This window comes from Vicia villosa, unplaced genomic scaffold (genome assembly GCF_029867415.1).
Source record: "Vicia villosa cultivar HV-30 ecotype Madison, WI unplaced genomic scaffold, Vvil1.0 ctg.000579F_1_1, whole genome shotgun sequence".
Lineage (NCBI taxonomy): Eukaryota > Viridiplantae > Streptophyta > Magnoliopsida > Fabales > Fabaceae > Vicia > Vicia villosa.
Genome location: NW_026705264.1, coordinates 676,498 through 748,586, shown reverse-complemented (window position 1 = coordinate 748,586; position 72,089 = coordinate 676,498). Strand labels below are relative to the sequence as shown.

Sequence of the window (72,089 nt, the reverse complement as noted above, 5' to 3'; positions counted from 1 at the left end):
GTTTTTATATACTTTGCAAAATCTTTAATTCATTCTTATTATATAAAATTAAAAAAATATATCAAAAAATATTTGACAGATAACCCTAAATATAACCTGCAGTCAAGAAAGACGTACCGACGCCGCTCCCAATTCTCCATGCCTACTGATTTTTTTTCATTTATTGCCATTATTTATTATTTCTTTTATTAAAATTCATTAAAATAAAAGCAAAACCCCTCTCTCATACACCGATTCATCTCTCAATCTCTATTTGTTCTCAAAGAAAACCTCTACGCTAACGCTCCCTAGACACGCCTCTTCCTCTCTCAAAATCAACATCAAGCATAAACCAATATCAATAAACGCTCATCCCATGAACGCTAAACACATAGTATTTCATAAACACATATTTCATTATTGTCAGGGAGATTGACAATAAGATTACATGTTATAGGGAACTCAAATCAAATAGAAACACAAATCAAAAGTAGCAAAAAGTTACAACAAAAAAATAAATATGGTACTTTCTCTTCTTCTGCGTTTTGCTTTTGTTCTTTGGCTCTGAATCTCATTCTCTTATTATTTGTTATTGATCTTGTGAGTGTGGAGTTGTTGCGGCTGTGGTTTTGAATGTGAATAATGTTGAGGGTGAGAATAGGCTACGGTTTTCGAGAGGTTGTGAGTGAGTTATGTAGTAAGGTTTAAGGGTTTTGAGGAAGAAATTTGGCAGAGTTTTAATCTTATTTTGATGGTGATTTTCGGTGTTTGTAATGAGGAGGAAATGAAGGTTGTTATATAGTGTGTTTGAAGGAGGAAGATAAAGGGAATTTAAATATTTTAGGCAAGAACTATTGAATTCCGAATTGATACCAATAATTTTACTTCACTCAATGTGACTTTTACGCCTAATATTTTACGCTTCTCCCAAAAGAAATATTGAATTCCCAAATGATACCAATAATATTTTACGTTTCTCCCAAAGAAATTATTTAGAGTCATCATAATACCTATTTTTCCGATGATTTCAGTTTCCCATAACAAAAAAATTTTATATTTATTTCATTTAAAAAAATAGAATTATAATAATTAAAACTTTCCTCTTATAGAAACATGTAAATATTATAGAAGGGTTGAGAATTTGCCAAGTGTCAAACTTGCCAAAATACTCATCTTGCTTTATTATATTGTATGATATAAAATAAAGATGAAAATTTCTCATCCCACCCCATGAGTTTCTTATGCACCATCGAATTGATTAAAATGTCATCATGCTTCCGTAGATGCACTTTCGGAAGCACCTTTTTTTTTTGTTTAACGTTGTTTTATTTCGTAGTTGCACTTACGGAGCTCTTCCGTAGATTCATCTACGGAGAGCTTTGTCGTTATAACTCGCGTCAGACCTTTCCCCTCCCTTATTATTTTCATTTCAAATTATCAATCCTCAAACACTCTCAAACTCTCTCAACCCCAAATTTCAAACTCCCAAACTTTCTCCCGAGTTCGGCTACGTTGTCAACATCATATTCAAATCTCTATCAAGTTCAAAACTATATTACGGACGATCAAGCCAAAAAATGGAGGTTTTGGGTGATTGAATAGTGGAGTTACGCCATTGTTGTGTTTCTGAGCTTCAGTGCCTTCCGTAGATGCACCTACGGAAGAGATGAGTGTTAGGGCATTCCGTAGATGCATTTACGAAAGAGTATGTTTTTTCTTTTCTTGTTTATTTATAAATCATTGTTCATTTATAGATACATAGTAGCTAACTAGATGTTATCACAATGTAGACATTATGGCCCACGGTCCGGATAGGGATATACATGGGAGGACTACACAGCACGCATCCGTGCGCCGTAAACGGGCGTGTGTACTATCTCAGATCACTGATGGAGTTATCGTTCCACCTGATACACCTGCTCCAATCGGGCCTTCTCCATATGTCCCAGTTGAGGGGCTCTCAATGTCTGTTCCAGTTGATACACCCACTCCAACCGGGTCTTCTCCATTTGTCCCAATTGAGGGGCTCTCTACGTCTATTCCAGTTGATACACCCGCTTCAGCCGGGCCTTCTCCATCTGTCCCAGTTGAGGGGCCTTCCTGGTCTACACTACACAACAGAGGCCCCAGGATGATGTTGAGGGTTCCTCATAGATGCCACCCCTCGCAGACATCGTCGTGGCACTTCTTTACTTCTACTCCTGAATTTGTGCCAGTGACGGCCGATGCAGGGTCTGCTGAGCCACCTCCAGAGAGACGCGAGGATGAGCCGGTGCCAGAGCCTATCTAGTACCCGGGGATCCTATAGACGCATCCCTTTTGACAGGGTATGACGATTATGCAGTCAGACGTATATGGAATAGAGAGGTAAATTTTCTTTGTTAATTACTTTTTTTTCTTCTGTTTCTAAATTTGCTTATTAATAATCGTGTTTTTTTAAAATATCAGGATAGGGATCCGCAGAGGTTCTACAACCACGGGCGGAAGATTGCAACTCTTGCGCAGCCTGACAAGCCCTGGTTCCAGGATGTACTAGCAGTTTCTGGCTTGTGGGAACTCTGTCAGGTGGGCTACACGGCGATACATAATGGGATGTTGATGGCATTTGCGGAGAGATGGCATCCAGATACTTCCTCATTTCATCTTCCTCACGATGAGATTAACATCACTCTTGTTGATGTGGCATGCCTCCTGCATCTACCTATCAGGGGTATCCTTCTTGGTCACGGTAGGCTGACGAAGGAGGAAGCGATGGAGATGTTTATTGCTGAGCTGGAGTGTGATCCGGATGACACACTTGAGGAGGTGGAGAGGTGTTGAAACGGTAGAGCGGCAAGCAACAAAAGATTTGGAAGTATTTATCCGGGAAATTATCGTATCCACCGAGATTAGTGCTACTGAACTGTCGTTCGACGGATTCTTAGTTCTTAAGTTTGGGTTCAATGGGTTTTAAGTAAAAACAGAAAAGTAAACATATGAACATAAAATGAATACATTCTTGATAGAGAAAAACTTATCTGGTTCGAACCTAAATTACTCCTCACAAACTTAGATTTATCACTTTGTCGTACTCAATCTACAATACTCATCAGAATCACCACATATCCCCTCGCATCAATGTCCATTTCTGCAACACCGACGAGAGCTCAACTATATTGCTTTTTCGACGATGTCTCAATCGATCGAACAACACAGAGACATTAAATTTAGATATTATGTGGATGTTAACCCCAATCCTATCTCTAGAATCTAAAGCTAACAGATATCCCCCTAATCAAGATTTGTGATGTATATTTCTACAACACCACAAATCCAAAGCATTTAAGCAAAAAGATCAAGGAAACACCGATTAAGATTTATAAAGCAAACTTTATACAACTAATAGAAAGAGTAACAAACATCCATGTGTTTAGCATAAACTTACAAACAAAACCCAACAAAAGAGAAATACAAAGAGAAGAGAAGAAGATAAACCAAACATCTCACGGGTTGTCAACTCCGATTGATGAGCAATCCACCTCCGATCATCCAAATGCAAGCTCCAATGGTGTTTTCTAAGCTATCTAAACCAAAAAATAAAGGTTTGATGGATTGGGAAAAAATACCCCAAAACCATAACCTAAAAAATGTGTTTTTACCCCTATTTAACAATTCTGAAAAATCGCACAGCGCGCGTCACGCGCAAGAGGGCGCTCCGCGCCGACTGTGCTGTCATGAAAAAAAACATCTTTAGTGTTTTAGCCATAACTTGAGAACCGTAACTCCGATTTGCGCCCGGTTCGAAGCGTTGGAAAGCTTATTAAATTTCCAATATGACAATGACAAAATATCAACCAAATTGATGGTTTTTTATTCTTTTATTTTGAGCCTTATTCGTTGATGAGTTGGTTCCGTTGCTCAAAATCGCGCGTTTGAAATCGTGTCTTCAACACTTTATTGCTCATGCTCCAAATACGCATCAATAGCTACAAAAAGACACAAAAACTATCAAAAGTTATAAAAGTATTTGAAAATACAACTATTCACAAAGTATACGAATTTACAAACTAAACGAGGAATTATTCAAACGATATTAACAAAAAGTCTTGATAAGTGCCACAAAACATATATACAAAATAACGATATTTTGGCACTTATCAAGAGGACACACGGGGCACATGTGATGTTTCACACCTTGTAGAGGTTATATGATGCAGAGCTTCTTGCGGAACATCAGGCTGCTGGCGAAGAGGTGGAGGCGGATATACACAGAGAGCGGGCGCTGAGGTGTTACTTCCTATATTCATTAGGCACTCAGCTCTTTGTGGACACGAGCTCGTAGTACACAGACGTTGTCTACCTAACGTACTTATCGGATACAACACGTATTCATGAGTATAACTGGGGTGCGGTTGTATTGGCGTAAAGTTACTACAGACTCGGAGAGAGATACCTGTGGAAGGCAAGGACAGTGGCAGACAGTTGTACCCTTTTAGTGGTAACAATCTTATCCCCTTCTACTTATTATATATTTGTGATAGTAAATTAAAATAACCGTGTTTTTTTTCAGGATTGGATACTACAACACTTCCCAAACATTATTGGCTAGGGAGAGGTGTCGACCTACACTGAGCTCATGCCGCGTGCCAGTAGATTCAGCCCCCGCAGAGGGAACCAGGTGGCGGATCCTTACAGGCGCGGACTTGATCGCGTGGTTGTCGAGGACATACGTAATGACTGTTATGTTGAGCACCAGGAGACGGTTCCCTTTGATGAGATAGCACTATATTCTGGATGGTTGGCCGCCAGCTCGACCATCATTATACGTTATCTCCCGCAGCGAGTCATGCGTCAGTTTGGCTACGCACAAATGATACCTCGCGACTCTATAGTCTCCGCTCATATCACTATGACCCGTCGGCAGTTAGATGAAGTCTTTGCAAACTAGGAGCATTACATGGTTCCTGAGGAGGCTCGGGCGACGAGAGCACAGAGGGACTAGAGCTGCGTCGAGGGATACATCACTTGGTACTATAGGTTGTCACACCCGTACATGCTGCTTGCTGCGCCTGGAGATCCGCCCAAACCAGCCTATAAGGAGATTCTGCAGGCTCCTCGGGCTGAGTTGGACTTCACTCGCGATTTTCTTCCCCGATGTCGTTAGATAGCTGATACGGGCCTGGGAGCCATTGTATATGGTTTATTCTTTGAGGGGTTTGCGGAGAGGCGTGTGGTAGATGTTATGATTAGGCTGGAACAAAAGGCATTTTTATACCGTAGAAATCGTGCCAGGACTGGTGGGGCACTTGACACTAGAGGCGGAGATAGGAGAGGTTGTGGTGGACGTAGAGGCGGAGGCGGGGCCAGAGGCAGATGAGAGCAGCAATATGATGTCCGACACACACAGTAGTGATGCCTGTTGTTATTTTATGTTTGTATTTCTTTGATGATGTATGTATGTTACTTATGTTATTATAATGATGTATTCGACATTACGACCGACATTATTTATACGATGTATATTTTTTGGTCTACCTATTATTGTCTTTAAAATGCATTACTTTAGTTTTACATTTTTGCAATAAAAATTGAGTGTTGGAGTAAAATGAACATGATTTGAAAATATAGCAGACTGTCCCGTAGGTGCATCCACGAAACACTCTATTTTCACCATGTTCCGTAGATGCAGCTACGGAAGGCTTCCTCAACTGAAATAATTTGCTTCCGTAGATGTACATATGGAAGGAAACACATTTTTTTTCCAAAATAAGGATGCTTTCGGAAGTGCATCTACGGAAGCTGGGGGCAAAAATGGAATTCCGCGCGGTGTTTAAGAGATCTATGGGTGTCACTAGTTTTTTTTAGTGGCAAAACTATTTTTTTTAAGTTATTAAATGTGTTGTTTTAAAAGATATAACAATTTATATACATGTATCTTTATATTCTCAATACAAGATCAACAACTTCTAATGCTATAAAATCAAAAGTGTTAAAAATAAATGGTATGAAAACATGTTGGATAATGCATCCCTAACAAATTTATGTCGGTATTTGAATCTTAGAAACCCCCTACAATGAATGGCATGTTCCCCAAATGTATTGAAGCACACCTTACGACAAATAGGACAAACTTCATCAATAAAAAAAGGGTTAATGAACTTTTTCGTCCCTTTAAATATTTCAAATTTCGTTTTTAGTCCCTCCAAAATTTTCCTTCAAGAAATCGTCCCTTCAAAAATTTTCTTCTGAACTATTGGTCCTTAACGTCAAATTTCGTAGCTAATCGGTGGCTAAGTTCGTAGCTAATCTCTAGCAAATTTGACGTTAGGGACCAATAGTTTAGACGAAAAATTTTGAAGGGACGATTTCTTAAAGGAAAATTTTGGAGGGACTAAAAACGAAATCTGCAATATTTAGAGGGACTAAAAAGTTCATTAACCCATAAAAAAATAAGGGAATCATAAAATGATATTTAAAGATAATACGAGTCTCTAAAAGACCATCAATAAAAATAGTAAGGAGAAATCTTAAACATGTACTTACAAATAACTAAAAGCTAATTAGTGTCTTGTGATCACGTCAAACTTTAAATATATTTTTTGAACTCTTTTAATACTTGTGTTACTTTGTTTAACACAAAGTAAAAAAAATTAATAAAAAAATGTATTTAAAAAAGAAATGTTATTTTATACACACAAATTTGTCGAATAAATCATCATTTTAATTCAAATAAATTGATTTTTATTTTTTAATTTTCACTAAACAAAAAAATAAATCTATTTCATTATTATTATTATTATTATTATTATTATTATTATTATTATTATTGTGATTAACTATGTGTTTAAAAAGACGCTTTAATGTATAAAATATTTAACCATTTTGTATGTGTAGTTTGCTATTGTAATGTGAAGTAGGAGCATTTGAAGTGTGGTTTATATTAGTTTTGAGGTAAAAACTTATTTGGTTCAAAGATAAATTTGTTGGAAGTAATTCATGTTCAGAAGGTATGTTGTTCTAAAAGTTGTTGTTAGCTTATGAACTTTAGTAAAAATTTGTCATGTCTACGTGGCAGTTAAGTGTAGTTTTGTCTAGGGCCGGCCCAAGGGTAAGGCGGGCTAGGCCCTCGCCTTGGGCCTCAAAAAAATAATTTTTGAAAGGTATTTTAGGCCTCAAAAAATTAAAATTCAGTATATTTGTTCAAAAACGAAAATTGTGTATAGATGCTTGCTTAGTTCACTTGGTAAAGAAAGATCATGTGTTCAAATCTAGTAAGGATACAAAAGAGATAGTTTTAACATCATTTTTATTAGAACTAATGGCTTTTTGAATTTTTTTTTTGAAACATTAGTTTTAATGAGGAATAAATTATTTCTCTAGAGTAATTTGAATACATAAATTATTAATGAATAACTTATTTTTTTATTTATACAATCATAATACCAATTTTGTATTTAACTAGTGTGTATTCCTATGCGAGGCAAATTATTTTGCAATAACACTTAAAAACATGTAGTCAAAACATGTATATACTAAAAAAAAATTATATAGTATTTAAAAAAATTGCAATAGTACTTAAAAACACGTATATACTAAAATTTCAAATAACTGTAAAAATATTTTGTATTTGAAATTAAGTTTATTTCAGTTTGATCTTACCGAGCGGATCAGATGGCCAGCAACAATGAAGGCTTGAAGTTCGGGATGGTTGATGGGAAAAAAGGGGTGTACCTGCAAGGCACTCCGATGCCAAAGTAAGTAGGTATTCCACAAGGTACAACAAAGTGAGAAATATTGCAGAAAATATATATTGAACAAGATGTTCTATTTAATGCATCTGATAAAACATGTCGAATATTTGATTGGTTTCTAAATTTGGAGAATATTTGGGAAACTAATTATTGAAGATCTATTTTCTTGGAGAATATACTACAGATCTCTAGCAGTCTCCCAACTACGTTTTTGAAGCCCAAGTCCAGTCAAGATGTGTGCTATAAATAGCAAGCTATAAACCTTTTGAAGAGCTGAACTTACGGGATTAGGTTAGGGTTTGTCCATTTATTGTGAGTCTCTCTAATATCATGTTAATAGATGAGTATGATTGTTTATGGAGTTGTAAGTTTTGTCATGTATTCATAAGCTGTTAAGTATTGAATGTGTGTGTGTCACTGAGGTATCATTGATACAGTTATCCAAGTGTGTGTTGCTTGTGTTTCAAGTTGTTATTCTTGATCGAAGCTTTTAAGCAGGATCAAGTATTTGTGATTAGGAAGTTCTTAATCTAGTGTCTCTTGTAATTAAAGAGTTAGGTAAAGGGTCGTCAATGTCAATGATGTATGTTGTTATTGAGAGACATCACTGCGGTGTTTGGAAGTGAGAGAGGTTTCTCTTATGTAGGAAATTCTTAGGTAGAAGTTGCACTGGGTGTGGATTAAGTGAGAAGTCAGTAAACCGGAGGTTATTTACGTATGAACCGGAGGTTGTTTGCATAGTACTTTGAATTGAAACTGCAAATAATGGGCTTTCTTCCTGGCTTGTTAGCCCCTAGAGTATGTGTTGTTATACACCGAACTGGGTTAACAATTTTGTGTGTTGAGTTACTTTCCAGCATTGTTTTTCATTCATGGATATTTGTCTGTTGTATGATGTGTCATAACAAATGTCCCAACAAGTCATAGGACATATAGAATCTGAAGGCCATAATTTCACAACTAATTCTTTCCTTTTTCTATCACGATTTTATCTATTTTTGGACTTTTGGTTGTTTGGATCTGTAGCGGGGAAAAATTGAGACCAAAGCCATTTGATTGACTTGACTCATTATTTTAGTGAAAGTCGTCACCATGCTTTATTGTTTCCAAAGGAAAAGGGAAAAGGGTGAAGTAAAACCCAAAGAAGTTTTTGAAACAAAAACCAAAACAGAGATCTTAGGTACGAGGATTGATTATGCAAGGGGAAGGTATTAGCACCCCTCATATATGAGGTACTCCACATGAACCTTTTTGAAAATCTGTATAGAAAAGATTGTGTGCAAAAGAAAGTTTGTTTGATTTTAAAATTATGTTCGGCAAGACGTTACACCTTGTGCCTACATACCTCATCAGTGCAATGAATAAAATTCAAAGAAATGATAATTGTGATATTGTCCATACTCTAAAAATGAAGAATGTAACACCCCAGTTTATCATTTAAATTATTTCATTGAGTTTTTGGTGCTTAATTGACTTGTTTTAATGTATTTGAATATTAAAATGTCTTGCTTGATTTATTTGATTATGTTGGTAATCATTCAGATTTATTAGAATTTTAATTAATTAAAATAATAGAAAATAGGGAATTAGGAGTTTTGGGGGTGAAATTTGAATTAATGAAAAAAATTAGAGTGAGAAAGTAAAATAAGAAAAAGTGAAAGGTAAAGTATAAAATTTATTTAAATTAATATTGGATTAAAAAAATAAAAAATGTGAGGTGAGCTAAAATAGTCAGAACGTGAAGTTGAGAGAAAGGGTGAGAAAAATTAAGAAAGCTCTTGGAATGGAAGAACATGAAAGCCAAAAAGCTTGGATCTTACCTATAAATTGAGGTAAGAGGGGAATTACTGTTATATAGGTTTCAATTTCATGAAGGGTGGAGATTGGTCCTCACCCTCTTCGTTGATTTCCATTGTTTTTCCTCCATTGTTAATGTTCATGTGTTTGGAGAAGGTTTATGTAAAAACCTATCTCAGTTTGTTGTGATAAACATGATTTTGTGTATTGTTATTATTGTTGAATTTCATGTGCCTTTGTATGTGAAAACTAGAGTTGTGTTTTTCATGTTATCATGTTTTAAAGTGATGAAAAAGTTGTTAGGTTGTGTTAATTTGGTGGATTAATGGATGAATCATTAGAGACTTAATGGAATAAATGTAGTATAAATTTTATATGTGATGTTTTTTGTGCGATTTGGGTGATTAGGGGTCGAAATCAGAGCTTTGAATGAGCTCCCGTGACAGAAATCACAATTTTGGTTTTCTTCACAACGGTGACGGGCGTCACCGACGTGACGGGATGACCGTCACACAACTCGGAGAGCTGACGAACCTCAATTGGGTTACGAGTTGACCGTCATGGTCCCCATGCAAGATTTTTTTGCCAATAATCAGCTGGACGACGCGCTAGTGAGGGAAGGGTGTGAGAGGCAAGGTGACGAGCGTCATCCCTATGACGGGTTGACTGCCGCGATCGGCGTTGAACGGTTTTGAGTTTTCGATTTAATTTTTTGAGTTGTTTTCGTGCGTTACTAATGTTTTGATGAATTTGATGAGGGAAATTGTTATGTTAAGATAATAGTAATAAATGAATAATATTTGAAGGTGGGGATATTGTCTAAGTAGCTCTTTAAATCTTTCCCAAGCATCAAAGAAGGACTCGTCATATCCTTGCCTAAATGATGTGATCTCATTTCTCATCTTAGCATTCTTGGAAGGAGGAAAATACTCATTTCTCATCGTTATCAGCCATGACAACTTCTGCCTCTTCGTTTTCTTCCTCTTGCACTATTCATTCTAAATCTCATTCTCCTTCTTCATCCAGAATGAGAGGAGGGGGATTCCATGGTAAATATCCAGTACGCTGAAGTTTTCTTAGTAGTCTTAATGTTCTTTCAGGTTCAAGATCTCCTCTGTAAGCTGGTTGTAACAACCTGCGCATGCAATCTCTAAACACTTGTCGTGACACCAGAGTATAGAAAAGATTAAAGGCTTAAATGCTTAACTAAAAAAATTAATAGTGAACACAAAATGAAAATGTAACTTGGCTCTCCCTGGCAACGACACCAAAAACTTGTTGTGTAAAATTCTAAAGCGTCACATGCAAGTATACATGTATGTTTAAAATGTAGCAAGGGATAAAAGTAAGGATATCGTACCCACAAGGAGTGAAATTGTTACTCAATTGAGTTTGCAAGAAACTATCTTTTTAGTTAAATATGAGCAAGGAGAAAAGCAATATTAGTGTGTCATTAGTTTAATATGTTTCCTAAATCAGATTTAAATAGTGTAAGTTGTGAGAGGAAATATATCAAGAAAGATTATGTTGAGCTATGATCCATTAATATTGGAGAAGTTATGATGCATTCATGATGAGTGGTGTTATGTCAAGAAAGGTCAGAGTGATCTAAAAATGTATTTCTACAATATCAAAACATGCATTCTTAGGGCAATGGAACAAATCTCAAAGTCACACTTATAACCCTAATATACGTGTGTTGGTATTATGAAAATATTTTGTAGTTGTAGTTCCTTATCTCTAAGAGAACTAATTGAAAGAATATCTCTACCATACTCGTTTCAACCACTTTTATTATGAAATCCACTTGTTGTTTGATCTCTCACAACAACAAGTTTTTATCTTTTTCTCAGTTGATCACTCTAAGAAGCATATTTGTAAACAGGTTAACACGTAATGAAACAAGGCACTAACTACACATCATTTAACATCAAAATAACTTAATATTAACTTCTTATTGCTCAACAACAAAAGGTTTAGCTCATAATGAACTGAGTACAAACAACAAGCATGGTTTTAACAGGATACATTCTTAAGAAAATATTGAAAAAGAAATATAAAACTAAGAGTAACTTGAAGACTTCTTGAGATGGATAATCAGTAAGAGATTACTTCAGTCGTGCCAAGACTCAGTAGCAGGTACAATAATGGGTGAGAAGAAGAAACTCTCTTTTCTCTCCACTACCTTCACACTCATTTGTATTTTTCTCTTGGAATTGCTGAACTCCTTTCTTAATCTCCATCTAGGACTATTTATAGGCAAGCATTAGGGTTCACATAATGTCTTAGACCACGAGCCAGTTTTAAGAAAATCACATCAAGCACATAACAAGAATCAGTGCCACCTCATCAATTCTTCTTCTCAATAAATAAGGCATCAGACACTAAGGAACAATTGTGTGGGACAAAGCATCCTGTGTCAGACAGCCACAACAAAGAACAGATGGTGCAGTAGAGTAATGGATGTTATATTGTACCTTCTTTTATCTTCTAGCGCCTCCACACCTTATCCATTTGTCTCACCATAATTTCCTCCCAACACAATTAAGATTCCTTCAAATCTAATAATTATTCCACGTTTGCCTTTCAACCCAACTGCTTTCTTCATGGTTCTTACTCAGCTAAGTCCATTTTTTTTTTGAATTTGCACTTCCAGATACAGACATCAACAGTCTTTCCTTAGCTCGACAAAGTTAACCTTACATTAAGCACAAAACATATTAAAACAACAAAAGGGAACATCTATTGTGCTTCAAGCAAATCACCATGAAAGCAACTAAAATGCAATAAAATAAAAATTAAAAACAAATTTAACTACTAACAAGAAAAAGAATAAGGCATGTATTAACTCACAAAATGTGGGTTAACATTCATCATCTAACTCTCCTCTGACTATGTTTACTTCTTCTGACTTCCTTTTCTTATTTGACCAATAGTCCTTAGCAAAGGGACCAAACCTGTTATAGTTGTATCACTGAACCTTTCTCTTGTCAAGTTTGTCATTTCCTTTGTGATGTTTCTCTCATCAGAGTTAGAGGCTTTTGACTTCTGAGAACCACCACCATGTTTCTTCTTGACTTCTGAATAAGACCGCCTCTGACTCTTTTTACCAGAAGACGCCTTCTGTAACACCCGAGGCCGAAAAAGGCGAGGGATTCTTGCACCGCATGTAACACCTAAGGCCAAAGGTGGCTAGAGTTGTCGCCACATCGGAATGAGAGGGATCCTAAGGCTATACATGTATGAGACTGCATGGTTGAGGAAAGCTTATAAGGATTGATGGGTACTACCTATACCAACAAGATGCATCATCTTTTCGGTAGCCCATTCCATAAGAAATCCACAGTTAAGCGTGTTTGACTTGGGGAAATTTAGGGATGGGTGACCTTCTAGGAAGTTTCCCGGAAAGCGTGTGAGCGAAGACAAATCATGCTGAAAAGACTCGTGTTGGTTTGTGGGGTCAGTCGATCATCCCGAAAGCAATCTGAGGCATTACGAATGGTATCAAAGCCAAATCTCTCCCGGTACGATATGGTTCGAGGACGAGCCATGCAGAAGATGGTGGGCTTGTAACAACCGAGGCCGAAAAAGGCGAGGGGTGGTTGCATTGCATGTAACACCTGAGTCTATAGGGGGCTATGGTTGTCGCCACATCGGAATGAAAAGGATCTTGAGGCTGTGCAGGTATGTAACTGCATGGTTGAGGAAAGCTTATAAGGATTAATGGGTAGTACCTATACCAATGAGATGCATCTTCTTTTCGGTAGTCCATTCCTTAAGAACTCCACAGTTAAGCGTGTTGTATGTCCCATGCAGCCTTCGCCGTCGTTGAATCAATGATTTTCTCAAACATATTTACATCCACAAACTTAGGAATATAGAACATTGCCTTTTAATTTTTCTTCCTCACTTCTCTTTGCGTGTTTCTTTGTGCTTCTGTTGCATCCGCTGCAACCGGAACGTAAGTGTCAGTGACGAGATAAAGAATGTCTTGAGCATTGAACAAAATACGCATATGAATCATCCACTGATTCCAATTCTTTCCATCAAACACTCGTGTTTCCCAATCTAGTAAAATCAAGAAATGCAATTTTGTTACGATTTCGATCGTTAATTCAATGTGAATTCAAGAAATGAAACCAATCACACACGCCTCGCGTACACTCGTGTTTCCCTGTGAATCGAATTAGAACTATAGATATCAATTATTGGTGCACGAGTTTGAAGATGAATATGAAAGTAGAGAGAGAGAGAGAGAGTAACAAACTCTTAGTGGTGAAAATTTCAGTTATGAAATATCCGTTACACCATGGTGTTTAAATACACAAATGAAACATGCCACATAGGCAAAACTTACAAAGATAAAACGAGGGCCGGCCCAACGTAATGATAGACCTAAGAGGACTATTAAAATAAGTTTTTTTTCATCCACTATAATTAAATATTTGATTTTTAGAAGAAGTCCTAATATTTTTTACGACAAAATCTTTTGGTGTCTACTATGAAACTAATGTTAATTTTGGTAGTTAAATATTTACATTTTTTATTAAGGTTGAATTATCTTTCAAAATACAAAATTGAATACGAAATTCTGCATATACGTTGAATCATGTTATCCACTCTCACATATTATGTTGATTAAACAAAAATCTTTATATTTTTTAAAGCTTTTTTTAAATAAACAAAAGTAATACAAGTAAAAATGAATTTTAAAAAAATAAAAAATAAAAAATCATTTAAATAATAAAATTATAATTATCAATACTTATTTAAATTAAAATTATGAGAAACATCATTTTTGTTTATATGATATTTTAATTATTATATAAGACAAGGATTATAAAATATATTTAATTTAAAATCATAAAATAGAAAAAAATAAAATGAGAATTTGGGCAACTTTGACAAATGTCATGCTCACATCCATTCTCATCTTTTGTGAAGTTACGATAAAAGGAAACTTTTTTAAAAATAACTATAATTTTTTAAATTTTATTATAATTTATGCTTTGTTTTAAATTTTCACGTGAAATCAAAAAAGGTTGGGTCATTGGGAATTTCAAGCATCTATTAATATTTTATCTTTTTAATATTTGTTGTGTTAACCCTTCTCCTATCGCGTCAAATCTCAACCCTAACTCCATCTCTTTTATTTCCAGCATCAGTTCTTCAAGACATTAATTTCTTTCTCTTTTCCAAGACTTGGTTCATGGCATCTTCAATAAATTCATGATTTCTCTTTTCCAGGTATATATATTTTTATATAAATATGTCATCTCCATCTTCAATTTCATACAGATTTTGAATTTTGATTTTGTCTTCAGTTGTGAGGTGGAAGTCTGGGCGATGGTGGTTGTTATGCGAGATCGAGTGGTGCTTCACGGATGGCGGACGAAGGGAGTTCCGTCGGATCTGCAGGTGGCACGGCGGCGCGGTTTAGTGGCGAGGAGCGGTGGAGCACGGTTATGGGAGTCGCTATTATGGTGGCAGCTTTTGCCGTTTTCGTCGGCAACCTTCGATTTGGTTCTCTATTTCTTTTTCTCTGTTTCAGATTTTCTGTCTTTTCTCCCTCCTCGCAAAGAACTTCACGGTCCTTTAGATTTAGGAACATTCATATTTGATTTTTTCAATTTTAATCCTTATTTTGTCTTGAGGTTCAAGTCTGGTAACTTATGTAAAGATATAATTGTCGATTTGGGTAGATTGATGAAAAATATATGTTTTTGTGATGCAGATTTGGATGAGGAGGATTCAGAAGATTTGGAGTGAAGATGCAATTGAATTGTGAAGATTTGGACCTCTTTTACTGGTAGGAGAACCATAGATATTTTTTTGATTTTTCTTATCTTTATAATAACAATTATTAAATAAAGGAAATATCAATAGTGGCCTAATAATATTTTAACAAATAACAGTAGCAAAAAATCTAAATTCCTATTTGAACTGAATGATGATGATTTTGTTGATATAATATTAATAGGTAAACAAATTACTCAATGTTTCTTTGGTAATAAAATGACATGCTATTATTTGAGAATTTCTCAATGTTTCTCTGGTAGTCAAATTGCTTAACTTGAATTTCAATTAATAATAATCTTAACTGTGCTATTAGGTGTAAACTATTTCTGACGAAGTGTGAGTTGTTGTTTTGTGATAGGGGTCGAATACTGAAAGACAATTTCAATGGAAGTCGATGCACGTGAATAATTGGCCTAAGAGAAAGCGGTCTAAAAAAGGAATTTGCATAAAATTCACCATAGTGCTATATGGGATTGCAGGTGGGAATAATGAATAATTCTGCTTTATATTCAATTATTTTAAGTGATATGCTTTTAGAATATTCTATAGATTCATGACTCACTTCAAAGAAAAACTTTACATTTATGCAAAGAGGCAGTTAGTTTGCGAAACTTAGAAGCATAATATGACACGAGCTTGAAGAATTTGAGTTGTAGAATTCAAGATTAAACCAAGAGCTAAATTGGAGACCCTGAAGATGTGATAGCACATATATATGTAAAATGAATGAATTTTTGTTGTATAAAAACAATTTTTTTTTAGCATAAACACCATTTCATATATATTTTCTTCCGAGTAGTATAATTCCATGTGTTTACCATAGGTAGCATCTAAATAGTATAAGTTAAATGATTATATACTTAATGTTATCAAATAATTGTAGTATTACTAACAATTGCTTATATTAAATCCAGTTATTGAAAATTTCTTCTTTAAATGCAGTAGAGCAATATTACTATTACTACTAAATCACAAGTTCAATAACAGGTAGGAGAAAACAAAGCCAAGAATTGTTACATTTGAAATAAGATTGATTTTAGAACATAATTTGTTAATTCTGTTATATGATGTTAATTGTTAGAATTAGACTTGATTGTTAGTAAAATCAGTTGGGCTGCAATGAAGCAGTAAATGGTGGCCACGTCTAAAATAGTTAAAAGTCGTATAGATGATGAATTTTCAAATGATATTGAGACTCAATATTTTATGCATTTCAACTCAGTAAACCACCAGATATATCAAAGTTCTGGTTTGCCAAAAGGGAATGATTGTGTTTGGTTTTTGGTTGAGATTTGATTTTGTTTGGTTTAAATGGAATTGTGATTTTGTGTGGTTTTTGGTTGAGATTTGATTTTGTTTGGTTTAAATGGGATTGTGATTTTGTGTGATTTTTGGTTGAGATTTGATTTTGTTTTCAATTTGATTTTGAAATGATGGAGATTTGAATAAAATTTGATTTGATTCATCATCTTGGTGTATTTTTCTTATGGTTAATAGATAGAGACAGTAGTAAATAATTAAAAACAATAATACTAATAATAATAATTCTAATACTTGATAATATAATACTTATAGATAAAAAAAATGAAATAAAAAATAGGAAATGGTTAGAATTTAAAAAAAAGTGTGTTCCGGGCCGACCCAATCGATCTAATTAGGCCAACCCAACCTTCGACCCAAGGCGCTTTGGACCACGCGTGGCTACCTCCTCCAGACCACCCCGGGCAAAAGCTTTGGACAACCGACCACAAGGCAGACTCGTGCCCGGCAAACAGCCAGCCCTCGCGTCACCAAAATCTCCGCCTCAAAAGATGGAGCCAATTTCGCATAAGGGTACCCTATAAATAGCCCTCTCATAACATAGGGCAAGGTAATCTTTTCCACCCCTAAAATTTCTCACTTTGTTGTACTTACTTTGGCATCGGAGTGCCTTGCAGGTACACCCCTTTTTTCCCATCAACCATCCCGAACTTCAAGCCTTCATTTTTGCTGGCCGTCTGTGGGAAATCTAGCTCCCCGGTTCCTTTTTCTTGCACCTTCTTGATCCATTCTTGCCTCCTGCAAGAACCTAAGAACCAAAGCTTTAATCAAATCATTACTCATGGCCGGCAATAACAAAGACTCTTCTTCATTAGACGTTGCGATACTCAAGAAAAACGACATCTCCGTCGTTCTCCCTTCCAGAAACGCCGTTCCTCGAGATGGTGTCACGGCGTCCCCTTCTCCAAAAGATCTCCAAGATGATATGTTTCATCATCTCGAAAATACAAGCGGGAAGGACAACCCCGAAGAGATTTCAGGTAACCCGTTCCTCTCCAAAGGTCAGAATCCCCAAGACCAGACCATGAACGCTGTTCTGGCCGCCCTTGCCCAGACCAACGCGCTCATACAACAACAAAACAATAGGATCGGGGCTCTCGAACAGAAGCGCCGTTCAAAAACTCCCCCAGGTCGCAAGCCTCGTCCTCAACACGAAGTAGGAACCAAGAAACACCCTCGTTCCCCCTCCCCTAGAGGAAATGCGGGTCCCTCCTCCAAGAAAGGGTCAAGCGACCATCACTCTCGACGCCGATCACTATCCCCTCGGCCAAAAAGAAAATCCCAATCACCTCCGGCAAGGCATGACGACAGCCGGAGGCGACGCAGGCGTAGCCACAGCCGATCTTCCTCACCGTCCGCCAGCGACGAGGAACAGGAGCGTCATAGTCCTCTGTCCCATGCAATCTTAGAAGCACCACTACCAACCGGTCTCGAAAAACCCCCTCCACTGGGCACATACGACGGGACCACCGATACGGACGAACACATAGAGAACATCGAAGCCCTTCTCGACTATAGAGGAGTTCCCGGTGCCATCAAATGTCGTTTGTTCCCTACCACCCTGCGCAAAGGAGCCATGACTTGGTATAAAAGTTTACCCGATAAGTCCATCACTTCATGGAAGGTGCTCGGAAAACTTTTTTCCAGATACTTCACGGCCTCCCGAAGACACCCCAAGTCAGAAGCCTCCTTGGAAGCCATCATCCAAGGAAAAGACGAGTCCCTACGGGCTTACATAGAAAGGTTCAATAAGGAAACCGTGCAAGTATCCACCAGTACCCACATGAAGAAATTCTTGCTCGAGCGAGGCCTCCGACCACGCTCAGACTTCGCCAAAGCCGTCGGGATCGAAACACCGGCCACTCTAGAAGAGTTCTTCCTTAAAGCCCAGGCATACATACAATACGAGGAAAAAGAGGCCGCTCACGCGGTACGCAATTCCAGACAGGAAGAAAGCAGCAAGAATGGTCGCCAAGACGATTCCCGTCGGGGAACAGACAAAAAGAAAGACGACAAGGGCCGGGATCCCAAAGATTACAAAGCCCTAGCGGGGAAGTTCCGAGAATACACCCCGCTCAACGCCTCAAGAGAACGCATCTTAAACGAGTGTGCGAATGCTGAATTCCAGACGGGCAAGGTCCGCTTCCCTAAAACTATGTCTGCATGATCGAACGTGGATAAATCAAAGTTCTGCCGATTCCACAAGGGCCACGGGTGTAACACCCTTCTAATACCCCGCATAAATAATAAATAATAATCAGAGTAAACATGAAAAAGGGCATTACAACTTCCAAATAATTAAACAATAATACTCATGTCATGCCATAAAAGAGAACGTCAACCAAATTTATTCAGATCATCATGTTTATCACAGCGGAATTATCTTTAACATCTGAATAATAAACAGCCAAGTCACAGACTTAAAGCATCAACATAAAAATCCATCCGAAATAAAAAGAGTTTAACAAGTAACTCTAAACGACGCCCCCAGTGTTACAATATCAGAGCATGACACCGACGCTATACCAAATAAACTGACTCATGAGCTAATCCTCACCGAGCCAAAAGCCGCTACTCGCCAATCTGAAATCATCAAAGTAAGGGTGAGTCTCATTCACAATTAACAAATGTTATCGAATCATAAACAATAACACATCATAGTCACATTATTCATCCAATTTCATTATATTCAGATTGTCAGGAAGTACTCATCAACACACAACAACAAATAGAATACATTACCAAGAGACAACACCATAATTCATCCAAACAAATCATAACCATCATACAATCATCACATATTATAACATTGGACAATCTTCCATTCATGTTATAATAACACAAGTAGCCTAATGCAAATGCAACTATATGCATGTGGTACCAAAATCTGGGATAACCCAACTCACCGATCCACCATCGTCAAGGATACGGCAACACCCACTCACTAATTCCACACAATGGGAATTAGCTACCACTGATCCACCATCGTCAAGGATCAGCCACATAATGATTATGAATGCATGTATCAACCATAACATGCTTATCACCCACATAAATCAACCAAATGTCATAATCATCAACCACCACAATAATCAATAGCCATACACAATTATGCTATTTCTCAACCACAATAAAATACATATTTTACATCAACAATATGTGTATAACAAACACCAATTACACCCACAACATCATAACAGGTAAATCATTCATTATACAGTGCAACAACGATAACACCCCTCACAATCGTGTACCAAGTACAACAAAGCAACTCATCAACGACAGAGTATTTACCTCATCATTCCTCAAAACACATGATAACCATATTTACCATGAACAACACCCATTTGCACAATTAACAGAAGCAACCAAATTATCACAACATACATCATTGCACATATTCAATTATGCACACAACAACCATTGCACCTCATCAGCTATGCAAAACCAGAATAAACCACATTTGAAGAAAATGATACTTTTTAAAATAAAATCAAGTTTTTATTGTTTTATTCGTTTCATATGGTAGAACATTCAATTTAAGGAACAACGTCCAAAACGGCGTCTAAAACTGACTTACGGTTTGAAAGTTACACATCTTTAACTTTTTACAAGAAAACAGTTATCGCTACAGCACGCGGCGCAACCAAAGTTCGCGGCGCGACCTTAAGCATACAAACACGTTCGCGGCGCCAACCTATGCACGCGGCGCGATGCGAGAAAACAAGTACGCCTTCGCGGCGCGCACCTACCTTCGCGGCGCGAACTGGCAAAAACCAGAGATCTCACATCGATTGACAGCATTACGGGATTCATCCCAAAATCCCCAAAACCCAACCAAGTTATGTCATGAACCTCAATTACCACCATATCAGCCACATACATGTTATAACACAAATATAACACACAAAGAGGATCATTCAATCATCATAACAATCATATAATCATACAATTCCCCTCAAAATCATCCCAAAACCCCAATCCATCATATAACCAATTGACACAAACAAAGCATCTAATCAGTCCTATTATCTATAATAGGATAAAAGATATTAACCGGAAGAGTCCCCCCTTACCTTAGCCAAAGATCTTGATTAGCCCTCTTCCTCTTCTGTTCCTCTTTCACGTATCAGTTTTCCAATCTCTCATCTCCTCTGCTCTGCTTTTCACGTTCCTTTTTCCTTTTTCCCAATTTTCCTTATTTCCTTTATTTTATGAAAACATAAAATAATTAGTAATGGGCTTACTCTCTTAGCACCCCCATACTACTAATCTCGCCATTCCAGCCCAATGGCCCTTAATCCATAATTCTCCAATAATTCAACAAAATACCAAATAATTCTAAATAATAATTTAATTTCCGATTAAATTAAAATTAGAAAATATGGGGTGTTACAACTCTCCCCCACTAAAAGAGTTTTCGTCCTCGAAAACATACCTCAAGTAACCATCTCGTATAAGAGTCCTTCACCTTAGTCTCCAGCTCTCAATTAACATTACCATCAGTCAATCCCCAAAAATCCATCTGACATAACCAACAGGAAACATGTTTCATACATTCAAATCCCAGTTCTTACGTCGCATTTGGCTATCCAAAAATATATCACTCGCTATATCTCCAAAAGGTTAACAACAACGGAACATTGAGGTACAACCTATACAATACGCTCAACAAACGAGTAATACAATTACACAATTTATAGTATGATTACACTGATCAACACTGCAGTAATGCATACCATCTACCAAACATACCAACCTTAGACATACACTTCCATCTGAGCGATAAAATAATACTTACACTTTTCACCAACCGCTTCCTTCAAGAAACTCAATACTCATATTCCTATATCATCGGATTTCAATTATCTGACTCCTCTTAAATCACACCAGTAATTATCCAACACGTTACATTCCGCTTTTTCCGCACTACTCTGTCTACTCATCACAATCATCTATACCAAATAGATTTCTGAGTTTTACCCGATTCCGACCCTCTTTACTTATTCGTTCAAGAATCATTCTTCATCATTCATGGTACCAATTTACCACTCAGTAATACTTACTCGCACTCAAAAACAACTTCCTGAGTTACTACCTCTATTAAAACACCTTAACCATCAGAACAAGTATACACACAAGTAGTTATAGTCATACTCATCAGCTTCAATAACAGCGCAAAATTATTACAACATCATATAGCATCAACTCTTCGCTTTAATTTCGCCGAATACATACTCGTTAACTACGTACAACCGTAATGACATATTCATCATCTCGGAAATTATTCAAAAGAGTTATAATTCTTCGTCACGACATCCTTACATCCACTGGATTCTAAATCCAACATATAGATCAATACATATTCTCTATGTAGGCTTCCGACATATTAATTCCTTACTTCCCACGAGTAGTACTCATAACACTACTTCACATCACACTTTCGCTGCGCGACTCTGATTACCCGTCTTAAGTCATCATCCACCATGTTGCACTCTTTCATATTCACTTCTTCATAAGTTCACACAACATAGTGAGTGATTATTCTCACGGCTTAGCATTCATCACATCTTAAACCATTAAGGTAACAAAACAAGTTCATCCCATCTATATGATTTCCGTCTACTACCAACAAGAGATTTAGGGTGATCAAGTCCTAAATTTGTCAATATTAGTTGAAAATCATATTTAAGCATAAACCGTCGTTACTACATAATAGTGTCCATTTTCCGAGTTTGCACCCAAACTCATTAACATCTTCATAGTCCAATAATTCACTACGGTGTCCTTATAGAATATCCTTCTGAGGCTCAAAACATCAGTTACACAAATCCAATCACTCAACCTCATTACATCGTTTTCGTCGATTCTGAATTCACCGCCTTTACTTTGGTAATTCAAAGTCAACCTATCGATCAAGTCAACATCATCTTTCTGACCTTCTCTAATCTTGTTAAGAATACTACTAGTCATCTTCTAGCACACTCAATATAACACTATTAAGAGTGCCTTCACATACTAACTCAAGTCTCTAAATTGTCCAATTAGATCCAACTCATTCATCATTAGCACCGACATTTTAAAGACTTCCTACGCAACACAATAGCACAACATTCATACTCGTGGTTTTAATCCAAATTTTATTACATCCTTCACGTCCAGATATCATCCCACTCGGAACCTCAACAAAGTCTTCCTCACGTCAACAAATGTTAGAAATTCCCTACAATTCTTCTTTTATACTTATCGTTATTTTGCCATCACAAATACGATTCCAAGGGTTCTAAAGTTTATCCCATCTTTACTACTAATGCACTCTTCACTAAAATCCATCGGTATTCAAATCATCTTTGTGACCGAACATCTCATCGACTTATTCATCAACAACATGTTCTACTCCACGTCGTTTCAAACAATCGCGGTAGTAGGCATTCTTATTCAACAAGTTTCACGCTTCTATAACCGACTTCAGAACCTCTCCTCATAGGGTCACTCTACCGTATTGATAACTCTTCCATAAATTAGAACACAATCCCTCCTCCTCGTAGGTTCAAACGGTACATTAATCCGACACTCGAAACCCAAGATATGAATTTTCCAATCATTGCCCGAAAATGCAACACTGACATCATGCAGCGACACTCTATACGATATATCCAAAACTCCTCAATTGGTAAATTCAATTCTTAAAATTTCTCCTCAACAAATCTTCCAATTATTCCTTCGATCCATTCAACACTGACACTGACATCCCGTGCAGTACCAATAAACAAGTCTAGTTATAAGAACAAGAGTAACCGTAACTTCGCCTCCTTCCAACGTCATCCTGTCACAATTAATTATGTTACAGCTGCTGCAACCATTTTTATAACAAAGTTCATCTCGTTAGCTTTCCGATGCTTCAAACGGAACTCAATTCGGATGTCCAGAACTCCAGTTATGAATTTTCGAAGTTCCGCAGCTATTCAGCAATTTTCCTGCGTTTTGCTTACGAAAATCTCTCTCCAAAACTCATTCTCTTCAACTCTATCACATTCCAAACAGCCCCTTATCATATCTCTTTACTTCCAAACATCATTATAACTTGAGCAACACTTCTCATCGCCGAAGCGCAATTTCTGAAACATTACTACATCAATCCTCTTCGCAAACTTGCAGCTGAACCTCTTCTGAGTCGTAAGGCTACTCAACTGACAACTTCGCAGCACACCAGCAGAGCTGACACATCGCAACTCTCCAATCTCCTTCTCTTACAATAACTGTCAATTACCTCTAATCACCTTCCTTCAAGATGTTCCAACTCAATTCCCAGTGAAGTCTTAATTCCAAGTCACCTTCAACTCGGAAAACAACAAACTTCCACAACGCTTGCACTGTTGCCAACAACAGCCGACTGAATCAATCATCTTACAACCGAAACATAACTGAGAAGCGAAACTTCTCCCACAGTTATTTCAATCCAACACCTGCAACAAACAGCCAAGTACCGACAGTGATTCACTCACATGTCGCGTACCAAGGGATAATATGCCGACAGTATTCAACCATCGTGCAACTCAACTGACTCGACAATTGGCCGGACGGACCGACCTGCTCTGATACCACTATTGTAACACCCTTCTAATACCCCGCATAAATAATAAATAATAATCAGAGTAAACATGAAAAAGGGCATTACAACTTCCAAATAATTAAACAATAATACTCATGTCATGCCATAAAAGAGAACGTCAACCAAATTTATTCAGATCATCATGTTTATCACAGCGGAATTATCTTTAACATCTGAATAATAAACAGCCAAGTCACAGACTTAAAGCATCAACATAAAAATCCATCCGAAATAAAAAGAGTTTAACAAGTAACTCTAAACGACGCCCCCAGTGTTACAATATCAGAGCATGACACCGACGCTATACCAAATAAACTGACTCATGAGCTAATCCTCACCGAGCCAAAAGCCGCTACTCGCCAATCTGAAATCATCAAAGTAAGGGTGAGTCTCATTCACAATTAACAAATGTTATCGAATCATAAACAATAACACATCATAGTTACATTATTCATCCAATTTCATTATATTCAGATTGTCAGGAAGTACTCATCAACACACAACAACAAATAGAATACATTACCAAGAGACAACACCATAATTCATCCAAACAAATCATAACCATCATACAATCATCACATATTATAACATTGGACAATCTTCCATTCATGTTATAATAACACAAGTAGCCTAATGCAAATGCAACTATATGCATGTGGTACCAAAATCTGGGATAACCCAACTCACCGATCCACCATCGTCAAGGATACGGCAACACCCACTCACTAATTCCACACAATGGGAATTAGCTACCACTGATCCACCATCGTCAAGGATCAGCCACATAATGATTATGAATGCATGTATCAACCATAACATGCTTATCACCCACATAAATCAACCAAATGTCATAATCATCAACCACCACAATAATCAATAGCCATACACAATTATGCTATTTCTCAACCACAATAAAATACATATTTTACATCAACAATATGTGTATAACAAACACCAATTACACCCACAACATCATAACAGGTAAATCATTCATTATACAGTGCAACAACGATAACACCCCTCACAATCGTGTACCAAGTACAACAAAGCAACTCATCAACGACAGAGTATTTACCTCATCATTCCTCAAAACACATGATAACCATATTTACCATGAACAACACCCATTTGCACAATTAACAGAAGCAACCAAATTATCACAACATACATCATTGCACATATTCAATTATGCACACAACAACCATTGCACCTCATCAGCTATGCAAAACCAGAATAAACCACATTTGAAGAAAATGATACTTTTTAAAATAAAATCAAGTTGTTATTGTTTTATTCGTTTCATATGGTAGAACATTCAATTTAAGGAACAACGTCCAAAACGGCGTCTAAAACTGACTTACGGTTTGAAAGTTACACATCTTTAACTTTTTACAAGAAAACAGTTATCGCTACAGCACGCGGCGCAACCAAAGTTCGCGGCGCGACCTGAAGCATACAAACACGTTCGCGGCGCCAACCTATGCACGCGGCGCGATGCGAGAAAACAAGTACGCCTTCGCGGCGCGCACCTACCTTCGCGGCGCGAACTGGCAAAAACCAGAGATCTCACATCGATTGACAGCATTACGGGATTCATCCCAAAATCCCCAAAACCCAACCAAGTTATGTCATGAACCTCAATTACCACCATATCAGCCACATACATGTTATAACACAAATATAACACACAAAGAGGATCATTCAATCATCATAACAATCATATAATCATACAATTCATCAAATCATACAATTCCCCTCAAAATCATCCCAAAACCCCAATCCATCATATAACCAATTGACACAAACAAAGCATCTAATCAGTCCTATTATCTATAATACGATAAAAGATATTAACCGGAAGAGTCCCCCCTTACCTTAGCCAAAGATCTTGATTAGCCCTCTTCCTCTTCTGTTCCTCTTTCACGTATCAGTTTTCCAATCTCTCATCTCCTCTGCTCTGCTTTTCACGTTCCTTTTTCCTTTTTCCCAATTTTCCTTATTTCCTTTATTTTATGAAAACATAAAATAATTAGTAATGGGCTTACTCTCTTAGCACCCCCATACTACTAATCTCGCCATTCCAGCCCAATGGCCCTTAATCCATAATTCTCCAATAATTCAACAAAATACCAAATAATTCTAAATAATAATTTAATTTCCGATCCGGGCTCGGATGGCCAACTTTGACGTGCAACGCATATTGGTCGATCAAGGAAGTTCAGTTGACATCATGTACTCCCAACTGTTCAAAACACTGCAACTTAACGACAGCCACCTCACCCCCTACTGAGGATCGGACCTACAAAGTTTCAACGGCACGGTCACTAAATCGTGTGGCTTCGTCGAGCTTATAGTTTCCATCGGATCAGCGGAAACCGTGAGGGCCGTTAAGGTCCCATTCCTGGTCATCGACTGCCCGTCGATATACCAATGCATCCTTAGACGCCCGACCCTGGCCGAATTGATTGCGGTCCCTTCAACCGTGAATCTCAAACTCAAATATTACACAACCAAAGGACAAGTCGCAACACTCAACAGCGACATTGAAGCGGCAAGGAGATGCTTCGAAGCCTCCGCCAAAGGCTTGAGTACGATAAAGACACCCGCTCAAGAGAAAACAGCGACCAACGCTATCTCCGAGACCAACCGATTAATGTCGCGCATCGACACGGTCGACCTCGACAGCTGTTTCTTGGGAGAACCCGAGCAGAGCGCAAACGCAGGTACATCAGAAGGGATCCTCCGGCCAATTCCAGACGCAGACTTCGAACTCGTGGCCCTCGGAGAAGATCCAACCAGGGGAGTCCAGATCGGAGCAGACCTGCCAGACCTGGCCAAAAGACAACTCAAAGTTTGCCTCCACGAAGACGCCGACCTATTCGCTTGGAGCGCCGCCGAGATGCCCGGGCTCCATCCAGAAGTGGCTTTCCATCACCTGACTATCGACCCCGCTTGCAAGGCTATCGCCCAGAGAAGCAGAAAACAATCACCAGAGAAAACGGCTCCGGCCGAACTAGCTGTAAAAGACCTCCTAGAGGCAAAATTTATATCTGAGGCCAAGTATACCACTTGGCTCTCCAATGTTGTACTTGTTAAAAAATCAAATGGAATATGACGCATGTGCACTGACTACACCGATCTCAATAGGGCTTCCCCAAAAGTTACTTATCCTCTTCCTAATATAGATAAACTAGTCGATAATTCCGCCGGTTTTAAATTACCTTCATTCATGGACGCCTACTCCGGGTACAATCAAATACACATGGCTAAAATTGACAAGAAATACACGGCCTTCATGACCGAATCAGGCAACTACTATTACAACGTAATGCCCTTCGGTCTGAAAAACGCCGGCGCGACATACCAACGCATGATGAACAAAGTGTTCCGAGCAGAAATAGGTGACATGCTCGAAGTCTATATGGACGATATGATCGTCAAATCCCAAAAAGAAACCGATCATGCCGCCCATCTCAAAAGGGTTTTCGAGCAAGCCCGAAAGTGTAAGATGAGGTTCAACCCCGAGAAATGTACGTTCGGTGTTCGAGCAGGAAAATTCCTCGGTTTCTACCTAACAGAAAGAGGAATCGAAGCCAACCCAGATAAATGCAGGGCTTTTTCGGATTTGCCCACCCCGAGCTCAAAAAAGTCCATCCAAACCTTAAACGGCATGCTCACGTTGCTATCCAGGTTTGTGGCCAAATCCGCCCAGCATGCCCTTCCCTTGTTTAAACTCTTGCGTAAGGAAACTGCTTTCGAATGGACGGAAGAGTGTGAACGCGCCCTCTCCCATCTCAAGCAAGCCCTCTCCAGCCCACCGGTCTTATCCCGGCCTGAGGCTGGAGAAGTCCTATATCTCTATCTCGCCGTATCCACCGAGGCCGTCAGCGCGGCCTTAATACGAGAAACCCCAGAAGGCCAGAAACCCATTTACTTCACATGCAAAGCACTCCAAAGCCCCGAGGTCAGATATCAGCAAATCGAAAAAGGTCGGACTCACGTTAATAACCGCGGCCCAGGGACTCAGGCACTATTTCCTAACCCATACCATCGTCGTGCGAACCGAGCAACCCGTGAAGCAATCGCTTGCACGCCCCGATATGGCCGGAAGGATGCTCCGTTGGTCATTAGAGCTTGCCGAGTTCGACATCAAATACGAAGGAAGAAAAGCCCTTAAGGCACAAGTCTTGGCAGATTTCGTGGCCGAAATAGCTTTCCCCGAAACAACAAACAACAACGCCCGGAGATAGACCTTATACGTGGACGGGGCATCCAGCTCAACTGGCAGCGGAGCAGGGATCATCCTAGAAAACGAGGAAGGAACCCTCATAGAAGTATCCCTCTCGCTCTCATTCCCAACATCCAACAACCAGGCCGAGTATGAGGCCCTGCTTGCCGGACTGCGCCTCGCAAACGATTTAGAAGCCGAGGAAATTGAGGTGTTCACCGATTCTCAACTGGTCGCATCCCATATCTCAGGCGAATATCAGCTCAAAAGCGAAGCCCTCGCCGAATATCTGGCCCTCGTACGAGAAAGACTAACCCGATTCAGGAGCGCCAAAGTAAAACACATCCCAAGGGAACACAACTCTCGGGCAGACGTCCTATCAAAACTAGCTAGTACGAGGAAGAAAGGGGGCAACAAATCTATAATCCATAAAATATTGCCAAAACCCAGTACTGAATCTCCATTCGCACTAACACTCGTAAACGCGATAGGGGATGCGTCCTACTGGATGACCCCCCGTATATAATTACCTAACTAGCGACCTCCTGTCTGCCGATCCCAAAGAGGCCTCCGTAATCCGAAGGAGAGGCTGCTCATACGTCTTGGTCGAAAATCGCCTCTACCGACGAGGATTTTCCATACCCCTCCTCAAATGCATAGAGGAGGGCACAGTTCCCCACATACTCCGAGAGATACACGAGGGAATCAACTCGCAACACTTAGGAGGGAGATATCTCGCCCGGAAAGCCCTCCGAGCCGGATACTATTGGCCCACAATGCAAGACGACGCCAAGGAATACGTAAAGAAATGCGACAAGTGCCAGCATTTTGGGGACATGCACCTTGCACCCCCTAACGAACTCAAGTCTTTGTCATCTCCATGGCCATTCGCGTGGTGGGGCATTGATCTCCTCGGCCCGTTCGTAACCGGGAGCAATCAGAACAAGTATCTAATAGTCGCGGTCGACTATTTCACTAAGTGGATCGAGGCCAAACCATTAGCCAAAATCACCTCCTTAAATGTACTTCGCTTCTACAAAAGAAACATCCTCGCCCAATTCGGCGTACCCTTGGCCATCATCACCGACAATGGCACCCAGTTCACCGACGGGCGTTTTCAAGAATTCATCACGAAATTAGGAACCAAACAACATTTCGCATCAGTCGAGCATCCCCAAACAAACGGGAAAGCGGAGGCCGCTAACCGAGTAATATTGAGGGGCCTCAAAAGAAGACTGGATGAAATAAAAAGGGGATGGGTCAAAGAGCTACACAACGTCCTCTGGGCCTATCGCACCACCCCGCACTCCACCACCGGGGAGACCCCCTTCCGACTGACATACGGGACAGAGGCTGTGATCCCCGTCAAAATACATGTGCCCTCAAGACGCACCGAAGATCCCCTCGAAACAAAGGGCAACATCGAGGCAATTAGAGAAGAGCTCGACTTGGTCGAGGAAATCCGGACCAGAGCCGCCCTACGCGAAGCCTCGCTCAAGCAAAAAATCACCCTAAGACATGACGTAAAGGTCATCAAACGGGAATTCAAAGTAGACAGCCTAGTGCTCAAAAGAAACCACAAAGATTCCCGAGAAGGAAAATTGGTCGCAAATTGGGAAGGCCCCTATCGTATCCGAGCAAGGACAGAAAACGGGGCATACTACCTAGAGAATTTGCAAGGAGAAGAACTCGCTCGACCTTGGAACGCTGAAAAACTTAAACAATACTACAGCTAAAAACACAGGTGCGGCCTAGTACGCGTCGAGCACCTCTAACTGAAACAAAAGGACAGAAGCCTGCTCTCTTAATTGAACAGACTCCTTGTCCTTCGGGGAACCCGAATACCGAGCATCCCCGTCGTAATCGTGTACCACGAAGGCAGAACGCCCCGCTCGCGAGGGGACCGTTCACGCCATGAGCCTCGGAGCTCAACACAACGAAATCCGAGACTCACCACACGCCAGGCGCATGTCCCCAGTAATCGACCACAGTTCCACACACTGGGCGATCAATATATTATAGTCGAGCAAACCTCCCAAATATGCAAAATAAACACACAAAACACAACAATGATACTTTATTCATCATTCATGAAGATTACAAAATGAACATCGAATGAAAGGGAAACGCTTCACTCCTCTCGACGAGCAAATTCCTCCGAGTGAAGATATTTACCAATCTTCATCCCATTCGGTCTCAGAACCATTCGCATCAACCACGACTCTTACACCAGTCGCCCGAGCACGAGCGTCTGAACCCAAAGAACTATGGGAACGAGAAGCAGAGTCGGGCAGAGCCTTCTTCTTCACCTTCTTCACTCTACAAGAGCACGAGGTTGAAGATACCTTCTTTCCTTCAGCTCCACTCATTCCTGCGAGAAATGAAGAAAGAGAGGTCCATGAGACCTTCTTTTATAAAGGAAGAAGGGGAACATAAAGCTAGGGAAACGAACAAAGCCTTTAATGAGGGGGACATAAAGCTAGGGAAATGAACAAAGCCTTTAATGAATAAAGACGTTGGAAATCGGTAACTCACCTCCCAAAAAGCACATAACGCATGCACACGAATTCCAAGGAAACTAACAAAAGCGTTAAAAACTAAGTACTGTTAAATAAAGACGGGCAAAAAGCCCGATAATGTGCCCAACTACGACCATAAAGACCGAGCTGGTAAATATACGTACAAAATAAGAATGGAGGGCATACCCCCCAGAAAATCTGATCGGTCACCATTTCTATTAAGTTTCCGTCGTTTATCCGGCAAAAATTCATCGTTTTGGTAACACATTTGGTTGTTTTATTGCTTTTATGTTAAGTTTATCATGTTTATTAATTTATAGTATTGCATAGCATTTTGTTTAAAGTTTATGTCAAAAGAGCATCTTTATGCCTTTGTTTGGTAGTGTTAGTGTTTCAGGTTGATGTGTTTGATCAGAGGAAACAATGGACGCAATTAGGGGACTTTGGAATGCGGAGAGATGGAAGTTTAAGAGGAATCAGGAGGAAAAACACGGGCACCCGTGTGAAAAAACACTGCCCGTGTGGAAAAGCCAAGGGAAAGCACAAAAAGACATCAAGACAGTGGAAAAGCACGGGCACCCGTGTGAAAAAACACTGCCCGTTCTTTTGGGCCTGATGCAAAATTCCAAACCACGTGAATCAGAAAATAAACACGGGCACCCGTGTGAAAAAACACGGCCCATGCTTTTGGGTGCGGACAGAAACTTCACTATTTGATCTATTTTACTCTGTCTTGTATTAAGGGTACTTTGGACTTTTTGCTGATACTGAGACTGATATTGAATCTACTTAAACGAAGTTTATGTAAGGAAAAAGGGACTTTTGACAGATTGGAAAAAAGAATACAAGAGAAGATTGGAGAAAGCAAGGGTTTGGGAGAGAAGAAGATCTTCATGAACGGAAGCAATTGAAGATTTAATCTCCTCCAATTTCTTGTAATGTCTTTATTCATTATTGTGTTTTCTTTGATTACTATGAGTAGCTAAACCCCCCAATGCTAGGGGGTGGCTCTGATTTCACTTTGTAATGACTCTGAGTTTGCAATTGCAATAACAATCATGTTTTTCATTGTTGATTTATTCTCCTGATGTTTCTAATGCTTTTCCTTTCGGACAAATCAGAATTGATGTATGATTATCGTTTAGGTTAGACAACCATTGATAATGCTTTCATGAGAATATGCTATAATTGATATTACCTAGGACTAGGATTACCTTATAGTAACCAGATATTCTTGATAACTTAATTGCTTGATTTCATTGTAAATCTCTAAGGACTTAGGGTTTAGGATGAAGGATCAAAGGTTTTTTCACTAAGGACTTAGGATCAAACAACCTTAAGAACCGATAATTGATTGTTGAAAATAAGTTGTTGCAATATAAATTTCAGAGTTGTTACATTGTCAATCATCCACTATCCCTAGCATGTTACTCATATTTGTTAAAAAGTCAATTTCATTTACTGCTTATTTTACTTTTCGCTAAGTGATAATCACCAAACAAAACCCAATTGAAGTTTTTGTTTAATTGAACTTTGAATTGAACTCATTATTCTTGCGCAGTCCCTGAGATCGATATTCGGGGAATTTTCCCTATTATTACAAGAGGCAAAATAGTACACTTGTTATTTTACCGATCAAGTTTTTGGCGCCGTTGCCGGGAACTACCATAATATTGAGTTTAAGTTGAGTTCAATTAGAATTTTGTTGCTCTGCGACTAAAATTTTATTTTCTGCACTTTTTATTTTTTTAATTCTAATATTTGTCTAATTTGTGTATGCGAGGTAAGGCCTCAGCTGAATTTCTTTTTGACGCGGAAATTTAAAGAACCTTGCACGCAAGGCGTAGACTAGCTCGTCAAGAGAAACTGGAATCCGAAGAAGAAGTTGTGACAATTCATTCAGATTCTGAAAGTGAAGAGGAAGTTATGGGCGAGAATCCATCTCCACCTGAGAGACTTCTCGGAGACTATGGTGCTACAAACACACCGGGTGGTAGACTAACAATTGTCAACCAACCGGTAAATGCGGCCAATTTTCAATTGCATCCAAGCACCATCACTCAGCTCGAAAGAAAGCCTTTCACCAGAAAGGTTAATGAAGATGCAAACAAGCACTTGCAGAGATTTCTGACCATGAGTACGACTTTAAAAATTGAAGGGCATATAGAAGAGGCGAAGAAGCTGAGAATGTTCCCGTTCACCTTGGCCGAAGAAGCAGAAGAGTGGTTCTATTCCCTCCCAGCGGAAAGTATCACATCGTGGGAAGAGATGGAAAAGGCCTTCCTGAATGAGTATTTTCCAGCGTCAGTCTTTCTACGAAAAAGGTATGAAATTCTGAATTTTAAGCAGAAGGAGGGTGAACCGTTGGAAGATGCCTACAAAAGATTCAAGAGGATCCTCCTAGCATGCCCAATTCATAACATGGATCATACTGAACAGATGCAAGTGTTTGTTAATGGGCTCAAAATAAAGACAAAGCAGTTGATCGATACTGCAGCCGGTGACTCAACGAATTTCTCAACAGCCACTGGTATTAAGAAGATCATTGAAGCGATAACTGCAAATGAGCATCTAGAGTTGTATGACAGGTGTACTAACAAACTTGAGGGAAGAATTGATCTGAAGTTGGAGACTTCTAAAATTCGGGTTGAAGATGCAATAGCCGTAGAAGTTGAAAAGAAATTGAAGGCTATGAATATAGGTACACAACAGGTGGCTCAAGTTCAACAAGCGCAACCTGTCAGCTGTGAAATCTGTAATGGTCCTCACCAAACTGTATATTGTGTTGCAACTCCTAAGCAGATTGAAGAAATCAAATTCTTAAGGCAAAACAATCCGTATTCTAACACCTATAATCCAGGGTGGAAGAATCATCCAAATTTTGCTTGGAAAGATCAACAACAACAAGGCACCCAGAAGGCAGAATGGGAAGTGGCAATTGAAAGATTGGCTGGGCAATGTCTCAGTTCCAAGAAGAAACAAGAAACAACCACAGAAATACCACCCCTCAATTAAAAATCTGGAAGTTCAAGTGGGTCAGATAGCACAACATCTCTGTCATACCCCAAAATTTGCCCATCACATTTTTAGATATCTTGGCTCAAGCAGTCTCCTCAGGCTCATATGATATCCAATTGCAAGCATGTTCACTCTCCTCCTAAACAATGAAGACCAAAACTAGGGTTTTGTTTCTTTCCAAGAAAAATCAACTTCTGATACCTCAAGTGGACTTCATGGTATCTCATATGCCTCATAGTATCCTCAGGCCAAGTGTCAAGCCCTGATTCAAAAGGTTACTCAGTCAACTGCTCAAACGATCAATAATCGACTGGTTGACCTAAAAGTCAAACTATGGACAAACCATAATCAAAACTTCTGATTTTTGGTCAACATCCTCATTATGGAGTATCATTCATCATTTGATCAAGGATTGATCATGATTCATCAAGAAAATCTCCAGAATCATCAAGAACCTGAGTTTCTAAATTAGGTTTTTTAAGGGAAAAGTCAACTAAACTTTGACCGGCCATAACTCCCACATGGAACATCAGAAATTTCCCATCCAAATCTCAATTTGAAGGAAATTGAATTCTCTACAATTTTGTCTTTCACACGCCAAGGCCAAAAATGCTTCATTTGAGAGATACGAGCCAAAACATTACAGGTCCTTCTAAAGGATCGCAAAAAATCATTTTTTCTCAAAGCTCATAACTTGGACATGGTAAAATCACTTGAGATGAAATCAAAAGGGTCATTTAGAGGACATCTTGGGCTTTCTAAAAAGTCCTAGAACATGGTTATATGATAAAATTTGAAGGAGATACGAGGCTCAGAAGTTGGTCGATTTTCAAGAAAAGTGTGAAACCTTAATTGGCAAAATACATACTTTTGAGCAATGGGCCTTAACATTTGTTTTGACCACGTGATCTTAAGTCCAAAGGAGGCCCACGAGGAGACATTTGGCTACCGCGTGGTGTCATAAGCACTAATTCGCCCTTAGAACCTTAGTTGAACTTGACTTTGGCCTATAGGAAGTAGCGAGATAGCTGGCTTTGGATTCCTGACTGAAGCCGGTTGATACTCGATGCTACACTCATTGAGATTGGACTCTAGGGATGCTTTTGGCTGGCCGATCGAGTGCCATGTTGAGACAATGCCCGCGAGAAAGATCAGGGATATGAGCACCATAGAACCCGGTTACTATTCTAGGACAGGTTGAACCAACTTAACTTCAGTGGGGAGGGTACTTACCTACGAACTTCATGCAAGCCTTTAAGCCTAAGGACACTTGTGTGACTTGTCTGTGTCTGCTACTAACCCTTTGGTTTTCTTGCAGGTTTTTCTTGTGGGACTCACCCGTCCTCACTATCTTACGCTTTGCCTGATGCATTGCATAACATCATGACATCATAACATCATAAGCATAACATGATTTAACTAACCCTTTCAAGGATCTTAGGAATTCAGGGCGCACAATTTCAGGTGCTCTTATCAAGGATTGAACTCTTATCAAGGGGCACGAGGATTTATTTTCCTCTGGCCACACACCTTCCAACTCAAAGACACAGTACCTATAAAGGGGCAAGAGGATTTATTTTCCTCTAACCATATAATTTCAAATTCAGAGGTATCCCGAATCAGAGGCTATGACCCACTGGATATGGTGAGCTTGATTCCCATAGAAGGACATCCAAGAATCAGAGTTCTTCAAACGAAGACGCGACTATACCATTTTCTAATGTTGCTAACTAATTTCCTAAAGATCCTTGAAAGCATTGCATTTGCATTCATAACATCGCATAACAGGTTTATACAACAGGTCTCTCATCTTCTCTCGCTATTTATTTCAGCACCAATGGATCTCGAGCAATCTGTCAAAGACCTTCAAGCTCAAAATGCAGAAATTCCAAGCCTTGATTCTGAATTTGTCCAAGGGGCAAGAAGAGCTGAAAACCATGCTAACTAAAAAGAAGAAGAAAGGCAAGAAGACTCTAGGGAACAAGAAACTAAAATAATTGCAAATAAATAAACCTGGAAGTAAAGCAGACGAAACAAACTTGAATAAAATTACGAACAAAGCAAATCTTGAAACTTGAATAAAGCTTTGAAATAATGTCGACAAGATTGTGATCCAAGAGTACATAAATTGTAGGCCTAAAACTAATAGTGTGGTAGTTCCTCAATGTGAGAAACTACCACTTTTACAAAGTGATAATATATGCCTAAAACTATGAACAGCGCTTCCGCGCCTAAAACTTGGATGCCTTCAAATGAATGCTCAGCCTCTTTTTATAGTGAATGGAAGTGGAAGTTATCACGTGAGAAGTAGTGGAGATAGTGGGAATTTGAGAAAATCATGGGGTGAGTGGACTTGGAATTGTCCACGAAATTAATGGAGAAAGTGGCGGGGTCCACGTGCTTTTGGAGACGGGCGTCTCTTAGTGGGCTTGGAGCTTGGGGACGTGGCAGTGGACTGGAGACGGGCGTCTCCACTTTTTGGGGAGAGCCTTTGAACGACTTGAGACGTGCGTCTCAAGTGGAGAAGATTTAGGAGGCAGCTGGAGACGGGCGTCTCCCACTTGGAGACGTGGCAGTGGACTGATGGGGACGTACGTTCCTTGATTTGTGGAGGGTGAGACAGACGTCTCCTTTGATGACGTGGCCCTTGGACTTTGGAGACGGGCGTCTTCATGCAATTGGGCCCTTGGACGGGCGTCTTAGCTTCTTCATAGTGGGAGCTTCAGCTCCTTCGTGGGCTGGACTTCCAAACTTGGTCCATCCTATTTGCACCCTTCACATACTTCAGCACCCCTTTTTCATCTTTTAAGCATAAATAGTAGTGGATTTAGCTCCATTTCTTCTCCTTTTCACAAATAGTCCTCAAAACGAACATAAAACCTAAAACAATGAAAATACCAGCATAATACCAACATAAAGCAACATAATTAAGATAAAATAGGGAAATAATATATGTAAATCAAGCCTAATATGTGATACATTTTCGCGTTATCATCTATCTATAAAATCAAATTTTTATTGAATCCGAGGGACAAATGATGTCGAACCCTCTACTAGGGTTTGTGAGTTCGTCTGACACGGAAATAGGTAATACTATTCCGGCAAGCTTGAAAAAGAGTACGGCGAAGATTGATCTACAGAAAAGAAGCACCAAAAAAGTCAAGGAAGGGGTGGTTCATTTGGTTGAGAAAGGTATCTCTTTCAGGGATATCATGGCTGGAAAAAGTGGAGATGAAATGGAGGAGGAAACTGAATTTGATTAGGAAGGATTGGGAATAAATGAAGACGATTATGGGGACATCAGAGTTGAGGAAGAATTTATAGGTGGTTATGAGTGCCCTAACTTTATTTTCTCGGAGAAGGAGGAAAAAAGAATTTAAAGACCATGGAAGAGAGGGGTGATTGTCAAGTTGCTAGGGAAGAAAGTTGGATACAAGGCTCTTGAGAACATGTTAAATCAAATGTGGGTTCGCAAAGGAATTATTAGTATCATTGACCTGAGCAATGATTATTATCTGGTGGCGTTCTCTCATGAGGATGATAAGAAGGCGACAATGCTGAACGGGCCGTGGTTCATCTATGACCACTATCTGACGCTAAAAAATTAGAGGCCGAACTTCCAACATAATATCGAATCCATCAACGAAGTGGCGGTGTGGGTTAGAATTGTGGGGATCCCAATAGAATACTATGATACTAGGGCATTAACATGCTTTGGTAATCGTATTGGCCGGACGATGAAGGTTGACAAAACCGCGACGAAACAAGAGAGGGGCAAGTATGCTCATATCTATGTTACTGTGAACCTGGCAAAACCACTACATGCTATGCTGAGAATCTAAGGAAGTAGCTACAAGATAGAGTATGAAGGGCTGCATTTGCTTTGTCTTATTTGTGGTTGTTACGGACATTACAAAGAAAGTTGTTCCTTCAATAGCAAGGGGAAGAATCTGTTGGGCGAGAATAGTAATGATGGGGAGAGACGTGCAGGTGATGAAGCTAAAGGTGATGGTAGTAGGCAAGAAGGGTCTAAGGTGGAAAAGGGCCCCTGGAAAATTGTTCGGAAGCAAGAGAGGGGGAAGAAGACGGTGGATGGCCGAAAAAACACGACTCCGATGAACTTCAATGGAAAATTTAATGCTGGAGGATCCCGTTTTCTAATTTTAGGAAAGAGGATACAGAAGTTAATGATGAATATAATGATAATTATGACAAAAATAATCCTAATATGGAAAAAGATGGGACAACAATGATTGCCTCTGATTATTCCATTATGGATAAAGTTTCAAATAAAAATAATAAATGGCAAGGATAATGGTGCTGATGTGGAGGACACGGGGGGGAAATATAAGAAGGATATTCTTGATTCTCTTACAAGCTTAGTAATTAATGTTGGGGTCCAGGAGTCTGAAACAGTAACGCTTAGCCAAAGACTAGGTAGCAAGAAACAAAAATTGAGAGTTAAAAATAAGAAAACTACTTTTGCAACATGTGGAGGTATTCAATTAAAGGAAAAATCATGAGGCATTAGCAGATCGGGTGTGGAGGGAATGCTTGAAAATTTTAAACCTAGAGCTACAAAAGAGGCAGAGAGATATGATTTATTCAGTTTAGTAAGGAGAAAGAAAAATGAGTTAGTTGAGGATGGGAGAGAAGTTTTACGTAAAAAGAATGCAACATTTCACACTCATGCATTGGTGGAGAGCCATGCAGAGAAGGAAGGAGGTATTGAGATTGATGAGCCACCAGATTTAATTGGAGCCAGACTCACGAACTTTTCCTATCCTATTAGGGAATCTCAACCAATGGGGCTGGATAGAGAGAAGGTACCTGATAGCACAACAAGTGAATCAACTCTAGTGGAGGGGAATATTAAAGTGGTGAAGGAAACTTCTTGATGATTGGATGCCCTAATATGTTCATTATGTTTTTATGATATGTACAAGTAAAAGAATAATGTGTTGGAATTGTAGAGGAGCCGCTAATAAAGCCTTCTTTAGATATTGCAAGAAATATTTAGATATCCATAATCCTAGTGTTTTGGTGATTATGGAAACTAGATGTGATCCGTTAAAAATTAAGAAGACGCTGTTGAAACTTGGTTTTGATTTGACAGAGTCTTCCGATAATAGAGGGTTTGCTGGTGGAATTGTTCTAGCTTGGAAATCTAAAGAAGTTCAGATCTAGGTGCATGATATAAATAGTAAGTATATTCACTCCAAAGTCTGCATGGAGCATGTGGATGATTGGTGGTTAATGACTGTGTACGCAAGTCCCAATGATAATTGCAAGAAGTTGCTTTGGGATAGCTTAAAAAACATTGCGAGGAATTTGATAGGAGGCTGGATGGTTGCAGGTGACTTTAACGACATTGATAATGTGAAAGATAAGAAGGGTGATTTGCCAGCTTCCGCGCAAAGATGTCATAAGATGAGGGAGAGAATAGGATCCTGCAAAATCAGCAACATTGAAATGCAGTGTCCCAAATTTACGTGGAGAGGTCCAATCTTTCATGGTGGCCAAAGAATTTACGAAAAATTAGATAGAGCCTTGAGTAATGACGAGTGAAAGGTACAGTTTCCTGATGCTTATGTCCAAGTCTTAGTGCGTGTTGAGTTCTCCGATCATCACCCTATCCTCATCAATATGCAAGAAGAAAACCGTGTGTATCAGAAATGCCCGTTCAGATTTGAAAATGTATGGCTCATACATGATACCTACAATAGCATACTCCAGGAGGTGTGGAAGAAGGATCAGTCACTTACGTGCAACCTTAATAATATTGTGACTGGTATTGATAAGTAGAAATTTGAGTTCTTTGATCAAATCAAAAGAATGAAGAGGATGGTTTTAAGAAGATTAGAGGGAGTACAACTTAAGATGCAGATGAGAGACAATTATGGTGGTATGAGGAAACTTGAGAAGCAGCTACAAAAGGAGCTTAGTGAAATTCTGAATAAGGAGGAAATGATGTGGTTTCAGCGATCGAGAACTATGTGGTTGGCAGATGGTGACCGCAATACAAAATATTATCACATGAAAACTTTGGCTAGGAGGAGAAAGAACAAAATAGTGATGCTCAAAGACGAGGATGGTACGTGGATTAGTGATCATGATACCCTAAAAATGAATGTTACAAAGTTTTATAAAAACCTTTTCTTGTGTCCACAAGGTTTGTGTAACTGGAGGCAGTCTCCCATCAGTTTTCCTAGGATATCTCTAGTGGAACTGGAAACACTGAAGGAGGATATTAGCGATATGGAAGTAAAGACAGCCCTTTTCTCCATGAAGCAAGCCTTGGAAAGCTCCAGGTCCGGATGGCTTTCCAGCTGGATTCTATCAGAAAGCGTGGAATATAGTGGGAATGGATTTAATACAATTGTCAAGGATGTGTGGAAGAATCCTAGTGGCATGGCTGACTTTAACAAAACTGATAATTGTCTCATCCCGAAAGTGGATCACCCAACCTCTGTGGCTCAATTCCGCCCTATTTACCTTTGTAATACGAACTACAAGATTATTAGTAAGGTGGTTGTAACGAGACTTAAGTTGTTTATGTCACAACTTGTTTCTCCACTTCAGGTCGGGTTTGTTCCTGGGAGATCAATCCATGAGAACATCATCATTGCCAAAGAAATCATGCATTCCATGCAAAAGAAAAAAGGAAAGAAAGGCTACTTTGCTATTAAAATTGATTTTTCAAAAGCTTATGAAAAGTTAAATTGGGAATTTATTTGAAGGATATTGGAGGAGATAGAACTTCCTAGGAATATCGTGATTGTCATTATGCATGGTGTGACTAGTGAGGAGACTAATATTAATTGGAATGGCAATAAGAACGAGTTTTTCAGACCGCAACGAGGAATTCGACAGGGTGATCCAATTTACCCTTATCTTTTTGTTCTTTGTATGGATAAGCATTCTCATTTGATAGAGCATGCGATTCTCGAGAAGTAATGGAAACCATTTCAAATTGGTAGGAATGGAGTTCTCATCTTGCATCTGATGTTTGCTGACGATTTGCTGATCTTTGGGGAAGCAAATGAAGCTCAGTTGAAATGTGTTAAGGATATTCTTGAGTCCTTCTGCTTAATGTCGGGATAGGAAATTAGCACTGAGAAATCGAGTATTCTTTTCAGTGATAATGTTCCTCGTTGCACCAGGAGTCATCTTATTCATATATCTAGATTTAGAGAAACTCAAAGCTTTAGCAAGTATCTAGGTATTCCTCTCAAAGGGAAAGCTAATAGGAAACAGGACTTCCAATATGTTGTAGATCAGGTGGCTAACAAACTATCAGGTTGGAAAGCTTGCAATCTCTCGTTTGCTGGTCGAGTGACATTAGCCAAAAGTGTCATTGAAGTTATACCTACTTATCCTATGATGACTAATCTTATCCCGAAAGCTTGCATTCAAGAAATTCAGAAAATTCAACGAAGTTTTATTTGGGGTGACTCATATTCGAGCAGGAAATTTCATGCGGTGAGTTGGGATAATGTTACAAGAGCAAAGTGTGATGGAGGTCTTGGTTTGAGAAATCTCAACATTATGAATACCGCTTGTAAAATGAAACTCGGGTGCAAGATTTTGAATGGTGATGACGACTTGTGGTGTCAAATTATGCACAAGAAATATAATGTGGTGCATAACAGCAGTAGCCTACAAGCCAAGAATTCTGACTCTTGCTTGTGGAAAGACATAGCTAGATCGTCGCTAGGGCTGGCTGATTTGAGTGTCTGGAGAATTGGCAATGGTTTGGACATCAATCCGTGGACGCATAGCTAGATTGATAGAGGCTCGCGGTTAGCAGATTTAAATCTCCATATCCCTGAAGATATCATTAATCTGAAAGCTGCTGATTTGGTCGATGACAAGGGTGGATGGAATTGGAACCTCCTCAACTGGATTCCAACTGATTTATAGCTTAAGATTGTAGCCATTGCACCTCCCTTGGATGATAATGGCTGTGACAAGTTAGTGTTCACCTCAGACGAAGAAGAAAATTTCTCGATTAATCGTATGTACAAGTACCTAGTACAGAGTGGTGACAATGATGATAGTAAGGTTTGGAATAGAATTTGGAATCTTAATGCTCCTGAGAGAGTCAAAACTTTTATTTAAATTCTTCAGCATGATCGCTTGCTTACGAATAATCGCATCAGCATGTTAGGTTTTGGTCTGGACGGTTGTTCCTTATGTGGAGCGGCCCACAATACCTCTATGCATGTACTGAGAGCCTGCAGTGTAGTGAAAGGTGTTTGGGACTGTATAGTTCCTAATACTCTCAGTTCTAATTTTTTCCTTGCAGGTTGGCACGAATGGATAAAGCTAAATATTCTCAGTGAGTTGCATGGTAGTAATGTTTGGGGAAATACCTGGGCAATTGCTTGTCATACGTTTTGGAACTGGAGGAACAAGGAGGTTCACAATCGTACTTTCAAGCGGCCAGCTTTTGTTGATAAGGTGCTTCAATACAAGAAGGCTATGGTTTTAAGCGGCAAGATAATGGAGAGAACCCAAGATGTTAAGCTCGTCCATTGGTGTACTCCTAAGAATGCTTTTGTGAAGCTGAACATTGATGGTGCTCACGATAATAATGGCTTATTAGGATGTGGTAGCATTATCAGAGATAGTCGTGGCGCTTGGATTTGAGGTTTTTCCAAATGCATTGGTTCTTGCGGCCCACTAATGGCTGAATTATGGAGTGTTTATATTGGTATCAAATTGGTTCTTGAACTTGGCTTCTTGAAAGTGGAGATTAAATCTGATTCTTGCAGAGCTGTTGATTGCATTAAGGTGAAGAATAAGAACAAAAATATGCTTGTGGGAGCTTAGTGTCTAATATAATCAATATGTTCTCTCAATTTAAAGATGTGGAAATTCAACATGTTTATCGAGAGGCTAACAGTTGTGCTAATTTGCTTGCTTTAGAGGGCAAGAAGTTGAAAGGTGATACCATTTTCTATAGAAATCCTCCTCCTTGGCTGATGCTTGACTTGGAGAAGGATAGAAGGCTTGTTTCTAGTCCTAGGAGTGTTCCCTTGTAGTTGTTCTCTTTGGGCCTCCTTAATATAAAAAAAAAAATCTATCAAAAAAATCACTATTGAATATAAATAAAAGATATACATTAGTAACGGCACAAAATTAAATGCATGTTGTATACCTGTAAGAAGGGTTTGTGATCTACTGATTGATATCAACGACTACTTTAATTGTTGAAGCCAAAATTACACGACTTTGAAAATATTGGAATCATGGTAGTTATGAATGAGATATGGGTAGGTACTTTCACAAAAAAAAAAAAAAAATCACGCTTGCAAAAGCACACCCATAAAAGAAGAAAAAAACAAAAAATTCAAAATTAAAACTCAATATTATAATTCAACTTCTAATTGCAATTTTTGAACGGAAAAATTACAAACCCTCTCGATTGCGACTTTTGAAAGAAAAAATTACAAACCCTCTCTCAACTGCAACTTTTGAACGAAAAAATTGCATATCATCTCTCAACTGTAATTTTTGAACGAAAAAATTGCAAACCCTCTCATCAAACTATTTTTGAATGAAAAATAGAAAATTCTCTAAACAAACTATTTTACCCTCTCCTATAGAAACACAATTTCCCAAATTCTCAATACACCAAAAAAAAAAATTGTTGTTGTGTATAAAACTGAAACTACCTACCTCTATTTATATTATTACTAAAATTCTATTTTCTTTCAACTACTCAATGTGAAACTTGGAAGAATAAACTATTTAACCCAACAGATTTGTGATCTATTGATTGATATCAAACTACTTCAATTGTTGAAGCCAAAATTTAATTAGAATAATCATGATAGTTATGAATGGAATATGGGTAGGTAATTTCAACAATAGCCTTGAAATTTGAAATTATAAAACTAAAATATTTAAAATTGTAAAACTAAAATAATTATATACTAATTTATATATCAACTATTCACACATCTTTAAAAAATTCATATAATACTACAATTTTTTATTATATATAATAAAATTTTAAGTTATATTTTAACAATTTCAAAAATTAACTAAATATTTTGCATCACATAATACATATATAAATAATTTAAAATAAATATTTAAAATAGATAAAAATATAAAAAATAAATCTATATATTATATTAAATAAGAATCACGCCTTATCTTACTATCATTACAGCTATTTTTAAGAAGAAAAAAAAACCATAAAAAATATTTTTTTATAGTTATTTAAATTTGTAAAACTAAATCTTATACATCACTCTCAAGTCTCAACTTAACAAGATACGTTTTTCTTTTTATGTGATTATTTCATAATGTTGTTCAAAAAATTCATATTGACTGTATTTATCATAAAAAATTCACAATAAATTATAATAATATAAATATATTAACTATATTTAAAAAACATTAAGACAATTAAAACTGTAAAAACAAAAACTAATTAACATTTGTGCATAGCTCGGATCTTAATCCAATTTTCATTTTAATTTTAATTGCTTGATTTAGTTTAAATTTTCACAATATAAATTTTAACCTTTGAATTTGGAAAAGAATTGCATTATTAAGAGTAACTTTGTATATAAAAGTGGTAATCTTAATCTATATTTGGTAGTTACTTTTGAAATTATTTTTTTAGTGTATGAATTAGATTAGGTAAATGTTCATAGTTACGAACAAATCCTACTCGTGTCTGGATTGTATACCATTCTTAAATGGCCAAATATGCATGCAGTTCTTAATGTGAAACTCGTAAATTATAATTATCTCATGTTAAGCACATCTTCAATCACCAAAAACTGTTCTCTCAAAACAATACTTTGCACTCAGGACAAGCAAACCTCATTTCAAAACATGACAAGCAAACCTTGAGATAACTGGTTTCAGAAACTTGGTTTCGAAATCAAATAGACCGACTATACAATGCTTCAATAACTTACAAAGAATCATGTCTCTATCTTGAGAAGAGAATTGAGGGAAGTGCTGTTGAATCGTTGAGCAAGTCCTCTAATCACGAGAACAATAACATCTCGAATGTGCCGGGACTGCACCATCAAGTCAGCTTCATTCTCACTGTCCACTACAATTTTTAGACGGTGTTGATCGTTCCTGAAAAGCTCCACCTGATACATTCAAAAATCAACACAGGGAAACTAAAAAGCAAACAATAATCTAGCAATGACATTACATAGCTGATGAAGGAAAATGTGTTTCACATGTCACCCAAACTTACATGAAAGGGAGGGGCGTAACTACCACGGATTTCTGTTGTTGGAAAAGAAGTCTTGGTGGCAGGCTTTACCACCTTCACCCTTTTCCTGTTTACCTCAAGAACACGTCTTTCATATGTGCCCACTGATGAAATCTGAAATAGAAATTATTAGGTCAAAAATAGGAAGTCTTTTTTCCAATTCAAATGAAAACATCAAAAGACTATTATTAAAAATACCTTTTTCGAGGTTTGGTCTTTGTCACACAATACCTGCCACAGAAGTAGAGTTTAGCATTCAGTTACTTAGACAATTTGGTTTTACGAACATGACATTTTCTCTTGTGAACTATTAAATGTTTCGTTCAGACCAATACGATAACACCAGCAGAACTAGGGCATGGCCACACTTAGGTCGAAAAGATATAACCTACCTCAAATTTCACTGATCCCAAATCAAGGTTCTGCTTCACTTCTTTAAGAACATCAGGCTCTGCATGGAATTAGAAGTCAGATATAAATCCTACTATATTAAGATGAAAACTTCTTTCATTTTAAACAAAAATGGCATGTAACGGCTTCACAATAATGATTAATATAGGAATTCCATTGTTTTAGAGCCTGTTTTACAAACACTTTAGCTTAAAAGAATTCCAAACTATTAGTGAATCTTGTCAACCACAAAAAGATAAATTAATAGTGTTATATTAATGAATTTGTAATCAAATATAAAAATTAGCAACCAACAAATGTTTGGCAACTCACCGTAGTGTACTATATACTGTCAAAAGACAATTTACTAATCCATCAAATCATGATACCATTTAGATAAAAACTTTCAACTTACCAACTGCAATTGGATCTGTGGATACAGAAACTGATTGGCCCTCTACTCCATCCTCTCTGACAGGAGTGTAGATGGCCACCAACCTATAACCGACATCATCAACGTTTGCTTCATACATTCTGCCTGTTTCTCCTGAAGTTCAATAAAAATAGTTTGATTAACATAGATATACATCGTATCCTTTGCTCTTCAAAGGAAAATAAAATGCAACTTAGTTCATCTGGTTTATGTATTGAAATTCAATCACAGTACTTCTCTACAGCTTAAAATGGAAATACCAACTCTTTTTAATGCTCTATAGGATTTAGCATACCTGGTATAGAGATCAGATCGGGACTTCCAACCATTGATCTAAGCCATTGGACTCTGCTTTTGCCTTCCTTCCCACCACTATAAATGCCACGAACAGCATAGAGATTGGTATGGAATCCCCTTCCCTCAATCTCAAGCTTGTGTATCCTAGGAATCCCTGAGAATGCACAAATAATACTTATAGCAAAGCATAAATCATGACGAAAATGCAAGGGAGAATCAATCATAAAATAAATGGTCATAGTGTTAAAATACTACTTTTGCATTAGATAGCACAAGAACTCCAATTTTGCTAGATAGAAGAGTCAATTCAATTACATATTTCAAATGGTAAATTCACTGTCATTTCTCTGAGAAAAGCGAGACACTTCCTTAAATGTGCAACTTGACTGCCTATAAAGTACTTCCTTTTAGGGTACAATGTGCAAAAAGGGTATAATGGCAACGCAAGAAAGCTTATGCACTCGAGGCAATTACCTGGCAATACAGGACTTGTCTCATTGTATACCACCTCACCCGACCGTCCAAACACATCAGTTACAACACATTCACATTTCAAACAACGGCCAATATCCTCAAACCGCACCCTATACGAGCAAGAGCTTTTATTGGGTAATGGCTCATATGAAAAACTGTCGCCCACTTCTGATGAACAAAACCTGCAATAATATTCATGTTAAACAAATAACGGATTTTGATTAAAATCATCGCAAGTTTGCAACTGTCGTTCTCATCATAATATAGATATAAATACCACCACAAATATAATTGTTAGTTGAAAGAAATATTGAACCACATGGAAAAAGTATCATCACAAATGTAATTGTAACTGCTATCTGCATAATTATCATTTTCATCTGAGCTCACAACTGCTCCTTTCAATATATTAGTATTTGGTACATTTTTTATTGAATCACGTCTGAAAGCCACCTTGGCAGGTTACTGGTGCATGATCTTTATTTATTGATAATCAATACCCCTCGGATAAATTTTTTGCGAAACAAATGTTTCTAGGTGAATTATAGTTCTTAAATAAATAAATAAATAAATCCAAGTTGTGTCGGAATCTTAGTTTTCTAGGAAATAATTTTCTCCCTTTTATTATTTATCTTACATAGTATAACAAATTTATTATTACCTGATATAAAGATAAATTTGCAGACTTCAACCTAGGTTAGTGAACTCAAATGAAAATGGTAATTATACAGCTAGTAAGAGTGACTACCAGCTATTACTGTATTTGACACGAGGGAATAAATTAAAAAGTAAATTGTTTAATGAGAAATATTGTAATCCTGCATCAATGTAAAGTATAAGACCATACCATTGGTATCTTATATCTTTCTTGTACTTGCTCCAGACATGTTGCTGCATCTCACTATTTGGAATCACTTCAACAGCTGTAAGTAAGTCACCTTCAACTGCCTTTCCGGTCAGAGCAAGCATCTCTGTATATGGAAGCTCTACAGGACAATGCAAGAACCCCAATTACTTATCAAGAACAACTTAAAATTTTGAAGATTAAAAGTGTTTTACCATTAAAAAAAATCAACTTAGAAAATTACATATTTGCATAATGGTTACCTGGGAAAACAATGTCAGTTGGATCAGATAACTTGAGTTCGCCCACAACCGAATCTGAACGAACTGGAGTATATCTGAAAGGAAGAAAAAAAATTAGCACATAGTAGAAATTGGGTTCCAAGCATAACTCAACCCCACAAATCAGATAGTAAGTTTAGGACTTCCTAAGACTTATAATTACTACCTAGACCATATCTCTAATTAACGTAAAACTTTAAACATACACCTTTACACTTAGGGCTAAACACTTCAAGTGTGGACTAATACAGATGGAATAAGTGAAGAACAAGAAAAGAATACACCTCTTAATTGGATATCTAGAATGTCAACAAATGTTGGTGGAATAATAGAAATCTTGACCCAATAAGGGACCAAAATAGTCTCTAATACCATCTTATATTATAGGCCTAACTCAACCCTACAAAACCGTCTTCTAAAGTGAGGACTGTCCAAACTTTGATTTAAACAAAAAATATATAATCTAAAAATTTGACACATTCAAAATCAATTCCTTCCAAACCCAATTCGCTAAATAGATCTTCAAATCTAAAGTGGGGGAGAAATAGCATTAAAAAAATCTCTCTTCTTCCACATTCTGAATCTGAGTTTTACCAAGTAGTTATGTCTATCATGCCATATCATTCATATTCTTCATGGTAAAACATGAAAAGCAAAAGAGTAATCTAGAAACATTACCCAAACACCAAACGAAAAGTGTAATCTGAATCAGTAACTTCGTAGGTTCTAGAGCTTGCTCCATTAATCAGCTCAACAGTCCCCTCGTTATCTTTTCTATACCAGCTAAAAAGGCTTTCTCCTTCATATCCACCAAAATATTCACCTTCACCAGAGTAAATTCCCAAAGATAACTCTTTCACGTGTACATTAGCAACTACTGGAGGTGCTGCAAATTAATATAGGAGTAAGACAACTAAAAGTACTAAATATCACACTCTACATCTGATGTAATTACAATGAACCCACATTAAAAGCATCAGAGATAATTAATAAAGAGCCGCAAGCTAAGAGCTACAATTATACCAGGGGAAACTGGGGTATTGCAAATTGCCACCAAAGGCTCTCCACAAGTGCTATCCACACGAGTTGGCACCCAATGCAAGGCCAAAAAAGATCCAACATCTTCCAGAGTTGGTTTATACGTTCTGACATGACAAGGAAAATAATCTTCAATTTCATGTAGATATATAATTTTTCGTATAACAATTACTACAATACAATATGTTGGCACTTACAGCTCTGTCCCGCATATCTCAATGTCAGAAGCATTAGATATATTTAGTAGTGCAGATCCTTCAAGCTTAATCTTTGTTCTGTACCAAATATATTCTCCAACTCCTTCATGTCCACCAAAATATATCCTAAATGGGGTAACCTGCCTGTCTTCGCTACAGTCAGGAATTGTGAGCTCTATTCCCTTAGGATCCGCTGAGCTCAGAAGACAAAAGAACAAATTAATTACATAAGAGATGTATATATCCATTGCAGAATATTATAGAATTGATACATGCAATACAAACATACACACACGCGGCAAAAAGAAACTAAAAAAAAAAAATCCATTAACCATGATATATAGGCACAGATGACAGTCATTCAGAACTTTCAAACATTTCTGTATACTGCAAGAGTCATCAGTGTACTTAGTACTCTTTTAGAAGTACAATGATATTCAAATTCAGTAACTCTTCTATTAATTACTGATTAAGTAGTGAAGATATTATTTTGTCAAAGATTTACCTTATTGAATTAATAACAATTAATTTTTATTTAGTTAAAATATATTAATATACTTGGTTAAAGTAATTGTCAGAACAGATATCACTGATTGTATCATGCACTCCAGCTACAAAATTAGGGCCATGTTACATAAAGTTCACATTGTTTTTCCAATTTCGTGCACAAAACAATCTTACCAGGAGAAATCATATCAGATACCACATTCTTTGGATTGCCTTTAGTTCCATCTTTGCACACAGGTGTGAAGACAAGCTCAATGCAGGCACCAACATCATCAAGAGTCAAATCCAAAAAATCTGCTAATCACAAATATCAAGTATTTATGTTTTCCATAACAAGTGCAGTGACCTGTGCCATACACAGGTATACGCTAAATTTACATTTTTTAAAAATATTTAGTGCCTTTGTACAATTATTTATCAAAAGATTAGATGAATACTTCACTTGGTCATCTATTGTTGTGAAAACTACACTTGGGTCATAAATAATAATCTCCACAATTCTCGGAGAACACAACTACACGAAACTCACCTTGAGTAGTTATTTTCTCTCGTAGATCATTGTCTTTTACCCTAAACCATTGGTGGGTGCATTCCCCCCTCTCCCTGAAAGGTGACCAACAGATTCCATGTGAGGGGAAGAAAACATTGATAAAATCAAAAGTAGAGACATGAATTTATAAACATTGGATGTAGAAGCCTGACCCTCCGCTATACACAGCATTGAAATTCAATCGCTGCCCTTCCATCATTGATCCAAGAATTTCCAAAGTATGACATGTTGGTGGACCTAATTTGCATTGCAAGTACAACAAAAATAAAATTGTTTTAAAAAATCTCCATTCTACATGAACATTTTTAAGCTGACAGAGGATATTAAGAAAACAAGAACAGATCAATACCAGGTATTATAGGTCCAATTTGTTCTGAGAGAACAATGGGTCCGCGGGCCCAATCACTTCGGACAGGCTCACAAGAAACAGAAATAAAGAAACCAATATCATCAATGGAGAGCATATATGATGCTGTGGTGGCGCCCATAATTTCACTTTGGACACCCTCAGAATTGGTCTATATAAAGCCATAGATAATAAGTTAGTTCACCAAATATTTAACAGAGAATAACAAAACAAAGTGAGACTGACTGCGCTATTGATGCCATTATTCAGTGCTTATGGTAATCACAAAGGGAAGTCTGTTTCCATCCCTGCTTTATTATCAAAAGAGTTCAGATATGCCTAATTCACCTTTCATACAATAGTTTAGGAATGTCAGTTAGCATTATTTTAGGTTCGTACCAATAATCTGTTACTTTAGATGAAATAATGTCTTTTGCTTATAATACCTTGGCAATTTATCATCTCATTTCACCATTATCTCATAAATAATCAAGGATATTATTGACAAACCAATAATTAATATTTCATTGAACTTTGAAAACAAAAACAAAATAGAAACAAAATTCTAATACAAACACTACATATAAAACGGAATTGAAAGAATACCAACTTGATGAGAATACTGAAAGATTCGAATTTGACAAGCTGATATTTATTTTTTTAATCATGTTCTTGCACCAATTTGTGAAAAGGAGTCCATAACTCACGAGCCTGTGTCAAAATACACCACAAAAAGTAGGACCACCAATTTGGTTGTGTTTTTTGCTCATGTTCATAGTTAGGATGGGGAAACTCTAACTAAGAGCTCTTAAGATACGTTTCTAACAGGTTTGCTTCCACTTTGAAAGAATACAAGTGTTTCCACCTTCCTTGGTTACCCACTCCTCCTAATCCTTCAGTTATGTACAAACCATACATCAAAGTTAGTAAAGTGGCTAAATCCTATGAAGCTATAGTGTATTCGACAATGAATCAGAAATCATCATGGAATATTTTGTAAACTTAGCTTACCGTTGAACTGAATACCACAAAATAGCTTTCATGGCAGTGCATTAGGCTTCCTCTTCATCTACACTAGTTCGTTTTGGTTGTTAGTCTGTTTGTCTATCTCACCGTGGGATCCTGAATTTCAAATTATGGTGCTTATGACCATATAGTTGGTAATTCCTCTTTTATTTCATAATCTAAAACCACAAAATAGCTTTCATGGCAGTGCATTAGGCTTCCTCTTCATCTACACTAGTTCGTTTTGGTTGTTAGTCTGTTTGTCTATCTCATCGTGGGATCCTGAATTTCAAATTATGGTGCTTATGACCATATAGTTGGTAATTCCTCTTTTATTTCATAATCTAAAACCTCCTAAAACACCTCACTGCATTATGCTTTCAAATTATTCTGAGGCATAGACTACTGGTATTGGTCAAGCTACACTTCTTCCATCCTTGTCTCAAAATGATATCTTATTTGTTCTGGACTTCTGGTTGCCCCCTTTAATTTGATCTCAATTAATCAAATTGCACGTTCTCTCAGCTGTTCTACAGCATTTATTTCTGACATTTTATTTATACAGGACTACAGTATAGGACAGATGGTTAGAACAAGATCTGAATCATGGGGTCTCTATTTCTTTCATCCAGTGTACCCATTGATTTTGTATCTCTAGATGTCACTAATTTTTGTTGGGTCATCCAAGTTTGAATAAGTTAAAGGTGTTGATTTCTCATCTTTCCCATTTGAATTCCTAGGATTGTAATCTCGTTTGCTTGGCAAATATGTTATGGTGTTTTTTCCTAGTAGTGTCAATAAAAGATCAATGTCTTTCTTTGATATTGTCTATTCTAACATTTGGGATCCTTCTAGTCCTCAATTTTAGAATTTAGAATACAGGTATTTCATAAATGATTTTTTGAGATACACTTGGATCACCTTGTACAAGCTTTATTTTAAATATATAGACTAGTTTGAACAAATGCTAATCAAGACAAAAGGAAATACCAAAAAAAAAAAAAAAACATAATTACATATGTTACTCTCCTAATAATTATATACATGATTCTATTGTAAAATAACATATTTACAATATCATGGCAATCGGAGACAAGTCAAGTTCAGAACGGATCAGGCTATCTATCAATCGATTTTTAAATAGCACGTTCATCTCGCTTTTCGTTCTATAGTAGATCCGCTAGGCCAATTCTTATCTTGATTTTAGACAACTTGAATCACACTCTAAATGTTCAGTCTTGGAGAAGAGGGGATGTTGAGAGTCAACCATCAGATAGTGGTATGGCATGAATAATGGTTATAAGTGGGGCCAACCCTTTCCGTATCGGCGAATGTGGGATCAAGTTAAGCTCAACCCACCCAAATGTTTAGCATTTGTATAGGAAACAACCAAAAAACATCTTTCAATTTTTTCCTAACAAATATTTGAAAACAAGAACAAATTAAAGATAAAAAGTGGTGTTTTGTTTTGTAATTAAATTTCAAAACAAAATGAAAACAAAATGTTTTGTCAAACTAAATAGGCTAATGTCAATTTAAATCAAAATTGGAGTTCCAAACAAAGACTTTCACCGCGCAAAAGGTTAAAAGAAAAGGTACCCTAAGCCAGCGGTAAACTGAATCTCCCTCTTCACCGCCCCAATACGTTTTTTCAATTCTTAGTGTTGTTCCTTCAACCGCATTCCCAACTGTGCGCAAAGAAAGCAATCTTGGGCTTCCTGATCACCATGAAACAAATCCACCATAAGAAACACAATATAAAAATCCGGGATGATCTTAAATAAAGCAAAAGGAATAAATTGCATGATTGAAAAAATAGGTGATGCATGTTTATTTTTGGTAATTCAATGTAGACGAGACCTTTTGGTGGGCTTGTATAAATATTGGTGTCTTATTTACAATTTGAAGGTACGAGAGAAAACTATGATTTAATCAGTCAACACAGGTATGTATTTATATCATGTAAAGTATTACTTACAAAGCAATCATCTACTATACTGCAGTTGATCAAACTTCTCACCGGAATCCATAACACCTAATAGTGCTCACTATAGATAAGATTAAAACTAATAACTGTAAATGTATTGCTTTGGTTTCACCTCAAGGAGGAAATGATTCTAATTTCCAGTCTGGGAGGGAAGAGAAATTTGCAAAATTTACCATTTGGATTTATGTACAACTTTGTATGGCATTGCTAACTTGCACTGATGTAGGAGGATTGTGCGTATCAAAGAAGAAAGCACACATCGGAAAGCATTTTAATATTTAAGTAATTTTAGTTTTAATATTTAAGCAATTTCTATTTTATTTGTTTTATTTAATTTTGTTTTGGATTAAAGGCCCATAAGGCCCAATAGAGTTTATTTGTTTTCTGTATTTAAAGACCTTTGGCATGGCCATAACCATTATCTCTTTTATTATAATAGAATCCAAAGTTTTCTTTATTCCTGGTGGACTCCAGAGCTTATCTATAAGGTTTGTGCTTGCAATCCTGTTTTCATTCAAGGTTTAGCGCTTGTTATTCCTTTGGGCGCCTTGTTATTCCTTTGGGCGCCTTCCGATGTGTGGTTTCTTCTTTGATACGCACAATCCTCCTACATCATGCACAGTGCTCTAATATTTCATTTTTAACTATTTTGGATGGACCCAATTTAGGGAAATCTATTTATATCAGATCTGAATGATCATGAGGCTTTCAATTTAGTTTGCCACTCTTGCATTTCTAATCTCATGTATCCTTGTGCTAGGACTTCAGATCATGTTAATTAAAATCATAATTACGATTAATATTACCCACTACATTTTTTATACTGTAGTTTACTTAGATAGTCCTATTTTCCAAATTTTCAGAGATTTTCATCAATATTGTTTATCTCAGAGCGTCGTACAGCACCAACTCCCTAAAATGCTATACTGGTATAGCAGATAGCGGGATAGCTGCTATTGCAAAGATTAAAAACCAGTTTGCAAAATAAACATAGATTGAAAATACACAAAATTATAGAGACCTTCATAATTAATAATTAAAAATCTAAAGTACAGAGCAATAAAAAATTTATGTCAGACTTGTTCAATGACTGTGTTTTTCTCTTCAAAGTTGATTTTTATTGAATCATTTTTTCTTTTGTATCTGTTTTTTTTTTAATGGAAGCTTCTTGATTCTCCATTTTTTAACTTTTATATGAATAAATACTTCTCACATCAGAAATTTCTAGCTTACATGTTATTCATGTAAATTTCATTTTTGTATAAAACAATAAAGAAATGAAACAAATTTTGCCACATAGACCTCATAAAATGTATTACCAGGGCGAATGCGCTCCTGGCCCATGCAAATTCTTTTGTCACCCACAACCCCATCATCCCGAACAGGAGTACATTGGAATGAGATGAATTTTCCAATAGCTTCTTTGGTAATGCGATACTGCAGAAGTCCAGAAACCCCCGGTATCTGAGAACCAAAATCACCTTCAACCTGGAAATTTAGAAGATATTTTAGAGATTAAGTTCTCTATCTGAAGGACAATTTTCATAGATTGGAATGCTGCTTTTCATATTTGTTGCTAGTAGCGCAAAGTACTACTGTTTTCCAGCCCATTTGATAAATTTCTCAATCCATTTTCTTGTTTTCCGAAACTACATCAAAAAAATGCCAAAATACATGAAGTAGGAACGAAGACAAAAAAGTCTCCTCAACATTATTAGCTATGACGCAGGGACACCTAACATGACACGTCGCCATTGCTAATACATGAAGTAGGGAAGAAGACAAAAAACTCTCCTCAACGTTATAGCTATGAAGCAGAGACACCTAACATGACATGTCGACATTGCTCATGTAAAAAATATAGGACACCGACATGACACGTCGTAGGGATTAGGTTCTCCTCACATTTAGAAAATAAAAATAAGCATATTTTGTGGAACTTTGATGCAAGTGCATACCTCATGAAAATACCAATTGTATATACTTTTTCCTTCATGACCTCCAACATATCCATATGAAGCTGTCAATATTCCATCCTCACAGTAATCTCCAATGATTGATAAGAAATTTAAGCTTGGGGGAAGTGCTGCAAATGAGATGCAAAAAGTTTTTATTTCAAACTTCAGATAGACTTTTAATTTAAGAATAAATTATTTTGATAAAAGGAATCAGTTTATATATGGTGTGTTTGGTTTAGCATTGACCCACATTCCAAGGCACATTCAATGTCAATGTAACAAAGAGTTTTTGTGAACTCAAAGAGTTGTTTGACCTCTCTCCCAACGCCAACTCAAACACACAAATACAATATAACTTTCTATGCTTGGTAGTATATGACAGAAAAAGAACAAAAGAGAGTGCAAAGAGACAAGTAAACCTACTCTCAACTGCTCTATCAGATATTACAAATGTTGGTTCTCCAGAATCACCATCAGGAGTCATCGGTGTATATTTTGCAACAATGTAACAGCCCACAGCTCCAAGAGGAATCCGAAATGCCTGACCAAGTCAAAACAAAACAAAACAATAAATTGGAAGGTAGTGCATAGAGGAGGAAATTGTGCAACTCAATGGAAAACAACCCGAATTCCAATGCCAAAACAACAAAGCACTTACTTTAGCAATTTTAGAAGTACTTAATGCTTCAAGATTGCTTTCATCCAAAGTTGGCAAATATGTTTTGTACCATTGAACTCTGCTAGATCCTTCAGTTCCTCCAGTTACAATACCAGTCGCAGTGACTTTTCCATTCTCTCGTAGATCACCAATTATTTTGACATTTGTTACTTTTGGTGGAGCTGAAATTGAGACAAGCATTATAGCATGTCAATTTTCAGTATATATTAGCAGAAATTTATTTCTTAAAATAATCCCTGGCAAACATTTCATCATGTTCACAGAAGAATGGTAAAGAACTAAATACACACACCTAATTAATAAGCAACACGGTAAATATTTTTTGTCTTGTGAATTAAGAGCTGGTTCTCATAATACTAATGATACAGCGAAATGCTATAAATGTTAACCAAACTCTTTTTTTTTAATATACACAGGAATAAGATTCTCATCATTATATACCAAGGAAAAGTAAATCACAAAATATAAATTTACATGACTAGAGACAATCATTCCCCAAAAGCATAATAAAATGGAAACGATGCATAACAGAAGTACGCAAGTACAGGAGACATTGTTAGCAATCTTTAAGATACCTTGTTTTACAACAGAGGACGTCACTGACAACGATTTTCCTTCCTGACCTGAAAGAGAAACCAGTGACGATATTATAGAAATACAGGACAACTAAATAAAATGGATATATTGATTGTGTCGAGCCCAAATACCAAACCTTCAAAATTAATCGGTATGTATATAAAAGTCAGACAACAGCCAACATCTTCTTTGGTCAAGGTATAATCAGATGTACCAGCTGACACTAACAGAAAATCTCTGCATAGATTAGTGATGGAAGTTAATGGAACAATATGAGAGAGAAATTTTAGGTAAAAATAAGGTGTTAACTACCCCCCAAAGCATCAAAATGAATGCAACATTTCACTTTCCAATTAGTGGAAGCACAAACCAAAGACAAGAATATGAGACTTTATTTTTTAATGTAATACTTCTGTGCCCTTCAGAAAGGCATGATAAAGAGAATACTGACCCAGTATCCCTGTTCTTTCGTAGCCACTCAAACTTGCTAGGTCCCTCCCGTCCGCCAAAATAATCACCTACTCCTTTAATGGTGATTCCTTCGACAGCATCTCCAACTATTCTAACATTACTGACTGAAGGGGGAGCTGCCATATGAATAAAAAAGGAAATTATAGAAAATTAGACATGATCACGATTATATAAAGAGAGTTTTAAAAAGGGAAAGTTATCCGCCAATGATATAATATAAACTAATTCCTTAGTGACAATATCAATCTTCCAAATAAGTCAGTATAATGATTATGAGCCATTAAACCATTTGAATCTGAATATTTCACTTCAACGTGCCGGAAACAAAGAGAAACATGGTTCCATCATGTTGGAAAAAAATCAATCAGCCTAAGTTATCTAAGGAAACTATGAAGCCTTAGATAGTCCTCGCCTAATTAGCTGGTTTTATATTAAGAATAGGTTATAAAGAATCGGTTTGGTTCAGTTTTAACCAAAAGGGGAAACAAAAGCAATAACAAATGTTAGGCTCGACACACAGAATTTACAGAATTCTCTAATAAGAATGGGAAAAAATATTTTCGCTAAGTATTAGACACGCAGAATTACAGAACTCTATAAGTATAAATAAGAGGTAGCTTTTAGCCTTTTTGTATTGAACCACATTCATAGCTGAAAGTCTATTACTTCACCTCTTTCTTTATCTAGAAACTTATAACTTCAGCAATGTCCTCAGCTATAAGCATTCAAGAAACAGAATATAAAAGTATTTCCAGACTTATGAAATTTAGATATAGAAATAGGGAAAGAATTGGATCATAAGGGATAAAACAACTCTGATAGTCTGATACCATGTTGAAACCGATAGTATTTGGAAGAACTAGGGTGTATCTAAGCTGCATATTCTTCTCCTATCCAGGTATGACTAGAATCAAATCAACCAATGAGCTAATTAAACAAATCCACAACAGACTAAAAGTCAAATAACTCACTAACATAGAAAATTTCGTAATTATTGTTGACCATATTTTCTAACAGTGTTAAACTTGTGGGGGGATCTAGATTAGCATTCTGCATTATCAAGCATTTCAATTGTAGCTAGGAAAAATTAAAGAATATAAAAAAGGACAAATTTCAATCATTACCAGCTCTTACAAAATCTGTATATTTATATTGAGGTTCTCCTTTGGCACCTTCTTCTGTTACTGGTGTGTACATGAAAACTAAACTTGAATCAACGTCATCAATGGTGGGCTGATACTCGTCATCTTCTGCCCCAACAATGACCACTGGACTACTGTTCCACTTTCTCCGCAGCCAACTAAAGCAAGCAAGGATACAAAAACAAATGGCATTGTTCCATTACACCATTTTTAGTTGAATATGACTTGGACATATAAACATAATACAAAACGACACTGCAAGTATAAGGAATGCTCTCTCACCTAGCAACACCCTTTCCTGGAGTCCCACCACACCATGCAACCTTAGCACTACCTCGGATGATACTTCCTTCTATCAGTTCCCCGTGGACTTCAAGGTTTATAACCTTTGGAATTCCACTCCCTTATGAAAAATACAAAAGCAAAAGAATCATTTGTAATACATGAATTATATAAGCATTAAGAAATTACCAAAAGAATAGGCCATTAATATTAATTTACAATCTATACAATACAGGTAAGACGCCTCCTTTTTTAACCAGACAGAATCAGAAAGTTGGCAGGTCACTCATCGGTAATCATTCAAAGGTGTATTTTGATCCGTAACACAGAACAATGTAAGCTCTTCAAGTGTCTTCCACCCTCCTTTCTACTTTTTTCTTAGAATGTGTGGGTTGGGCCTAACTCAATCCTACAAAACTGGTTTGTAGGGTGAGGATTGCCTCCTTTTATAAGCGCATGTTCAGGCCATATATTGTCCAATGTGGTACTCTTAACACTACTTATGAGTAACGTGTCATACTATTTGTTTTCTAACTAACTCAACCAAATAAATGACTAACCTCTTTGTTAATCAGGAATGGATCGTAGCATTTATTGTAAATAATTTACTTTTCTATAATAGATTAGATAAATAAGACAATAGAATGAGCCATAATTATACAACAACATAAACCAAACCTTATATCACTAAGTGGGACAGGCTATGTATCAAATGACTCCACAATATGTTATCAAAAAACAAGACTTGTATCCTTCTCATTAATCTCGAGATCTTTTTTAATAGTTTCTCATATATTTTTTCTGGGTAGTCCTCTACCTCTAACAATTTGACAATCCTCCATCGGATCTACACTCCTTACTATAAAATCCACATGTAGATCTTCTCTCTACATGCCCAAACCACTTAAGTCTAGTTTCCACCATCTTTTCTTCTACTATAGGTGTTATCCCAACTCTCTTTTTAACAATGTCATTTTTTATTATATCCCGTATAATTTTACCACACATCCAACACAACATCCTCATCTCAGGACACTTAATTTAGTAAAATTCATTTCAAGTCTAAGATCTCAAAATTTAGTAGTTCATTCATAAAGGAACGAGGTAAATATACCTGGTTTAACACGAGAAGAGATGGCAAATATAGAAGGATATTCTGTCTCTCCTAAAGAGGGAGTACATTCCACTTTCAGAATTTTTCCAATCTCATCGTGTTTTGGCAAGTAAAACTGAAATAAATACAATATCATATACATAAATAACTTAAACAAACATACTAACAAACAAATTTGAAGTAATGGTAATAATACAATCAACTAAAATACCTCATCAGTGGCCTCTGGAATAGGGACAAAATTTGACAGTGCTACATCACCACAAAACCATTGATACTTTAAGACTAAGGGTGGGTCTGTACTCAGTGCACCATCATGAACAAATGTGAAGTGACTGCGGCACACATCTTCTTCCAATGGTTTATCTATTGCAGCTTCTTTGAGAAAAAAACCAGGTGGAAGATGATCCTTCCATTTCTCAACTAGAAAGCGGAAAGTTGACTCTGCAGCTTGATCAGGGCGACCAAATTCCCAACCATCTCTAATGCACAAAGCTGTATGTGCAGGATATCGTCTTGCTATTGCAATTTCTTCACGAGAGAGATCTACAAAACTTTTTCATATTCAATGAACTAGCTTAATGCATAAGAACATAAGAATTTGAAGATACCAGTACAAATCACTCAAATAAAACATGCCAGATACTCCTTAACTAATAACTAGTAGTTAAAATTAGAATAAATTCTTCAATCAGCTCCACCAACATTTTAACAAGCCAAAGGCTAACAATTGAAGGCCCATACCTCTATCATTATATTTTTTTAAAGTAGGCCCAACAAGCAATATTGAGGCTGCTTCCAAATGAGGCATCTTCAGTATAGGGTTCTCCTCCACTCGCAAATGCTACATTAAAATAAATCATTGAAAACAACTTTTTTTAAAGCAAAAAAGTTAAAGTTAAATCATTGAAATCAACATAGATCAGTCTACACTAAAGTATTTGCACATACATGTACACTCCAATTCAACACTAAATAGTACTCAAAAGTTACTTAGAATTTCTTAGGTTAAGTTCCTGCGTTATTATTGATATGTTATCCAATTTTTAAACTAGTACCCTTGTGTTGATAACTACCAACTGTTTCTAAACGAGCCCATCATGTCCACTTTCATATGGTGCAATCTCGATTAGAAGTTAGAAATGAAGAGATATGGCTTTGATTTAATGGAAACATCGAGTATTAAAAACTAGACTCAGACTGCAGCCAGCCACATTATTATACATTTATCTTTTATACAATCAGCCATGACCTCTTCAACCAAATGCTTGGCGGTGTTGGAGAAAACGGGAGTATTAGCAAGATAAACTCTTTGTCTAAATGTTAAGGTTTATTTACCAATATAGAAAACAAAAATCACATGGAGAGAAAATTGCAGTATTAAAATTGTTGATTAGAAAACCAAAGGTTAAGATTGTGGTGATGGTATATTATATGCACTTGTAATTTCCAATATAGAAAACAAAACTCAAAGTAAAATAAATTTGTATACGATAAAAACAATGGCTACAATCATAAATACAATTGCTTCTAGATTCTATAAATGCTAAATGCCACTAATAATCAAGATATACCAGGAAATTCAAGATTATATGATAAAGATAGAACCAAAAATCACATGGCAACCTAAACAATATCCTTACTACTTTTCTAAAAAAAAACATAAATTTATTACAAATTAAAAGTTAAAACTACAAAATTAAAACAAAAACTATAGCATTTAACAACCTCTAATCAACGACACTCACTCTATATTCTCAATTAGATAACTAGATGTCTCTAATGATTAACTATACCTATGAAAAAAGTCTACTCCAATAAATGTTTTACATGTGATCAACTGTTTAAGGTTATGTTATGCCAAATAAAAATGATATCCGACTAACCTAGGTTATGTTATACCAAATAACAAGGATATCAGACTAACCTCAAGAGCTGGTAAATATGGAAAACCTGTAAGTGTGGTAATTCTGTTTTTGCTGGCAGCTAACACCTGCATCAGATTACTTTATTGTTACTCAATAAAATGTTAAACAAGCACACAATATATGGTCAATACTTGATACAGCAAAACAACCTGGAGTCGAGGTTGACTTGCCATAGTGAGAGATTTCAACTTATTTTGAGCTACTGAGAGGAACTGCAAAATTGAAGTATAGAAAATACAAATGTTTTATGAAAACTTAAGTTGAAGACCAAAAAAATAAAATCTGAATAAAAAATTCAGAAAACTGACAAGGTTTTTTTAAAGCTTGCCTCCAAATTGGGAAGTTGCGGGAGACTTGCCAATGATGTGATTTGATTTCCAGCAAGATAGAGTTGCTACATAAACGTTATGAATTCCATAATGTCATTATTAAAATTTTACATATACATTGCATCCATAAGGCAAAAGCAAGTGCGCCCATATAAATATATGTATACCTGCAGTACTTTGCAACTCTCGAGAGGCTCAAATCCAGGCCCTTTAAAATCATTAAAACTCAAATCAAGAACCTGATAAATCAAATGGTTTCTTTCAATTAGTTAGTAGAGAGATCACTTGAAGATATTCAAACGTTATAACCAAGCACAGATTATGTATAAAACCTTCACTCTTGTCAGTACTTCTACTCCTTCCAATGTAGACAAGAGATTGTCACGGAGATAGACAAACTGCCAATAAGAGTCATAAGTTAAATGCTATGAAAAACCTCAAAAAACAAAGTAACTATGGTATGTTAAAATTTAAACAACTTGAGATTCTCTCCTACACATTATGCAGGCGTGGGAATAAATAAAGGCAATACGATATTTTATTTCATAATCTTAAATAACAAAAACCTAAAGCCATTGAAGAGTCAATAGCAATTAAATCAACATCAGCTCACTAGTCTTGCCATGGTATTTCGCACAGCAGCAACTGGACAATATGCATCTCAGCCCATTTAGGAAAACAGTAAACCTAGACCAATCTAGCAATTTGCTAAAATACTAGTAATACAAAAGCAAGCACCAAGAAAGAGCTGCACTTTACTAACTTTTCTCTCTTGCAAATGAAAAGATTTCCCAACTATTTTTTACACATACTACTGTGTATGCTCAGCCATATAGCAAACTATTTGCTTTCCTAAAAATAATTAGTAATCGAACATGGACAAGGAAGCTGACTCGTGCTTTAATGGAATGAGTAGAGGAGAAAATTAAAGGACACATTGATATGAATTTACTCATATGCTCATCTGTTATAGGACTTAATAAATAAAATGAGGTCATTCCCCTGCCATAAATTAAATTTCATTTAAAAATTGCCAAAAACAACTGTGAACATATTACCTAACATAATGTGCTAAACAGAAGGCACACTTACCTCCAAATTTGAGGATAAGTTTAATCCACCAGCAGTGAGACTGCGAACTCTGTGTCCCCTAAGATCCAATCTCTGATAAAACATCAATATGGTTCAGAATTAGGTAATAATAATAATAAAAGGGGCTGATTCTGAAACCTTCATTACAATATGGTTCAAGCAAGGTTTCAAAGTAAAAAATAAACTGTGACCTATACATGACAGTCATGTTTTTTCCTGCAAATTTCCTCAATATCCCCCCAAAATAAGTAAGACGAAGTGGTGAGTCCTTTTAATGATAACTAATGCACTTAAATATTCCAAACATTACTAGTATTAGTTGTTAAACAGTTCACAAAATACACAATCAATCTGACTGTACGCACCATTATTATTTTTTTCATTCCACAAATGAAAGCCATTAAGTTAAAACTTCATAATAAAGCTTTTTCTTTCCTAAAATTAAAATAAATCACCCAACAACCACTACTTATTTTTAAAGATAAAAGCACCTACATCTAATAATACTACCTAATTTAATATTATTTTAACACATTTGTTTTTTCTTTTTAAAATTTCAAAATTATAAATAAAATAAATTTTAAAAATATTCCTAGAAATGTTAATAACTTCCCAAACAAATTCATGGGAATAAAATTTCAGCAATAACCTTCTTATAAATTCCTAGAAAACTTCAGCAATAATACTCGAATTGTAATTTTAATCCATCAATCAAACCCGTCCTAAATAACTCACTAATAATATTTTACACAGTAAACTAAAAACTAACTGCAGTAACCACAAAAAACCTTACCAAATCATCACTAGCCTTAACCTCAATCTGCGGAAGAACAATAAACCGTGAATTCCGGCTATCAGGAGTCCCCACTTTCTTCCTCCCAGACAAACCAGAACTCCTATCCGAAGAAGCTGACATAGATCCCGCTCTCAACCCTCCAGACACAGTCGGCGACCGTGCCGACATTGACGGCGACGAAACCTTCGCCACACTCTTCCTAACAGCACCACCGCCACTAACATCAACACTTGAAGAAGCAACTCTCCTCGACGAGGATGAAGAAGCAGAAACCGACAATGCCGGCTTACTTAACGGCCTCTTAACAACTTCCGCCTTACTCGAACTCGAACCAGAAACGGTTGACGTCCTAGTTCCCACCGGCGAGACGGCGGCAACCGGCTTACCAGCATGCAAAGCAGAAATCGAACTCCGGCGAATCTCCGGGAGAGATCTTCGCACTGGTTCAGTAACCGAAGAAGAAACGGTTTTATCTCTAACAGTAGTTTTAGTTTTTCCATCTGAAGATAACGATGACGAAGACCGTTGTGCTAACCCTCCAGTACTGTTTCTTCTCGGTACTGAACTCGAACTAACTGAACCTGAACCCGAACCTGATCTCTTAGTAACCGAACCTGAATCCGTTACGTTCCGAGCCTCTACTTTTTTTCTCGAAGAAACCGAACCAGCTGAAACGGTTTTAACAGCTTCGGAAGATTTTTTCTTCTCAGACTCCAACGGCACTTCCATTTTTCAACCTGAAAAAAAATTATAGAAACAAAAATAGAAATAATTAAAATAAGAACGAAATGAAATAGGTTAGTTAGATCTAATGTGAGTGAAGGAAAAGTGGTTAACCTTGTGCCCTAGCAAGAAAATGAAGAGATCTAGACAATTGAACTGAAAGTGAAGCTGAGTTTGAGTAGCATTGAGAGAGAGAGAGAGAGAGAGAGAGAGTGTGTTTTTGATAGGGATAGGGAGTGGGTAGGAAAAAGGTGGAAGGGTATTGGTTGAGAGGGACAGAGGAACTGGAGGCAATAAACAATGGTTGATGGAAGAATTGAAATGAGGCAAAAGAGTAAAGTGAGAGTGTGGGGTAGGTTCTTAAAATTTAAAAACTAATTTGTCGGAAACGCCCGCGAATGGAAAAGCTAGTTATGAGATGAGAGGAAGAAGGTATATTATCAAGTTTGGAAGGATAACTAGTAGTGAACTGAAATATATTAATTACTCCTTTATAGGTTTTTCCGTCCGAAAAATAATTGGTTTTTGGTTTTTTTTTTTTTTAGCATTTATTTTGGTTCTTTAATAAGAACTTATTGTTTACTTTGACAAGTATTTAATTTCTTAAAGTTTGTATTAGTTTTAAATGTTTAACTAAGATAATAGATTTGAAAACAATAAAATTAATGATATTGGTTTTAATATTTTAAAAAATGGAGCTTTCCTAACTAATTATAATTCATCAAAATATAAAAATATAAATAGTTTCACTTTCGATAAATTGTATTTAAAGTAATATTTGAGTTTATATACTTACTTACATAATTTTAAAGTAGTTTGATAACTTAAATTTAATATATTCTTTAAGTAGATTATGATGTTTTAGATTAAAATTATGTTGAGTTGTGTTGTATTTGTGCGATTAAAAAATATTTACAAACCAACTAACACACTTAAATGAGATGACAAATGTCTTTTATATCTTATTAGATATTTTGGATATAAAATCGGTTTCGAGGATGCAGTCGTGTTAAATTTCTTTTAAATGAGCAAATGATATTAGGTTTAGAGATGTAGATGGATATGTATGGGAACAGATACTATGATATATGTATTTGTCTCATTGAATAAATATAATATTTGTATCCGTCTCATATTCATGCAGATATCCACTAAGCGGATAATCCACAGGATTTTAAGATATCCATAAATATTTACATATATTCATGAATAACATTTTTTTTTAAAATTATTTACTAAAAAAATATTTTAATTTCTCTTAAAGACACGAAAAGATATTTTACATAGCATCCATATAATTCGCTCTCATTTTAGCAACAAGATTTTAACACATTAATTTCATTCTTTTTCACCAAAACATAATAACATGCAAACATAATATTCATACAATTTATTTATAATCAAAACAAATAAAAGATAGTGTGATTCTGAATTATGGTGGAAGAGCGGACGAGTGAGGAGTAGGAAGAAAGACACTAGTTGGACAGAGAAAATGTGATATTGGTTGGTTGAACAGTAAAATAATTGAAGTGAGGTATGGAGTATTAAAGAAGTTTAAATATGAAATGACCGAATAGAATTTATATGGAATGTGAAATTTTTTTCTTTAAAGAAAATTTTAAAAAAAAAATAAGAAGACTAATATTTTTAAAAGATGAAAAGATAAGGTGTAATAAACTAATGATATTTAAATAATTTTTATAATTTATTAAGGGATACGGATATCCGCTGACATGAGTATCATTGACCCCACGTTCATATCCATTAACAAACTAATATTTAAATATCCATGGATATCCATTAAGTTATCCACAAATATCCACGACGGATTTTATCCACAGATATTCGCGGGTACGGATTTTTTTGCCATCCCTAATTAGGAAATGGTGTAAAGGAATCATGGATGATGTTATCGTCAGAGGTGTATTAGTATGTAGTTGCAAGACGTTGATGTTAGCTTGTTTAGATGATTTTGGAAGTTATTGGATTTCAATGCTTTTGGTGACTTTAGTACAAGTTTAAAGAAACACTATTATAGTTTAGTGACAACGGTTTGTACTCTATTATGGTTGTCGGCTATCTATTGACAAATTAAGGAACTGATCACCCTTAATCTCTTGTTGATAGTAGACAAAATTGAATTGGATGGTATAGAATTGTCTTGCTATCTTAATGGTGAGTAAAGCGATGGATGTTGTATCAATGGGATTGTTAAGACAATGTTGTGATGTTGTATGGTCAAGTATAAGCGAGTGATAGTTGTTATTACTTTGTAAGTTGATGTTCCAAGGTATCATTGAGGTAGTGATGATTATGTTGCAAGATATAGGAAGAGTAACGTATGGATAATGGGTTCAAACCATGTTGAGTTGTTGTAGTATCGGAAAAGTAATTGTCGGAGTATTGCCAAGCGCAATTGAGGGTCAGAGTTGGAAGCGAAATTGAGGATGGTTGTGTCAGATAGATTCTTGAGGACGAAAATATCCTAAATGGGAGAGAGTTATAACGCCCAGAATTTAATTAATTGTTTAATTAAATTATATAAGGAATTATTTATTAGAATTGGTTGAAGTCGAGAATTATTGGAATTATAATAAGAGGCAGTATTGGATTAATATGTTGGTTGAGCGGTTAAGTCGATAGTTGAGTAATAGTTGGTTTAATCGGAGAAATAATATTAGAAATAATATTATTATATTGGACTACTATTTGATTAAAAAATTGGATTTAGTGGTGGTGTGAGAAATAATATTGGAGGTGTTAATTAGTTGGCCCAATATGACGTTATGGAATAATTAGTATTTTATTATGGTTTAAGTTGGAGTTATATATATAGAAGCATAAGGCGAAATTGAAAGGTTTTTGGTGGTTGTACGTGAGGAGAAAAGAAAGGAGGAACAAGAGCTTTGGAGGTTAGTTGCCGGAAGAGGAATTTCATATCAGAAAGCCAGGTCGAAATTCGACCAGAAAATTATGGAGAGACCGCCAATCCAAGGTAAGGGTAGGGTTCAATCTCTATAACCGGGTTTATGATAAATTGTATGTGGGATTCGGGTGTATGAATTCTATCATGAATTGATTGTTGTGCCTGTGTCGCTATTCCATTCAGAAAAATATAGGGAACAATATCCCTAAGGTTTTAGGGCTTGATTTCATGTTTTAAGAGTTTAATTTAAAAAGTTATTTTTAGGGTTCATACGGTTTTGTTAGAAATTGATGTGTTTTTAGTTTGAATTAATTCTTGAAAGATGCATGGTTGAAGTCGTGACAAAATTCTGAGCAACCCAATATCTTACTTTTTTTTTTCAATTTGATGAAGATTTGAGAAAGTTCAAAAATCAACCATTGTTGTTGTTGATGTGTTCAAACGAAGAAGATGAAGGCCTTTGGCGTCATTCATCCATTTTCAAAATCAAGTTTTATAATATAACATGATGAAGGCGTGCATTAAACAAATTCATCGTTTAGCTCACTTGGTCACTAGCGCGCTCTTAGTCCTCTCATGCCACAGGTCTGGGGTTCGAATCCCCCTCGCCCCATACCTTTTTGCATTTTATTTTTTTGTGTTTCTCACTTGTTTCTACTTTGTATTGAACTAAGGTCATTTCTTGACTGGGCTAAGCGCATGGCCCAGTGGTCAATCTTTTGAACTGTAAAACAAGGGGCGTGGGTTCAAACCCTCCTAGGGTCAAAACCTTCTATTTTACAACTAGTTTATTTCAATTTTTTCATAACTTTAAAAAGTCATAAAAAATAGAAAAATTGCCCTTTTTAATTTGTTCTTTTTTTGTGTGGTTTATTTATCTTGTATATTTTCATATGATGATTAAAAAAATCAAAAATATTTATTATTTTATCATTTAAAAATTAATCAAAAACATGTCTTTTATGTATGAAAAATCAACCAAAAATCATTTATTTTGAATATTTCTTCAAAGTAGCTTTGTATATTTTTGTGAATATATGTTTTAGGATTAGGATATCATGTCTTTGACTTCTCCATGTACCCTGTTGGATGTATTTTGGAGTATTTTTAGTTTATCGTTTCCACAGGGATTGATGCGTTATCATCGGTTCTATAGCTTATATTGTCTTGAGTTAAAGTAACTTTGGGTTTGGTTTGGTAAAAGATCATTCACAAGTTTAGTAGCAAGGGTTAAAATTAGGAAAGTTCAAAAGTTATAAAGAAGTATCAAGACTTGATTTTATCAACCTAATTTGTATGACTTCAATTAATCATGCATATGAACTCATTATTAATCAATACTATCGCGTATCGTTCGTCTATACCGTTCGTGTCCGAAATGGTATAGAAAGATTTATTGTGTTGTTAAACCGATCAAACAGCACAAATAACGTTTATAAACCGATACAAAGTGAATATCAAACACTAGATCCATGTCTAGACATAGTCTTTGATAGATGATAAAGTTAGATCAAGATCAAAACATTGTATTTCACAAACATTTAAACCATAGAAAACAAAGATAAATCAAACATTATCATCTATATTGATTCATAACCTATTCGTATACAATGATAAAAAGGAAATCATACAAAGGAAAGGAAGATTACATCAAAGCCTTGATACCAAAAGGGTTTAGTTATCCATAGACATGGTAGCTTGCACAAGATGGAAGGAATAAAGATAAGCAGGCATCAATGGTGATTTCTCGACGATCAATGCTCCGATTATCTTATTCTATGTTGCTACATGTCATACCCAATAATTTGCCCATCATATTTCAAAAATATTTTGACTCATATGATCTTCAATTGCTCAAGACAATACAAGAATTGAGCACACATACTTGGCTCCTAAGCAATTAACCCACATATAGGGTTTTCCTTCTCTCAAGGTGAAATCAATTTCTGAGGCCTCAAATGAACCTCGTGGATTCTCATATGCTTCAAAGGATCCTCATGCCAATTTTCAAGCTCTGATTCATAAGGTGACTCAGTCAACAGTTCAAATAGTCAACAATCGACCAATTTGACCTAAAAGTCAACTATGGTCAAATCACAGTCAAAACTACTGATTTTGGTCAACATCCTTATTTTAAAGTAAAATTCATCATTTGATCAAGGATTGAACATGATTAATCAAGGAAAGTTTAGAAATCAACAAAACCTAAAGTTTCTAAATTAGGGTTTTTTGACCTAAAGTCAACTGAACTTTGACCAGCCATAACTTTCACATGGAATATCAGAAATTTCCCATCCAAATCTCAATTTGAAGGAAATAGAATTCTCTACAATTTTGTCTCTCACATGCCAAGGCTAAAAATGCTTCATTTAGGAGATATGGATCAAAAGATTATATGTCCTTTTTGAAAGTCAACCAAAAGCAGTTTTTTTGTCAAAGCCCATATCATCAAGATAAAATCCCCAAATGAAAAAAAGCTTCCAAAGTGGCTTGTAGAGGACATATTTAGGTTTACAAAAAGTCCTAGAACTCCCTCATACCTTAAAAATTGAGGGAGATATGCCTTGTCAAAGTTGAACAATTTTAAAGGGAAAAATGTGAAAGAAAAAGCCTCAAAATGAATTTCTTTGCAAATAGGCCCATATTCTTGAGATCCAATCTCCATTATCATGATATGTAGAGCCCAAAATCCAATATAAAAAGTGATTAAATTCAAATAAATCAAGGAAAAATCAAAGATTCAATTTGGCTCATAATTCTAATCAAATCCAATCAACATTTACTCCAAAAATCAATCAAATTTCGTGCATAATTGATTGGGAACAATTGAATCAAAGATTGGACAAAATTAGTAACATTTACAAATCAAATTTTCCAAATTTCCAATCAAATATTCAACAAGATTTCTTCTACAATTGTTAACCTAATTCGTTCTATCATAAATAAAGGACAAATGCAGACCCTGAGACAAGTTTTTTGGCAGCATTGGAAACCTTACCCGAGCTCTCTAAAGATCAAAAAAATCTCAAAATCGTTTTGGAGTTTGAGGCCGATTTAAAGCATTGTGAGTGTTCCAAACAATTCCCAAGAGATCATTGAAGTTGTACCAATCATCACGAGCCCCTGAAACCTCAAGAACACGAGCCAATACCCTACGGTTTGTCAATTTTTAATTTGAGTCGAATTGCATTATTCATACATCATTGGTGTTATTTGATTGCATATTATCGTTCATAACAATGTATTGATGGTTTATGGAAGTTTAATTGGATTTCTGTGCGTGTTTACTACCAATTGCCATTTTAGGGTTCATACCTTAAATTTAGGGATTTTCGATTTAGAAGGATTTGGACTGTGATATTAACGCAGGTGTGTTCGTATGAATGAGGTGATCATGAATACGGTGTTAGATTTTATTTTCTGTGCTTGTATGCAATTTTGGCTAGACGCAGGTTTTGTAGTGACGGTTCAACAATCGTAGCTAAAAATTCCAGGGGCTAAAACGACGGCCCAAGGTTGAAGATGACCTCGTGTCATCCTATGATTGGCCGCTTTGAAAGAAAAAGCGCGCGCCCCTCTTTTGGAATCCAGATGGATCTGATGTACTCTCGCTCACGTGCATAGAATGCGCCTCCTCATATCAACCCTCAGATCTGCACTCCGTCCCATCCAATGCCTCTGAATGCGCCAACCCACCATGCATCTCCAGGGACGCGCCACACCAGACTATTACGCTAAGTTTTTTTGTGTTTTTTTATTATTATTTTATTTGATTGTTTTTTTATTGTTTACTTTTCTTAATTTCTTTTTCTTTTATTATTAAATTACCTTCAAATGAATAATGTAATATTTTAACCATTATTTGTTTTTTATCGAAAGCCCGACTTTTTTTTCATAATTCTAATAATAATTGTTTTAATATTAAAATTTAAATTTTCATATATAATTTCAATCAATTAAATAATTAGGATTTAATCCAATAACTATTTAGTTGTTATATTTAATCGAACCTTCGTTTTTTTTTCCCTTTAATGGTTATATAAAATAATAAATTATTATTTTTTAAGCCAATTATATTAACCCTGATTTACCCCGATAAATTAGGGTTGTCGATCTTTAATGCAGTAACCCTTTCTCTTCTTCATTCTTAATTTTTCAGGGTTTGCCAAGAATCAATGAAGGCTCAAGCCATCTGGACATTTTAAATTCTTTTATTTTATATTGCCCATATTATTTTTCTGTTTTTGCTTTCCCCTTCCCCGCAGGTGTTTATTGTAATAGCGTAGGATTTTGTTTTTTTCCTGCCTTTTATTTCGCCGTAATATTAATTGCTGTGGTTAGTAATCCTAGGGAGTGCAACTCTGAATTGAATTAGAATAACTAACTTATAAGATAAATATCTGAATCTAATCACCTGATTGTGCCACACACACCCCTTTAGGGTAGCCTCTTTTGCTGCCTTACTACT

At 36.6% G+C, this 72,089-nt stretch overlaps 3 protein-coding genes and 1 non-coding gene across 5 annotated transcripts; 3 read left to right on the top strand and 1 right to left on the bottom strand.

Moving 5' to 3' along the window:
* The first annotated feature begins 10,304 nt into the window (after window positions 1-10,304).
* On the top strand, window positions 10,305-10,411 carry LOC131629562 (small nucleolar RNA R71). The gene has a single exon (XR_009292055.1). It is a non-coding gene; the product is annotated as a small nucleolar RNA R71 (small nucleolar RNA).
* Window positions 10,412-14,556: 4,145 nt separating this feature from the next.
* LOC131629545 (uncharacterized) lies at window positions 14,557-20,624 on the top strand. 2 transcript variants are annotated; one of them, XM_058900326.1, is made up of 5 exons: window positions 14,557-14,753; window positions 14,831-15,029; window positions 15,241-15,315; window positions 15,664-15,784; window positions 15,904-20,624. In XM_058900326.1, exon 5 carries the CDS (start codon window positions 17,407-17,409, stop codon window positions 18,790-18,792), a length of 1,386 nt encoding a protein of 461 aa, XP_058756309.1. In that variant the 5' UTR covers window positions 14,557-14,753; window positions 14,831-15,029; window positions 15,241-15,315; window positions 15,664-15,784; window positions 15,904-17,406; the 3' UTR covers window positions 18,793-20,624. The 2 variants fall into 2 exon arrangements, with proteins under 2 accessions (XP_058756309.1, XP_058756308.1); XM_058900325.1 differs by having other exon boundaries at window positions 14,560-14,753; window positions 15,664-20,624.
* A 19,258-nt stretch (window positions 20,625-39,882) lies between these two features.
* LOC131629558 (uncharacterized) lies at window positions 39,883-41,787 on the top strand. The gene is made up of 3 exons (XM_058900340.1): window positions 39,883-40,589; window positions 40,743-40,955; window positions 41,166-41,787. The coding sequence occupies exons 1-3, from the start codon at window positions 39,883-39,885 to the stop codon at window positions 41,785-41,787; spliced, it is 1,542 nt and encodes a 513-aa protein (XP_058756323.1).
* Window positions 41,788-44,805: 3,018 nt separating this feature from the next.
* On the bottom strand, window positions 44,806-65,100 carry LOC131629543 (187-kDa microtubule-associated protein AIR9-like). Its single transcript, XM_058900324.1, has 37 exons — window positions 64,810-65,100; window positions 63,970-64,709; window positions 63,177-63,248; window positions 62,417-62,482; window positions 62,252-62,323; window positions 62,084-62,149; window positions 61,905-61,967; window positions 61,755-61,820; window positions 60,572-60,671; window positions 60,039-60,373; window positions 59,828-59,942; window positions 58,714-58,834; window positions 58,414-58,589; window positions 57,270-57,405; window positions 56,955-57,055; window positions 56,818-56,865; window positions 56,222-56,403; window positions 55,987-56,104; window positions 55,564-55,691; window positions 54,925-55,093; window positions 53,218-53,336; window positions 50,617-50,785; window positions 50,420-50,504; window positions 50,247-50,320; window positions 49,892-50,011; window positions 49,211-49,403; window positions 48,999-49,120; window positions 48,654-48,861; window positions 47,958-48,031; window positions 47,698-47,836; window positions 46,851-47,032; window positions 46,375-46,530; window positions 46,062-46,193; window positions 45,649-45,707; window positions 45,455-45,487; window positions 45,239-45,370; window positions 44,806-45,128 (listed from the first exon to the last, which is right to left on the bottom strand). Exons 2-37 carry the CDS (start codon window positions 64,699-64,701, stop codon window positions 44,952-44,954), a joined length of 5,040 nt encoding a protein of 1,679 aa, XP_058756307.1. The 5' UTR covers window positions 64,702-64,709; window positions 64,810-65,100; the 3' UTR covers window positions 44,806-44,951.
* Window positions 65,101-72,089: the final 6,989 nt, after the last annotated feature.

Bases quoted from the DNA above. Each gene is read 5' to 3' on its own strand.
- LOC131629545 (XM_058900326.1), top strand. From the start codon at position 17,407: ATGGCCGGCAATAACAAAGACTCTTCTTCATTAGACGTTGCGATACTC.
- LOC131629558 (XM_058900340.1), top strand. From the start codon at position 39,883: ATGCAGATGAGAGACAATTATGGTGGTATGAGGAAACTTGAGAAGCAG. The intron at 40,590-40,742 runs GTTTGTTCCTGG...ATTTATTTGAAG, and splicing joins GTTTCTCCACTTCAGGTCGG to GATATTGGAGGAGATAGAAC. The intron at 40,956-41,165 runs GTAATGGAAACC...TCGTTGCACCAG, and splicing joins GAGCATGCGATTCTCGAGAA to GAGTCATCTTATTCATATAT.
- LOC131629543 (XM_058900324.1), bottom strand. From the start codon at position 64,701: ATGGAAGTGCCGTTGGAGTCTGAGAAGAAAAAATCTTCCGAAGCTGTT. The intron at 56,404-56,817 runs GTATCTTAAAGA...TCTCAATTTCAG, and splicing joins GTCCTCTGTTGTAAAACAAG to CTCCACCAAAAGTAACAAAT. The intron at 56,105-56,221 runs GTAAGTGCTTTG...TGACTTGGTCAG, and splicing joins GTACTTCTAAAATTGCTAAA to GCATTTCGGATTCCTCTTGG.